Here is a 72,089-nt window from a genome sequence, read left to right as displayed (position 1 = left end):
GGCACTCTTCCAAGGCATAGATAGTACAAAAATGTCAGAAACAGACAGAAGAAATAACAACAAAAGCCAAAATTCCTTCCTCTTTCTCAAATAAGAAAAAAAAATGTTTTGATGTAAAAAAATGGTTTTAGAATTTTTATTTTATATAAAAATATATAAACAAGCATGTAAGTCACTAGGTAAATTTTTATGTTGAGATATATGCAGAGTAATATAAGGAAGTCTCACAGAGGGTATTTAAATAAATTGTTTTTTTTTTTTTTTTTAATTTATTTCTTATAACTTTTCTTTCTCTCCCTAGAATCTAGTCAAAGAAATACATAAAAAGCTGTGGAAGATTGCCTTTGTAAAATTGTCAGTACTGGCAGTATGTGAAGTAGCTGCATGAAGAAAGTTCTATATAAGATTTCTTTCATTCCTCTTATGGAATGAATAAGATTTCAATGATGCTTTAGCATATATTTCATGATTATAAAAAGGGCAAATAGCAAAGGCAAAGTTTTACAGTTTTATTGACCTCTCCAATCTACAATGTCCTTTAACTGTAATGAGGTGAATTCTGCTAACGTTGCTCACCTTTGTTCAAAGGACAATAAAAGGAGTACAGATTATTGTATTGCTTTTTAAGCCCAGTAGTGCAAGCAATACAGTCTTTATGCTCGGTGTCTAAACAGGGGTGAATTTCTCCTGGAGGCAACTTTGTCTGGCCTTTTGTATTAGCAATTATGTTACTATAAAATATGAGTTTCACAGATGAACTAAATCCCATCTAGAAACTTAACCCACAAAAAACAGCACTGCTGTGCCTTGTTCAGAATTTTTCTATCTCAGAGATAACATCCAGGTGCATACTTGAAAAATATCTTTGATTTTACATCTACAATAAGCATAACACAATTTAAAAGCATAGATGCCACACAGCTTAATTTAGGAACTGCTGCTTTTATTAAATTTAGTTCCTTTTCCCCTGCAGCTTTACATCAATATTGACTTCAAAGTGCTAGTAGCTTTCACTAAATTGAATTACTTTCTCCTGTAATTTGAAAAGTAATGAGGCAGCTACTAAATGAAGCTGTTGACAAAACAAGAGCAGAGGCTATTAAAAATTATATGACAAAGTATAAGTCATAAACAATGATGGTTAGTGTTTGAAGGTGACTTCTGAGCAAAATTGCACAAAAAAATCACACAGAAAAATCAATTTCCTCAGTTATCTTCAGTGTGCACCTAAGAAATGTGAATTCTACATGATTAATTCTTTTATTTCTGTTCTTTCTCAAACAGGTTCTATAGTGATGCCCTCCCCCTTGTATCCAAGCATATTGCAGTTGTGCATTAAGTGATATGATCAGCATCAGCTGTGATTAATATCTGTTTTTTGTTGTTTGTTCTTTCAGAGAGAAGTACTCCTTTGTTTGCATTTTGTTGTTGTTGTTGTTGTGCTTTAGAGATGCCCTCCTAGGGGTAAATTGTCTTGGCTTTATAGGTAAGAATATACAAATGAAGTTCCATAAACCTGTTTTAAAATATTGCAACCAATGTAGAGAGCAGAGGATAAGTATGAAGTACTTTCAGTATTTGTCATTGATTTACATGTAGCAGCATTCACAATTAGATGGAGTTTTTCAAATCCTAAAGGCTTTACGCTTGATGTTGATTTTCCTGGATTTCTGTAATCCTTTACAAAGCTGAAGAAATGGAAAACTTAGGCCTAGTCTTCTTTTTAGTTAGAAAAGAACTGCCCACTCTAATGGAATGTCCTTTGATCATGAACTTTACTTTTGTCTTGCTTGGGTCAGTATTGGTTGCTAATTTCATCCAGGAATTGACTTTATCTTTCCAAGTCGCCATTTGACTGTAATATAACAATCCAGTATGATGGAGGGTGAGTCCAACTGTGCTTTGCATCAGCAGTGCATGATCAGTTAAACTATTGTCTAGATAAACTCATTGAAAAGCCTTCAAGGGAAAAAAGGGATGCACATACGAAGAATCACAGAAGATACAATCCCCGTTGATAATTTTTGTGTATGTCTACGTTTCCAAATGGTGCAAGACAACTGGTTTGGTTTAGTAATGTCAATTGTGGCTTCAGGACCAAATCTCTACATCGTACATTTACCAGCAATGAAATGTATGTTATTTGCCAGCTCTAGTTCACACACATATTTCAATAGTGAGAAAATTGCTGAAAATAAATAAATAAGTACACATTGCAAGCAGAACATTCTAGATACATGCATGGTTTCAACCTTGGTTCCATCAGAGGGTGCACTTTCTGAGTACCACTAATACACTTTAGTGTATACAGAAAGACCTCAAGGCAAATTCACACCAAAAAATAACTTATCTCTGCACTCTATCACTAACATAGATGTGCCCTGTGTGACGTTACTTTTATAAAAATTTAAACTATCACGACACATTCTCTGAATAACTTATTCTGGACAGACAGCATTCTCCTATAATCAACTGAATAATCAAGTATGACAAAGAAATCTGAGAAAATAAGAATAGAAATTTGTGCTCTTCTCATGAATAGAGAAGATATCTATTCTGAACAAGTTCTGATGTTGTCTGGCAAGATTTTTTTCTTGTGAAATTTTAATGCAGGGCCTACTACTTGGGTGGCCAGAACCTATTCAATATTCAATTCAACCTTTATTCAATACAAAAAAACAATACAAAAGTAAAATGAAATTAAAAGATTATTCAGATTTGCTTATACTTTATTTTCTTACTAAAATTCACAAAGAACACCCAGTGTGCAACAATTGTGAATGTTGAGATAACCATTCAGTTGCCCAAGTATTGTTCTAAATTCCTTATTTTTGACATTCACATTAGAAAACTTAAGTTTCTCTATCTACCCATGAGATTTTAAATTCGTGTCTTAAGTGCCTGGATCAAAAGCAGAGATCAGCTTCTCAGCTGGTGCATCTCCATTAACTAGCAGTAACTCACCACTGAAACCTCTCAGGCTAATCAATTCTCCACAATGACTCCCACCCCAAGTATTCACATCACTGTCTGAAGGACCGATTTAGTAACGTGACTGCTACTTTGGACCATTCAAAAATGATTTGAACAAAATGCAGTAACTGCTGTATTATCGACTAACTTCCAAAGACCTTGCCATTAAATAAGAAGCATTAAATAATTTTCTGATAATCTTTTATCACAAACAGGACTTACTAACAGATATTGCATGCTCAGCATTTCTCTATAAAAGTTCTCTGAAACAGGCACTAAACACAGTAATCAGTAAGTATACTTCTTATTTGCTAGACTGCAAGGAGATATACTAATGAAAAATCATTCTTAATTATGTGTTTAATGGATGAGAGCCAACCCTACTATAACAAAATGAATGTATGTGACAATATTATTGACCCTTCTTTCCTGAAGATCATGTTAAATGTTTGGTGTACAGTACCATGTCTGTAGAGGTCTATGGATCTGAAAAGGAATATCAATGATTTTTCAGTAGCTGGCTTGTTAGGAAGTGCAGAGCAGTAGAGCTGAACACAGGTAGATGTCTGCTTAATGGACATTCTCCATCCTTAGGTATTTATAGGGTACATTATAAATAAAGTACCAAAGAGGGGAAAAGAACAACTAATAGTTAAGTGTTTAATTTGTCTCCTGTTTACATTACTGGTAATATACGGCTCTTTTTATGGAAGTTTCATTAGAATTAGAGGGGGCTGTTATGTTTTATAGACCAGAATATAAAAGATAAAATCTTTTTTGGGTAACTTTACTCAAAAGAAAAACTTTACATTGAGGGAAGAATCAAAGAGCATCTAAGAAATAAAATCGCTTCTGATAGCTGAATGTGACGTTGACACTAATTGGCCCTCCTGAAGAACAACCTGCTGTACTACCTAACATTTTTGCATTCAAATAAATAATTGCATCTCTCATGGCATAATACATTCAGCAAAACAGGACTACAGATTTTTGTCATGATAGGCGTCCTACTTATCATAACTTAAATGAGGCTGGAGTGAAGATAGAATGAAGATTTCTTTACTCTGAGGGTGGTGAGGCACTGGAACAGGTTGCCCAGAGAAACTGTGGATGCACTTTCCCTGGAAGTGCTCAAGGCCAGGTTGGATGGGGTTTTGAGCAACCTGGTCTGGTGGAAGGTGGGAGGCATCCCTGCCTATGGCAGAGGGGTTGGAACTAGGTGATCTTTGAGGTCCCTTCCATCCCAAACCATTCTATGACTCTACGATAAGAGGAATAGGAAGGAAAGAAGTGTAGATTTATATATATAATTTTTTTTTCTTAGTCCTACATGACGTATATGTACCTTCTAACAAAATACTCATTTCAGCTTCAGAAACAAGACTTCTCAATGGACATCCTCATTGTAAAATGGTGTTCTGCAGAAACCATGGCATAGACTGGAAAAGTCAGTCTCCAAAGACACTGCACCTCTGAGTTGTAGGTGATTTTGTTGAAAAGTATGCTATTTAAATTTTTCATTTTTACTGAGTATCCTTCTTGTGGCAAGAAAAAAAAAAAAAAGTTACTTCAGCTTTAATGTTGATGCACTTTGAAACTGCTGCAGCTGCTCATCAGCTCGTTGCCTTTTCTTGGTCCTTCATCATCCCATAGCCTTTAGCACACAATCACACAGCCTGTTTTTTGCAGAAACAGGCTTGAGAGCACCATGCCTGTGTTCTGGTATAACGGGATAAAAGCTGCCATGGGACAAGAAGCTCTGCAATACACTGTCACCATGCCCAACGTGATAATGCTTAATGAAGAGCGAGGCATAGCACATCTAGTGTAGCAACAATGAGATGACTTCTGTATTGCAACTTATAGTGAGATTTGCCCCTGCCCATCCCCTGGGGTGCGTGTGGTGGTTTTACTCAGCTGGGCAGCCGAGCTCCACCACAACAACTCTCTCACAGGCCCTCCTCAAAGAAAAAGGGGAGAAAAGGGCTCAAGGGTTGAGATAAGGACAGGGAGATAACTGAATAATAATTGTCACAGGTAAAACAGACTCAACACAGGGAGAATAGTAAAATTTATTGCCTATTACTATTAAGCTAGAGCATTGACAAACAAAACTAAACAAAATTAAAAACACCTTTCCCTATCCACCCTCTTCCACCTCCTCCCCCAGGGGAGCGCAGGGAAACAGGGAATGGGGGCTGCGGTCAGTCCCTGACACTTCTTCTCCGCCACTCCTTTAAGGTCACTCCCTGCCCCTGCTCCACATGGGGTCCCTCCCACAGGATGCTGTCCTTCCCGAACTGAGCCTGCAGGGGCTGCCCACAGGCAGCAGCTCTGCAAGAACTGCTCCAACATGGGTCCGTACCACAGGGTCCATCCCCCAGGAGCAAACTGCTCCAGCACGAGTCCCCCGCGAGCGGCAGCTCCCCCCAGACCCCCTGCTCCTGCATGGGCTCCTCTCCACGGGCTGCAGCTCCGGCCTGGGGCCTGCTCCTGCGGGGGCTCTCCATGGGCCGCAGCCTCCTCCAGGCCACATCCACCTGCTCCACAGGGGGCTCCTCCACGGGCTGCAGCGTGGAGATCTGCTCCATGTGGGACCCACGGGCTGCAGGGGGACAGCCTGCTCCACCAGGGGACTCTCCACAGGCTGCAGGGGAGCTGCGGCTGCGTTCCTGGAGCACCTCCTGCCCTCCTTCTGCACTGACCTGGGGGTCTGCAAGGCTGTCTCTCAATCTTCACTCTCCCAGCTGCTGTCAAGCAGCATTTTTTTTTTCCTCTTTCTTAGATCTGCTCTCATAGAGAAGCAAACAGTATCACTTACTGGCTTGGCTCTGGCCAGCGGCGGGTCCCTTTGGAGCCAGCTGAAACTGACCTTTATCTAACATGGGGCAGCTTATGGATTCTTCTCAGAGAAGAATCCCCCCCACCTGTCCCCCCCACCCCCACCCCTATCAAAACCTTGCCACATAAACCCACTACAGTTCCCCAACCTGCTCTTGGTCCAAGACCCCATTTCAGCCTCCAGAACTACTGCCCCAGTGAGATCACAATGGGCTGGTCTCCAGTACCCAGCAGCCCAAGCCTGCCAGCCATGGGCACGACTGAGTCAGATCTTCCCATGGGCCCACGTTCTGTCGTGGCCTTGGCCCAGCCGCATTCCCCAAGAGGTGCCCAATGCCAAGGGCTGGGACCATTGGTGCCCCTCATCTGCCTGGCTCCTGGCTGGAATGGTGGAACAGGACACGCTGCCATCACTAGCACTGTAGGATGTCTTTTTTAACTGCAGAACTTAATATGCTTATGTGTGTCTTCAAATGTTACTGGCTCAAATTCCTGATGGGCACAATTTTTCCAGTCCAAACATCTTTTGAGGTATTGCTTTTAAAGTTATTGAATGTAATTTGGATTAAACCAAAAGCACACATCTCTTTCTGGTATAAGGGTAAGAATTATATTGAGATAGTAGCAGTTCAATAGATAAGTATTGTTGTAACCAATTAAACTTTGCTTAAACGAGCTGTCAGTGGACATAAGTATTGTATTGTGAGTGGAAAGAAAGAAAAAATGCAGTTTCCAAAGAAGAGGGGATTAAGGTGGGATGATAGATATAAACATGTAAGCATCAGGTTAAAGCATATACACTTTGATTTCATATTTAGCATTCCACCTAATATTCTCCTACTTCTTGTGTTTTTACTAATTAATCTGCAATTCTGCAACCTATTTTTAAAACATTAAATCTTTTATTAGTTGTAAAAACTATCACAATTCCAATAAACTATAACTCTTTTTAACTTAAATGCATTATTTTCTTCAAAATGCATTTTGATTTCAATATTTTTTTCAATAGCAACCAGTAGTTTGTACAGTAACTGCAGGTTTAGTTTTGTTCCGTATAAAATTTAAAATTTGATAGAGTTTATTTTAAAAGCAACCACATATATTGTTCCTCAAACTTTATTACAGATTTATCTCGCTGCATTGACAAATGATTTTGCCTACATTGGAATATGCTCATTTGCTTTTACCTCTCATATTAATAAAGCCATTTTGCTGTGTATACCAACTTTGTAGTTTTGATTCTATTTTCATCGACTCTGCTAACAACAAAATCAAAATTAAAATGGATTGCTTATACATCTGAATAAAAAGAAAGCACTGCCTATGGCAAAAGAAACAATCACATGTAATTTAGACTACCCCTTCAGAAGCCTCCAAATAGTGAGGGATAAATGACGAGATGTGGACAAAAACTTTGTGGGTGATGATTTTTTTTAGAAAAAAACAAATGTCATGGGAATATAGGTAGGAATTGAAATAATAATTAAAAAAAAAAAAAAAAAGTAAATTGTTTTCCAAAATTGATCATGAACTAGTTTTTTCTCAAGCAGGACAATTTTTGTCTTTAAGAGATGAACAATTATACAAATATATACCTGCACAAAAACATTGGAAATTTTGTATGGTTCTCCATTAAATGCAAATTGAAATGGATTCTTGAAAAGGATCTATTTAGAAGCTTCATAGCTATTTCTGTCTTTATAAGGAAACTGTTTCTAAATCCTAGATAGTGAGCTTTCTATGACTTGTCTTTTTTTCTCAAAATGTGTACTCTCTAGCCCTACTCCCTCTAAGGTCCTCTAAGGGTTCTCTCACTAAAGTGAAATGTATTTTTTGTTTGTATGTTTGTTTTTGTTGTTTTTTTCTTTTTCCTCCTCTGTATTTACTTTCATCAACAATACAAAAAGTGAGGGTAACCCGATAAATAAACCCAATATTCATATACTGAGTAATGAGGTAAGCATTTATAATAAAGGAGGAATCTCTAATTGAATTTTTAGGACCTAATTTGTTCTGTTCACTCCTGTAAAAATCAGAACTCCATGAAAACATATCAGTGTAAAAAGAAGCAAAATTAGATACTCAATACTCAATAGGCAGACTGATTTTTGATATCTGCCAGATTTTTATTATTTATACTTATCCAGAAAGGCGGAACTTTATTGCCGTTTCTTTCTGTTGCAGCTTTTTTTTCTTTAAAACAATTCTGAATTTTTCAAATTCATATGACTGCAGGAAACGAAATGCTAAGGAACATGCCATATTTCAAAAGTCAAAATATAAATTTTGCAAGAACTGGCAAATGAAAACTACTAATTTCAAGTATTTCTTGTAAGAATAGGATCAGCATTGTGAATTTAACAGAACTTCCAATCTGAAATAATGCTGTGACTATATACCTTATTATAAGTCAACAAGCTTCAGCCTTCCCACAAGGAAATGAGACCCTTAGTGCTCTATATCCACACCCTGACAGGCATCAGTAGGCTATGCCTGCACTGTACCCAGCACTGTATTTGCAAGCACATTGTCTTTCTGGCAGTCCAAACATAGTCTAAGCTCAGGCTCCCTATAAATCCCATCCATCTTTCCAGGGCATACTGTAGGGGCAGGCAATGTCACAGAACGCAGAAATACAAGAATAACTCCCTTCCTTTACTCAGGCTATTTTATCTGGCTGATAATAGTCCTATGATAATAGAACCAAAATGTATGAGATACAGGGGGGAGGACAGACCAGCCAGAGCATGCAGAGATACCCTGAAGTGAATTCAACTCTCCAGATTCCAGCTGAGTTTTGCCCAAGGAAATACTTCCGAAAGCTGTTTTAAAAGGGTTCCTATAGCGGAAAACAGTACAAACAACCAGCACATTTGATCACAAGTCCTGTCCAGCACAGCCACATGATATATAGTGTATCTGTAACATCAGATATTCTGCCTTACATTCCTAGCAAGTTGAAATAAAATTCAATCTCACTAACTCCATCATCTGACTCAAAACACTGCAATCCTTTCAAGAAAACTGCTTTAATTCACTCCACCTAGTTCCATTTTTCAAATCCAGTAAAGTAAAGACAGTCAGAAAAAGAAAACATGATATCCTGCTTCATATGTCCACTGAGAGACTTCAGCCACAGCAAATCAATTCACAGGAAATTGAACCTATATAGTTTACTAAACTTTGGAAGGAAGAATCCTGGGAATTATTTAAAATGATGTGATGGAAAGCATCTGAGGGAAAAACAAGACAAAACAAACAAACAAAACAAGCAAACAAAAAAGCCCCAAAGTAAAAATAAAAGAAATCCAAACCAGTTTAATGAAAAATTTGTTAAGGGTGGTAGGCCATAGCTGATGAACATAGATTTTTTTTGGAAATGTTACCACCAGTAGAGTCAGGAAAGTTCAATGGTTACTGTGTATGTATATTTTTGGTATTAAAGAAGGTCTTTCATCTCATTATGGGAGCACTGGGAAAGTTCAAACAATAAATGAAGTAAGAAAAATATACTAAAGAATGGGGGGAAGTAAAATTATGTTAATAACAAAGGACATTATGAGAAAATACAGGATTATTTTTCAAGTTAAAAAAAAAAAGTCCAATTTTTAGCCACACCTCAAATATAGAGAAAGTGAGTCATAAATTGGGTAAAAGTATCATAAATCTCTTATTTGTTTTGCCCTCAGATTTGAAACTCTTGTTTTGTTTTTAATTTGATTTATGCCAGCTATGTGACAGGCTCGGGTTGATGATGCATCTTATTTTGTAACAGTAAAGAAAAAAAGGAAATATCTTGTAATTTCTTTTTTTATTTCTTGGAAGATACAAAAGAATATATAAATAAGTGAATTGGAATTTTTAAAAATTGCAGTAAAGCTGTATTTTAAAATACTTATTCAAGCCTAAGCTATATAGCAACTTAATTATCTTAAAAATATTTGTCATTGTATTTAATTTCTACATTTATGTAAGTGTCTCAGTATCCTTCAAACCTAGGTTTTGGGGTGGTCCATTAGAAACCCACTAGCACCTCAGAGTGTTTTAGTTACTGTAATGTTTTTGTCGCTTGAACAAAGACAGTATTGTCTTGCATACATTGTTTTCTAGTGTATGTTTGCATTAAATGACTGTGCACCAGCATAGGTTGCCCAGAGAGGCTATGAATATTTTCAGAAGCCATATGGACATGGTCCTGGGCAACCAAGACCAGATGACCTCCTGAGGTTCCCTCCAACCTTCACTGTTCTGTGATTCTGTGAAATGTGATGGTTAATAGTGCTTATATAAATTATAATATTCCATGTACAAACTTATTACTGAGATTTGAAAAGCACCTCAGTATATGACAGAATAGTTTTCAACAGTGGGCAAATGGTTTATTTCAAATAAATTAATGCTAGGACAATTGTTACCTTTTATTTACTGTCTAGTTAGAAAATGGTTCTGCTTATCCATTCCCAAGGAACAGCAGCATTTCTGAGTCAGGTGAGGAAAATCAATAATTCTCAAGAGAAGTGTTAAGCTGCCTCAAGTATTATGTTGCATGAATCACGAGAAATCTTTGGGACTGAAGGGAAGGAATAAGAAAAAAATGAAAATAAAAAGCCAAAGACAAAGGGGAGACAGATTCCCAGCTGCAGGCGGCACTCAGGAAAAGCAATGCTCAGAGGTAAAATTTTGTATAAAACCCATCTGTGAGAGCCACAGGAAAAGGCTAACAGCCTTTCAGCTTCATGAAATTAATGGACTGCCTTCTGGAACAGATCAAAAGTATAAAGAGCCATAATTCCACCATCACTACCACCACTCTCCCCACCCCCATTTTTGCCTATCTGTCTCTAAATCTGTCAACTACTTTGTTCATCTTTGGATTGTAGCACGCATATTTTCTTGTACCTTCAGTTGTGCCTGGTGTTAAGGTTGACTGGCATAACCTCAGAGATGCTGTTCCTGGCTGAGGAGGGACCTATAAAACTGGCCTACTGGCTCCCCAGCCCTGTTCCATATGCCAGTACTTAGAGAGTTGTGGAGTGCTATTATCTTCTAAGACACACATGCCAAGTGTTATAATGCAGTGTGAGACAACTCCTGATGACAACTGCTAGTCTGAGTTTCACTGCAATGCTGCATTTTCCTGAGGTTTGTAACTTTAAGGAATGAAAATTCACTTCAAGTATCAGGTCAATCTGCTGTGAAAGTCATTCACACAGGTACATCAGTATTCAGGACTCATTATCATTATTCTCCTTTTCTGTTGTCTCATATGAAAGTTAGTTATAGAATAAAAATACAGTGAAGTTTTGTAAATAACAGGAAGACCAAAATTTGTTTACAAAATACTGGGAGAATTCCTGACAGGAACAACCACAGTAACAGAAAATCATGAGTTTGTGGTTAATTCACTAAAATAGAAAGTGCAACGTTTGTTGCACATTTTAATACAGAAATAATGCTGCCAGTATATAAAAGATAGATTTTCATTTTTTCTTTTTGTCTTATGCACCTCTAAGTGTTTTCTGCTTAAATATATATACAGATTATATATATATAAAATACATAATATATTTTATATATATGTGTGTATATATATATAGTGGTTTGCTATTACCAATAAAAACTATATAGTCAATAAAGGCTGATGGAAATGAACAGAGAAGAATATGACTATCACATTGTTAGTTTCACTACTGCAATTTAAATATGTGCATGATTGGGTGTAGCTATTTTCTACCCAGGTGGGTGCATTTATAATGACTAGGTTTTCAAAATAACTCTGATCACATTTATTGCATGAACGAGGGATGGATTGTCCAAAGGACTAGGTATATTAGGTGTTCTTTTATTCTGATATTATGTCATCACCTGCACTTTAAAAACATGTAATCCAAAAATTAGACTTTTTAGAAAATCTGTCCCTAAATGTAGAGAACATGATAAACCAAGACATACATATGAGTACCTATTTAAAACCAAAACAAACAAACAAAACCCCCACCATTGTTGGTTGAATAAGGTTATTTTTGGATCATTTGCGTCACTGGACTTTGTCCTGACTAATGGGAAACAAGGTGTGTATCTCTTGCCCTCTGAGTATTTCTGAAGCTGTGCTATAGATGAGAGGTTTAGATTTTGCAGTTTCATAAATAATCATAGGATGTAATCTGCATTTCACCTAATAATAGCAGAGACTAAATCCACACAACTAATTTAAAGAAGTCCTTGTTCGATCTCCATAAATATTCACTAGATGCACATGAAAAATAAGAGAACTCCTATGGGATCTGGGATGCTTTTGGGGCCAGGCAAAATATTACTGAGAACTGACTCAACATGAGTCCCTTACGCCTTTAAAAACAAGTACCTATTAGTTTGTGTGAGACTGCCCTAAGCAGCTGGCGTTTTACATTGTCCATTATTTTTACTGTGCTTTGGTTAAATTCTGGCTCTGCGTTTAGCCCACATAAATAGCCTGTGTGCTGGGGGCTCTGCAGGGGTTTCCAAAAGAGCTCCTCTCTCACAAGCAAAGAAAAGTAATGACAGTAAAATGGCTTCATGGTGCAGGCTAGAATTTCTATCCCATCCATGCAGCAAATCAAATTCTCTCTTGCTCTGTTTCCTGAAATCCCCATCCTTGAAGTGATATGCTCTACTGTATAATCAGGTAATATCAAATGGTTATTTCATTAGTAGTAAATCTTTCAAAATACCATCAATTTAAAAAGGGTCTTGTTTGCTTCCTGTGTTACCATTTTGTGTTGTTGGCCAGGAAATGAGCATGGGAACAGGAAGCCAAGCGTGTTCTGGTGTATAAGTTTATGGAGGTGACAGACTATGAATCCAAATTAGATGTCCTTTTAAGAAGCTTTGCCAATGTTTATTTTCCATTTATTTTTGAAGAATGTGGACTACACCATCAGCTTGTATAAATTAGCAAATATCCCTTGAACTCAAGAGAGCTGGCCTGATTGACACCAGCTGAAAATCTGGCTTGAGCTTTTTAAAATCATTACGTTTAAATGTTGGTGTTATTTTTCTTGAGTAATACATTTACCAAAGTGGAAAATGAGGCAAGATAGAGACAGAAATCTTGAAAACAGATGGGACAATGGGCCATGGAGTTGCTTCCCTACATGACGGTAAAATTAGCAGATTTTGTTTTACTAAATGCTGAAACCAAGAAACCCTGCTCGTTTTGCCAGGGCATTTCTGCCCTCAAGGAAGGAGGTCAAGAGAGCTATCAGCTGTATCAAGCACAGAGGCTGACTTAAAGCCAAAGGTGGTAACTCCACCTGCAAAAGATTTGGGCATACCAAGATTGAGAACAGCCCACAGAAGAGAAGGCAGGAAATGCCAGGTCCAGGAAATATCTTAGGCAGAGAGACAGTGAATTCATTCCCCTGTCTGCTTTGTTCCTTTGGGCAAAGTAAATTCACCATTGTTTGGAAGATGTTCTGTTGTCATCATGTATTAATGCTAATCATAGAAGTAGGAGGTACCAAGATTAGTCAGCTTGTTATGTAAAAAAAAATGGTATTCAGAGGGCAATACACTACTGGATCATAGCATAGAAACCCCCAGAAAACAGCGTGGTGATAAGACTATCAAGAAAAAGTGTATAGTGCAGGAAATAGAGCAAGATCTGAGAAGACTAAGCCTATTCATAGGATTATGAACAGTCCTGCTTGGTCTGTTCAAAGCAAAATGAGAGCCAGTCATTCATATGTTATACAGAAGTAAACAGTCTGCCTCCAACAGAATTATTTTGAATAATCTGTATACCCTTTGTTAGTTATATTTTTTTTCTCTGAAATAATCTCCCATTGTTTTGAATGTTCTATAATTCATGCCACTTCCTACAACATTTCTAACCCTGAATGCTTCACTTCCTCTGTTCCACACAGAACTGTTCCAGGGAAATCAGAGAAAGAATATTTTCTTACATCAGTTCATTCATCACATTCAAATCTCTCTGACTTGTTTGTGGAGCTAATGTAGAAAAACATTTACTTTTTGCAGCATATTATCTCATCTCATTGTATTGCAAATGGCTTCACAATTTTACATTAAATCTGAGTTGAGCCTTCTGCTGATGTAAATTGGTATGAATAGACTGGTAGAACACTTAGGGTCTGAAGAGATCTGCCAGTAATTACAAGGCTGAATTACACCCATTTGAAAAAAACAAAACTGGTCAGCAGACTGTCCCGTTTTGTAAAGGACATGTTCTCGAGTGGGGTTTTTGGGCTCCTGTCAGTGGAAATTGGAGACACTCTTTAGAGCTACATGAAGGTCACGGGCATATACCCAGTTAGAAGAGTCATATGATGAGACTGAAAGTTTTATTTGTGGAGAATAATATGGAAATATAATTGTAGAATAATATAAAGAATGTTGTTTGTCAATATGTACATAGACTGCCTCCGCCTATAGAATGAGAAACATCATCGTATCTCTACTAATCTCTGCATGAAACTTACGAAACTGCAGCCACAGTTTGGGCAGATTACTTGCAGACTGATAGGAAGCACTAAAGGCAAGGCATAAAGAGGACACTTTCTGTCAATATATCAACACTGTCTTCCATAAGATCCTCACAGAGAAGCTAGCGAAGTACTGGATGATCAGACAGTCAGGTGGACCAAAAACTGGCTGAATGGCCAGGCCTAGAGAGTGATGGTCTCTAGATGCACGAAGTCTAGTTGGAGGCCAGTAAACAGGGGTCATTTTTGAGTCCAAATCTGTTTAACATCTTCATTAATGAGCTGGATGATGGGGTAGAGTGTACCCTCAGCATGAGAGTACGTTTTGCTCATGACAAAACTGTGAGGAATGGTTGATACACCAGATAGTTGTGCAGCCATCCAGAGGGACCTGAACAGGCTGCAAAAATGAGCTGATTGAAACTTCAGAGTTTAGCCTCTGTTCAGTGATGACAAGAGGCACAAATTGAAACACAGTATGTTCCTTCTGAACACCAGAAAACACTTCTTTACAGTGTGGGTGACTGAGTACTAGCACAGGTTGCCCAGAGAGGTTGTGGAATCTCCTTCTTTGGAGATCTTTTAAAGCCACCTTGCCTTGGTCCTGGGCCGCCTGCTCTAAGTGTCCCTGCTTGAGCAGGGGGGTTAGAGCAGATGGCCTTCCAGAGGTCCCTTCCAAAGTCAACCATTGCATGATTCTGTGATCATCCTAGACTTGAATGTCCCAGTGACATTGATTAGCTACATTGTTATAAAGGTGTCTCCTTATTAAAACATCTATTACTGAGGTAAGACATTATTCAGAATAGCAATGCTGATCCTCCTTTCATTAGAAACACAGATGTAGCTAAAATTTTATGATGATGCAATAATCTAGTGAACACATTGCTTCTTTCAGAAGTATTCTTATAATTTGGAAAAGCAGAGCTCTTCTTATCCCAGTGTTTGAGGAGTATCACAGGTATTGGGATTATTCTGTTAACTGATTGACAGCAGTTTAACTGAGAAGATAACCCAATCTTTCATTTATCAAATTTTCAGCATTTTTTCTAATAATAAACAGCTTGACTACTACATAATATGGTTTGCTAAATTGCATGTGAACAAAAACTCCCAGTTGTCAGTATTGTTACTGTGTTGAAGATGCCTTCCTTTGTCAGCAAGCTTGAACATGCTCGTGGTTCTCTCTCCCTCCCTCCCTCCCTCCCCTCTCTGTGGTTTCACATGAACATTTCTAGTGACAGAGCCCTGCAAGGAGTCTGCTATCCCTCTTGTCCCGCTGTGCAATGCAGTATCACCACAGACATCCTGTCAAGATTTTCTCTTTCTTTGTAACTCCCACCTTTGACTAGGAAGGAAAAGAGGGATTTATGCTCTTGCTGAGACTCAAAGCATCTGGGTTAGGTGGGAGGAGAGACACTACCTCTATTTTACAGTCACTTCTGTCACTAGGCATGAGTTATGAGAGTGAGAGTTGGGTAGCAACTTTAACTGTGGAGATACTTTTAGTAACTTTAGGGTCAAAACCAGAAGTTGTACTGCATAACACGTCTTCCAGCTAACACCTAACACAATACCGTTTTGTTGGTAGGTTGAAAGAAAGAAGCTATGTCCTTTAAACTTGCTTTTCTGGGGACACAAACTGCATTCCTTGCACTGTGAGGGTAACCCACACATTATTACATCCTTTATAACTCTTTACCAATTAATATTCTCTGGATTTTTATTCCCAACACATTGGTGTCTGGGAAGTTGTGTGTCTGGAGAGTACCACGTGGTTTTATTGATCAATGAAGTAACTGGCAGAGATAAAGCAAAGGTAAGAGTTTTCAGTTGTACAGACTACAGGAATTTAAGTTAATTTTTAAGTCCTTCCTAATTAATTCAAAATATAAAGATGCCAACCCATCATTTTATCTTCAAACTTAAATAATAAACTATTTAGTTCTAGAAACTAAGGGAAACTTGATGACTGTTCCATGTAGAAGATCTCTTCAGTACTTGCTAACTAACCTAAGCAATTTGGGAATCCTTCTATGGCAACATAAAACAAACCACCCTCCATCCTGTATTCTCCTTACTGAACACTTTGTTCTGTTTTCTGAAGAATTTGACCTGCTTAAAGCAGTTCTAAAAAATATATCAGTTCTTCAGTAGTTTTAATTTCATTACAGTATTCTTAAAGGTATAGCTGTTTTATGAACAGTTTTAAGATGTACTTCTGAAATACAAAGAGGCAAGAGCACCCTGAATCATCAATGAATTTCTTACTTCACCTTGCAATTGTCACTAAATAACTTTACAGCCATATTTGCAAAAAGTCAGTGCAAGTCAGTTTCCTCTGCCAATCCCACGAAACAGGTAATTAATTGTAACTCACACAGACCCTCATTTAACTGATTTGTTTGCATAAAGAACAAAGCTTACTGGAAAACTGTCTGCAGGGAGTTTGGGGCATGTGAGTGAACCCTATCATTTGCATCAGATTAACATTCATATAATAGTATACCTAAGCAAGATCCTACCACCTACCAGTCAAACTACAGACAAATTCTCCTCTTGGCCTCACTATCCTTGGTATTTGCCTATTTTCACACATCTAAGAAAAACCAATTAGCTTTGAAATTTTATTTGAAGGTTATTTTATTGGAGGTAGTAACCACACAAAAGTTTTAAAGTACTGAAATCAATCTTTATTTAGACTTATTCTTTGTACTGTAGCACTATCTACCAGCTCTACTCATGGATCATGTGTTAGATACAGACATGTAAGTTTGTCTTCTAATATACCACATTGTCCTCCTTTTCTGTAAGAGGCATTTCTCATATACTCTGAGGCCTCAGGTGTTCTAGCCTTTAGCTGTAAACTAGTCTTGTCTTTCTTGTTAAAGTCTAATTCTATGTCAGACTATGGATATTAAGTTATTTAGTATATTACAAGAGACATTAAGTACTTTGTCTATGCTGTTGACTAGTGCTCAGTAAGAAGCTAGGTTAGAAATAGCCTTCTAGGGAGTCATAGATTGCAATTTTTATAGGAGTGGTTCTGAGTTATTCTGTTTTGATGTAAGAAAGTTAATAGCCAAATGTCTTCTGAGAGACCATGGTAGAAATGGTGGTTTTCCTTATTTCCTTACTTCCAGCTATTTTAGTTGTTTTGATTGGACTGCACTTTTCCAGGGATTGTAATACACATTACAAATTGAACTGAAGCATTAGCACTAAAGATGGACAATATGTTTATGGTGTAGTAGATGCAACAACAAATCTCCTTCCACATGTGACTTCTCCATTCCTAGGACAAATCTGTACATACTACAAAATAATTACAAATTACAAAATAATTGACTTGTAGCTCATGGAACACTGATTTGAAATGATGTGGGCTTTGAAGCTGCTGGAAGAGAAGCTTCCCAATATGAATTGATTTAACATTAGTGCCAAGCAAAAAATCATTGCATTGGCACAATCTGCACATCACTGGGTATGTTTGATATAACGGGCTTAAACCCTCAACCAGCAGCAGAATGGCAAGTCTTTACCAGTAAGACACCAAAGCCTTCTGTTTAGTTATTCCTTTATTTTAAAAATGCAAACTGATCTAATTTACCCCATAATTCCTCCTGGATAAGAGAGAAGGGCTCAGAGCATTTCACAAAACTATTCCTTGGCTCAGTTATAGCCATGCCAGAGTAGGACTATCACCTCCACTACAGCAAGCACTAAATCAACTCATACAACATACTTCTTTGTGTACAGAACTGGACTAAATCCAAAATCTGAGACTAAGTTCTTTTGCATAAAACGATTGCTCTGTTTGTGTGTTTAGTGCTGCCTGCAGCCCAACAATCTTGGAGTCATTCTGACACAATAAAAGAAATGCTTATTCAGAAGACATGATCTTTCAGTATGAAAAAAAAAAACCACCCACCACCAACAAGAAACAGATGGATTTTAACAGATAAATAAGGAATGAAGATTGAATTGACTATAGGGAGATTTATTTAGCATCTGTTTCCAATTTGTGTTTGGGATGTACAGTAGCAGAAATTTATGACAAGTCAAAGCCAGCTTGCTATTTACATTGCATATAAACAAGCCTAAGTGAATAATTAAGCAACTGAAGTACTTGTTTTTCAAACTGTAGGCTAAGTTTAGAAGATATGATACCTCTTAGCACTTTTTGTTTCTTGAGAATACTAAGAATGATTAGCATTACTACAAATTCTGTGGAGTTACTAAGCCCTTGGAAGTAATTCCAAAAAGATACACAAGCAAATCTAATGCAAGTTCTTACATTTATTCTAAGATCATACTCCTAAAAAGGATATTGTCTTCATAAACAACATTCATTCAGAAATAACTGCAAACACACCAAATAAAGTTTGTTAAATGTCTTCTAAAAGCCAATTCAGACTGCATAAGCAGTCTTGCAGTCTTATATTCAATAAAATTTCAAGAATATTATTGCTAATAATACTAGTTTTAGTTACAGCAATTTCTGTTCAGCTGAAATAACTGATTTTTTTTTTGAACAGATGAATTTCACAGTCAGCATGTGCTGACATTTTTATTTCATTACAATGCTTACGCTTTAAATGAAATTAGTAAATTTAAAAGCTCAAGAGTTATTAGCATTGGCAACTGAAGTATTTTGTGCATAAAATACAGTATTGCAAATTTATTCATGTTGTTTGGCAAATATATCTCAGTTCTTAACCAACAATTTCACTGCAAGCCTTCAGACATTTACACCATTGTTAGTGAAGACAAAAACAATATTTGATACGGCACTGGGGGCAAATACAGAATTGAGTAACTAGAGTAATTATTGCAGAAATCAATGTGATTAGTAAGACAAGGAGCATCATGATGGGCCACTTCGTTCACATGCTCTTTACTTTTCTCCTTTGATCTCTCGTATTTTCCTGTGACTTATTGTAACAGGCTGGTCTGACTGGGGGCTTTTTGGTATTGCTAGCTTCTGAAAATTTAAGACTCATTACTACTACGTTTTGCAAAATGCTATGATGGTTTTATGATGTGGTCATCTGTTTTCCAGCACAAGGCTAAGATGAACAAAATATTTAAGATGTATCATTGAACAACTGATGGTAAATTTCAGGTGTCACATTATCATCCTGTGTTAACATGGAGCAGGAATCACATTTGATTTCGTTTTCACAGTCCTATAGTACATGGCAAGGACTTGTCATTTAATAAAAGTAATATAAAAATATAAATAGTGACCGTATTTAAAATACTAATCATTTATTCCTGACCGCAAAGACAAGCTAAAGCTAAGGCTGACAGTATGAGTGCTTTTCCCATACGCACAATGTATGTCTTTATAAAATCATCATAGAAGCATAGAATCATCATAGAATGGTGATGCATAAAAAATCATATGCGACTTTCTAAAAACTAAAGAATGCTATCATCTGTATATCTAAAGCCTTGTAAGATGCATATTACACAGTGAATGAAACAAAACTCTCCAGGCTTTTCATTCTTTGTTTAATTCCCTGGAGTTCCACAAATGCTATGAAAAGCCTTAAGACAGAAAGCATGACAGTACAGTATTTCATACAGTATTTATATAAATTTACAAGCAGAATATTGCACTGTATGAATAATCCTTATAACTTCCAAATATTTACATTTCTAAATCTGACCCTTTATATGCCTACAGAGATTGCAGGAAATAAGCCTTCCCTTGTGTATGAACAGGAAGGTGGCTTATCTGAGTTTTAAGTCAAATTCAAAACATACTTCAAATGCAATTGCCACACAGAAGACCTTGTTTATGTGAGTAACTTGGTTACATATCTGCTATAGGAAGTAGTGTGTCATGCATTTTGCTGAGCATATGCACCAAAACAGGCAAAAAAAGCAGATGTTATTTTTTCTTCTTTTAAATCAGCTGATAATCCATACACAGCTCTCAGTCTAGCATTGACATAAAACTTGAAACTTTTTAAGTTAAGAAAGCACAAACTTAGATAACAAATTATCCTAGCCCGTGTTTCAGGCTTAATTCCAAAAATACTTCATGTATAATTTCTAGGTCAGACTGTCCCCTGCACAGAAATAGGACACAGGGAAGTCTGTAAACTCTCTAAAATTCTTCACTATCCATAATGTTTAGGAAAAGTTTCTTAGTTTCCTTAGTTTATGTCCAGCTAGTACCATGAGCTGTGTGTTGGCATGAGTATGGGTTCCAACTTCCCTTAAACTGAAGTATTCTCATACATCTATCAGAAAGATAAGACTCTTAAAGAATTTTAAAGAATTACCTGTTTGGGTTTTTCATACCACCTTGCTTTCATACTAACTGTTGTTTAGTTATGAAATTAGCTACTCCATCCAGAAGTGATGCAGCATAGCAGAGAAATGCCTCAATTGATGCTTACAGAGAAGGTCATCAGACACTTAGCAGGTTTACATTTCTTAATATTTTAACTCTTTCAAAATCATAAATGGCAGATATCAATGTACTAAAACAGCTTCTTATTTATGTATTTATTTAGTGGTAGAGGATTGTTATGAATCAGTTGTAATTATTCCTGTTGGCTACTTACTGGTCTTTTCTGGGAGGCAAGCTAAAAATTATGAATAGCATGAATTAGGCACTACTTTCTTATAAATTACGCCCTTTTTAAATTTTGATACCATCCTTTTCTAAGTTTCTGATTAACCAATCAATTCTTCAGCATTTAAAAGTTTACTTCCTTCTATGTTTTTTCATTATGCTATAATGTGTTCTTTAATACTGCTAGTTACTCATTTGAGCTTTCTGTGAATTAGTTGTGACCATCTGGCATGTAGTTGGTTTGGTGCAGACAAAAATAATGTGCAGCTCTCACTCACTGTACAACTGCTTCAGAATATCTACTTCTTGACCCATTATTTATAGTTCATTTAGAAGAGAATTTCTCAAGAAGCTGGAGTTATCTGGGGTTTTATACTTGGATATGTTAGAATCATTGCATGTGGAAAAGTAACAGGGCTCCCAAGTTTGTGCAACAGATGTGAGGAGGAAGAATTACTCACCTCCCTTTCTTCTTGTGACTGTGTTTGTTAGCAGAGCTGCTCACAGCAACCACTTACACACACTAGAAGTAGCCCCCAATTCACCAAATGCTGACTTTGTTGTTTTGGTGCCAAGGGTCCACTCCTGTCCCCCTTGCAAAGAAATTCCCAGCAAATGCAGGTTAGACTTTAAAGATGAGAGAGACGACAAAAAGCAAAGACATGCAGAAGAGCAAAAAAGACATGAAGAACAAAAAAGTCCACGCAAATGAATGGAGGAAAAAAGGCAGAAACTTGGTATGGTAGCCATGTTTCCACCTAGGACCCCCTTCACCCTTATACCAAAAGGGAGAAAGGTTTGGTTATGACTGAAAGTGTGACTGTTGTCTTTCCCCAGCACCAGGCTCTGCTCTGTTCAAAGAAAGAGAAGCATCTTATTTGCCTGATCAGAGAGCAGGGAGCTGGCTTACCACAAAGGCTCTGCAGCACCCAACAGACTTCCCAAGGCATCCTAAGGCAACTGGTGGGGACCATGGACCCCACCAGTAGGAGCTGCTGGCCTGCAAAGCCAAGCCAAGAAAGTGTCCTGCCTGTGAGGAAAGGTTTTTTGAGGAAAACAAAGGATGAGTGTTTTCAGATTATTTTGTTTCAACTGTCTTTCTCAGACGCTTCCCCTCAATTTCAGAAGTGGCCTTATTCCACTTTATGTTCTGATAACTCCAACAGTGTTATCATTTTGCTGTTTTTATCTCATGGTGGTGCAAGTCTATCTCAAGCTTTTGAGTGATTTGGAATCCTAACACAGTCATAGTCTACTTATACTACATTTTCATTTCTGAACAGTGGTTAATGATAGTACTGCTCAATCTATATAAAACTTCTTACAATGGCTCTTTCCTGTCACCATCTTAAAAAAAAAAAAAGGGTTTACACAAAGACTTTGTCTCCCTCACCAATTAAACATATATCCCAACCGGAACTTCCAAATTGACCATTAGTCTTATGAGGCAAAATAGGAATGAGCAGTATGATAAAGTGCTTGCTTCCAACAAATGTAACTAGAAACACTTCACACTATAAACATTTACCAGAAGAGGAAAGAGCTGTATTGAACTGGAAAAAGGTGGCATTTTTTGTTTGTTTGTTTTTTTTTTTTACAGTCACTTTCTGACAGAGTTGCCCATTAAAATGACAAAGCAATCTGCTCCCAGATACCGTGGCCAGAACTTGAAAAATGACTGGAAGACTTCATAAAACTCCCAATGTAATTAATAGAAGTTGTGTACCTATGCTGCCTCTACAGCTTTCAAAACTTCAGATTATGTCTACTGCTTGGTCCTACAACTTGCAACATTTAATTCGGCAAAAAAGAAAACTGTGTTTGCTATTTTTAATTCTTGAGGCAGAGCAAACAAAAAATAATGGCTGTCAAATATACTCTTACTATGTAAATTAATTTTATTCAAAACAGATTAAAAAACTAACAGAGCTTGCCTAACTACATGAGGTAGTACATGTAGCAAAACAGAAGGCAGAATATAATATTCTGAAATATGAAGAATATGAATCAGTTTACAAGTTGAAAGGAAATAAATTCAACAACAGAAATAAAAAATAACAAAAATAAAGTTTAACAGCTTTTCAGTCTTAAAGCACAATACACTTTTCATAGAAAGAAACATAGTATCACCATTACATGTTCTTCATATACCATAATATGGTAAAATTAATGCACAAGGCTGTTCACCATAAATGAATTTTTAAAAATGGTGAAGCAACAAATGACATTATTGTCATTGGGCTCACTATACTTCCTGGCCTGCAGGAGTATTTGCCAGGTCATGAGGAGCAAGGTTAGCCTTTGTTACCATTTTCGTTTTCTTAAACATTTACCCTCACAATTTTGTATAGTATACGGATACCATGTACATCTTAAGCCCTCAAGCTTACAAATCATTAAATGTGTGTACAAATCTATGGTTTTACTGAAACCCAATTTTGGTAAATTGAATGAGTCACATGGTAGAAGTAAAGCACATGTGTGCAGAACTGTACTGCAGATCTGATGGTTTATTCCTTAATTTCAGGTAACTTCTCAATATGAAAATTCTCTTTTAGACTCAGATCCTCCAAGGTTATACACGTCTCACTCAATCTCCCATCTCAAGGCAGGTGAATACATGTGAAGGACTGGGTCATAAATGAATTAGGTACTTGAACTAAAGAGCTTACCAGCGTCCAATAAATGTTTTATTTAAAGTATTTAAGAAATAATAAACATGAATGGCCCACTCTCATAGAAATATTTCTTTAGAGGAAAACATACTAATATGACCCAGGACTTCTCCATATTTTCTATTTTATTTTAAAATAGGTATTTGTACTTGTTACAATTAGTGTGAAATTGAAAACAGTCTAGCTCTTCATTTAAGCTTGCATGGCTAATGCTACTGTAAATCATCAAAAAGTTATATATATTTTCATTTCACTTTAAGGCATGATTTATTATATTGAATTACTGGGATGGCTTCTTTTATGTACATTGGAAATAAAAACTCAGGCCTCCCTATGGTATACTTTTAAGGTTACTGTTAGTGGCATATATAAAGCACCATACAATATCATATTCAGATAAAGAAAACAGAACATTTATGAGCTTTGAATTAACTGTATAGGAGTAACTGCTAAGAAAATATAGCAATAATTAACACAGGATTCAAAATATTGTTATATATCAATATAGATTTTCAAATGAATTTTTCTCCCATGTTTACTTTTACAGATTTTTTTCATTAAGATATATATGTAATTTAAACTTTTTTGGTGGAAAGCAGTATATATATTCTGTACAAGAATGTTACAGCTTTATACAAATTTTAGAAATTATAAGAAATGGCCTCTATTATTCTCTTCCAAGTGCTCTGGTTTCACTTGCCTGTTTTACATTTTTCTCGCTAGACTCAAACAACAGCAAATACTCTGAACGCCTTGCTTCCTGGAGGATTCTGTAAACTGAAACAAAAAAACATTCCTGGAGTTATTTTTAGGACTGACACTCCAATGACTTTTCTTTTAGAATTGTTAAATACAGCTCTAGGGTCTTGCAACATTTCCTGTAGCTACTACCCATAACTTTTCTCATAACTTTTACTACTTTTTTTTTTTTTAAAATTACAGAACTTTCAGATTAATTTTTCTTCCAAGAAACTTATTGAGAACAAATTGTAACACAAAAATTTCAAGAAATCCTAAGTTGATTCTAATTAAAAGAATAAAGGTTTAAAGAATAAAGCAAAACTCTTAAAAATTTTTTGGGGGGGAAAAAAGAGAAAGCATGCATCTTATGTTGGCCATTCTAATAACTATATTCAGATATAATTTCTAGACACAGGAGATTACTTGTTCACTGGTTGCATGTATTTCTAAAGAGAATTTATATTTTGCAAATCAAAGGAAATATATTTAAAATATTGATAGCCTTCTGAATGGCTAAACATCTATCTTTAAAAGAAATAAAACAACAAAAACTACAAGGAAATTTTGGTAGAATATAGTTTAGTTTATAAGACAAAATTATAATATTTCATATTTAATGGTCCCATTATTTTCTATTTTGCAAAACATATCTGAGACATACCTAAGAAAGGAAAACAGAACAAAAATAAAGAAGTGCATAATGAAATACGATGTCTGCACTGGCATTACAATCTTCATTACAATTTTTCAGCTTCACAGAAAACTTGCATTGAACTGCTCTCTTAACCATTGACTTTGACTTCACTAGAATGGTAAAGTACAAATAATGATTAAATTTGCAACATTTTTTTTCTGATTCCTTTTCTTCTCAGTGAGGAGATTTAGATGGAGAACATAAGTGTCAGTAAGGAACCACTCTTTCTGAGGGAAATGGACATTAATTGGGAAAAGGGGGTTATTAATGAAGAAAATGAAAGATGTATTTTAAAAGTTTCCAAATTTACTCAAAGGTTCATGAAGTAAAGGGGTAAGGCCTCCCCCCCCCCCAAAAAAAAAAAATAAAAATAAGAAAAAATCCTTTTTCTCCTACTTCCAAGTTCTCAAAAAGTATCTTTAGAGATTTTTCCCACACAAACTTTTTGGTTTTAGAGGTAACAAACATTCTTAGCTTTGCAGGACAGAAAGAGTGGCACAAGGGTGTTTGTTTTTTTTTTTTTTTTTTTTTTTTTTTTTTTTTTTTTCCAGGCCATTTATTTGTCTTCCTATAGAAACTGGAGAGTTCTTTAAAGAATTGAATTTGAATTGCAACATGCAGCCGTGTGTTATCATCATAGAAGATGCTAATACACCGAGTATAAGTAAATGAACTTTCACACCACCTCCATGTCTTTCAGAAAAATACTGATTAAAACAGTAAAACCATTAAAAATATAAAATAAAAAAATGTTTAATGTTTTGTGAATATCATTTATGAACCAGGTTCACTGGTTTGATTCTATGTAAATCTGTAATGATCTGTTGTTACAAATCCTCTCAGATGGAATAGATCACTAATATTAACGTAAACATTCTTTGGTGTTTTACCAAAGGAACCAGAAGTAGTTTTCTTATCAAATATTAGTTGCAACATAAGCAGAAGAATAAACAAGAGGGCTTTTTTTGATTTGTTTGTTTTTTATAAGAAGCTTCTTAGAGTAAAGATTTACAAGCTTAGAAAAGGTAAACAGTTCTTGTACCACAGCTTCTCCAAAGTCACCACAGCTGTTACACAAGCTCTGTAAATCACCCAAGTTGGCCTATTTGTTGGGTTTCTAGCAGCACCCCAGGTACAAAGAGACATAATATAATACTTTGTAAGCCTTATTGAGGTGAAGGGTAAACAGTAATCTTTGAAAATGGGCTCTTACCTTTCTGAAAATATCCCATTTTGAAAGGAAGCAACGTACACCTTTCTTTTGTCTACAGGCATAACATCAACGTAACCACCTTGGTTGCGGACTACACCAGCATGTACAGCTGCTCGGCAGATACTGGATATCTAAGAAAGAAAGAGGATAAATTTAGTTTTCATTCATTCTTTTATTTCAAAATTGTTTAGAAGAAAAATAAAGATGCCTAAACTAAATTATAGGAAATGTAAAATAATTACACTCATCACATGACTGATTTTATTAATCTTTATGGTACTTAAATCAGATTCATAGGCCAGTTGATAGGAATATACCACTGCTTCTTCAATGATCTTCCACAGTGTGATTCAAAAATCATTTATTTCAGCCTATTTCAGTTCAAGGACCTGTTCAAATTCTTGAGCTTTTCAAAATGAAAGGCTTTATCCACCATCACTTCAACAGCAGAGAGGTAGTAAAAACCAAACCTATAAATTATTGTAGATCCTATAGATTATTATAGATTCAGTTTAATCTCCAGCCAGAGTCAAGTACTGGAACAGCAGAACAGCAAAAGCACACTGCAGTTGTATGTTTCCAGAAAGAGATGTCCTCCCTAAAAATTGACTGTATTAATTCTATCTCCAGCTCGAGAATCTCAAACAGCAGTGAAATGATCCATAATATTCAAGGAAACATTAGAATTTCTTACCGAGACATGGGCCAATATTAAAAGCTAATTATATTTCAATTATTATATTAAAATTATAATGTAAGCATCAGACAAAACAAATAGATCTAAATTAATCCTTAGCTATTATTCCTTAGTTTTACTCAGGCAAAACTCTGTCAAATTAACAGCAGTTTCATCTATATGAAACCTAAAATCTGTCCGCTAATGTCTTGTCATGAAAGCGTGTAGGATAAATAATATTTATAGAAGGATAGTTCAGGGACAATCTTGAGAATGTTGATTAAAATAATTGATTTAAACTTGTAGAGCTCCATTACTCTTTAAGCATGCAAAAAATCAATTGCCAGAAGTATGAAACTTCTTAGTGTAGAATGTATGTCCCAATCTACTTAAATACCCAGCACTACGAAACGTAACTCCAGCTACAATGATGTCCACTTAAAACCAAGTTATGTGGAGAAAAAAGAAAAGCCTTCACTGCAATAGGTCTCTCCTCTCCTCAATCAACCTTAAAAACTAAGCCAATACAAATATCAATAGCTGGTTACACAGACAGCTATTTAAACAAGAGTTGCATTTCTTCCAGTTATAATTGGAATAATTTATATCTGTTCCTGTAGCTATTTTGTAATCTCAATGCGATATAAAATCAGGAACTTAAAATAGCAATGGTTTTCCTGCTCCTACTTCAACCACAGAAGCTGCCAGCTTCAATGTTATATAGTTTGTCTTTTAATGATACAATATTTCTGGGAGTAATGATTTGAAACTGTTTATGCAAAGAATCTTTAGCAAAGACACTTCAGAGTTTTTCCTCTTTATCCTGCTGGCTGCTGCTTTTAAACATGCCAGAAGGGATACCATTTATGCTCCTTTGTACTTTATCTCTTCCTCCCTGATCTGCCAGACTTTCATTATATCCTGAACAGTAGTAGCCACCTTATTTTTAGGATTACGGCATCCTTTATGTACTCATATTATGGGAGTACCTAAAGATAATGTTGCTTGTGTACAATCTCTAATATACAGGGATATAAATAGTCCCTGCAAATATAGGATTACAGTCTACAGAAACAAAAGACAAGATTAACAAGCAATTAACTACAGTGAAGAACTAGAAGAACACTATTAATTGCTAGTACTATAATATTGTAGCAATTTAGTTTTCAATTCACATTGGAGATATAAAACAAGCTAGAGGTACAATTGAGTAAAATAAAAATCACAGTTTGTCACCTCTGTAATACTAACCAATAGACTACACTTGGTGTATATTACTAGAAAGGAGGATACCTTCATAATTACATTTGAGGGTGGCTAAGATAATGACTACTTCAATGCTATTTGGAAGTTTCCGATCAAGTGAATAAGAAAGTAAAGATAAAACAATGGAGGTAGAATGACAACAGAGGCTGACTTCTTGTTGGAAACTATTTCCAGTACAGGATGGAGTCATTAGTAGAGTTGGTACCACAATTGATTACTGGATGGTTTGGCTAATGTAAAACATTTTAAACCTAAAGGCAAGATGCTTACACGGGATATGTGAAAAAGATGAGGTCAGAAGAATGGGGTTAAAGAGGTCAAATCAAGAGATGATCAGACGAAAAATAAACTGATATTCTAAATGCTGCTTTACAGATGAGCCTGGAGCCTGGCTCATCTGCTCATAAGGTATCCACAAATGTGCATAACTTATGAATATATGAATAATTAAATGAGTACAAATTCATAAATATGAATTATATGTATACTGATGAATAAATCTATAGTTTTATCATATTTTTTGAGGAAGTTTTATCTGTTTTGAGCTTTCAAGAACTTTTCATTGGCTTGGCGTTCTTCATCTAAATCGAATCAGATCCCAATACTGATGCCATAACATTTCCTACTCAATAATGTTTCATCACCCTGATCGCACTTCCCAGAACTGTTAAGGTAAAATTCCTGTTAATTTAAACTCAATAGGATATCAAATCTCTGTCTATCACAAAATTCAGTATATTATTGATAATTTTACATTAGCAGCCTCATAGCACTTGCTGGAAGTCTTCTCAGAGATTTGGGTCTGTTTGTTTAATTTTCATGAACTCACCCTGAAGGATATGTAAGGCAGTACTTTAAGGTAACATAAACATTTCATGCAGCATTACACAACCCTGCTTTATTGCTGTGCTGTGAACCCTCTGACATTCATTGGTATTTAACAGGTCATAGAATCTGAATACCAAGCTGCTTAATTATCTTCCTTCTTCAGCTACTCAGCAAAATACCAAATATCTACCACACCATAGCAGTACTCTGCAAACCACAAGGCTTTCTCCCTCACCCTTGTAGAACTATAGAACTACTTAATAGTATTTTTATATCATATTTCACTACAGCAGAGAATTATGAAAGTTTTCGCACAAGAGTTAGGGAAATATTTCCGTATTTGAAACCGTAATTGAAACCAAAATTCAAAATCCTCAGATGGTATGAGCTGATAAAACTCCATAAATTTTTTTAGATAAAAGACTTTTGCTGATATGTAACCACCAAAAGTAGATTCAATTTTTTTTGTAGAATTGTTCAATCGACTCTCATAACGCAGAGTTACTGCTACTAGAAAGAGATTGTCTTTGGGAAAATGCTGCCTACTATGAAAACAGCACGATAAATACATACAATATAAATCTTAACCTCTTAAGAAATTATTGTATATTTTTAAAAAATCTACAAGCAAAATAATATATATATATATATATTTATTTAACTATTACAGCTATTTCAAAAAGCCTCTATTCTTTCGTGTAAAAATATTTTGGTACTTTGTTAGTCTAAGGACTAACAGCAACAAAGGACTTTCTCTTTAAATGTAGGTGCTGCAAGAGCATCTCCAGAAGAGTTTGGACAACTAATATAATCAGTATCAGTCAAGCCTGATATAATTCAGTTCTTGGGAAGGTTATCTTATTTCACAAATGAAGTCAATTGAAAAGTGCTTTAAAAATAAATATTAATAAAATGCTCACTGGTATGACTCTAGAAGTCCAGAAATAAGACTCAAAATTTTAGAAAAAATGGATTAAACAAAGTTGAAAATTGTAACCAACTCTTCAGCACAAGAAAACAGGAAACTTTTTTCCCATCTCCCACCATGACAAAGAATTGGCATGTGGAAACTCTTAGGAGTAGGGCCAGGAGGGACACAAGGCACAAAGGTGGTGATACGTTTGGGCCATATGAAGAATGAGTGATTTGTACTTCTGTTTGCTAAGAACTAGCCATACTACAGTTCTTATTTATACCATAATAGCTCTATTCAGAAGAGAAACTCATTGTGCCATAAACATAGAATATGAGATGCTTTTGCTTTAAGGAACTTGCAGACTACCTCAAGAGAAGTGAAACAAAAGGAGACCAACAAACAAACAAAAAGGTGTAGAACACGGGGGATCAGTATTACGTGAAAACTCTTCACACACTTAAGTTATAGACACTGGCTATATAAAACACGGCTGTGATTGATCTGCCACAGACAAAGAGACAATAGCTAGCACACTGGAAGAAGGGAGGATGAAGTAATGGAGGGTTTTGTTTCAGGCAAGTTAGGAACAATCACTGCAATCTCAAAGCTAAAAGAAAAAGATGGGAGAACCAACAGGGTAAAAGTTCTGTGGGGCACTATTGACAAATCAGAGAACAGAAAAAGGAGTAGCAGGAGTAGCATACTAATGAATATAAGAATGAATGACTGATCATACCATAGCTAGAAATGGAAATGCTTAACTAGATTCTCATGAATACTACAGAAATGGTTTTGTAAACATATGTTTTTGATGTGACATCTGTTATTTGTTTTTAATTAATAAATATTCTTGTACATTTACTGAATGCGAGTGGCCTAAGTACTAGTGCAAATAAATAGCCATGTGCATGTTGTTTTTTGTTTGTTTTTTAATGAAATAACATCACAAAAAATCCACCATAGATTTTGTGGAATCTACCAAGTAGATCATTGACTGCAATTTGCAATATACGTGCTATGACAAGTGGGCAAATGAATTCCCTGTATCTGCAGACAAATCTATAAATACATGAAAAGCTGAAAAAGAGGATACATTTGTTAAATATTCTCTATAAACACTTCACCTGATACTAGTTCAGTCGTAAGTTAGAATGAACAAAATATACAGTCATATTGCATAGTGAAAATTCCAATAAAAAGTATCTTATCTTTAAAATAATTTAAATGATAGAAACAAAGAAACTGTAGAAACTCACAAAGCCAATACTATCAATGGGAATATATGTACACATATCAATAGGATGTGTCTGTCTACATCTTAGCTAGATGCCCTAGGACCCTTCTGTAGGAAATGGAAAGAAATTGACAGATCTAGTAGGCTAGGCTATTCATCCCATACTGAAGGAGACACTCAGAAAAGGTCAAATGAATTCTGCTTTGCCTGTTCATCTCTTTTACCACTGCTACTACAAACTGCTATAAACATAACCCAGATGTCCAGCTTCAGTGTGGACATCTATCCTCTCAACATCTGAAGTTAATAGGAAGACTTCCATCCCTCTTTTCTTACCTGTATTTACGTCCATTTTTTTCTTAAAAGCAGTATGGCTGCACACATTTCTATACAATGGACATGAACAATGAGACAGTATATCTAAAATAATTTTAAAGCACAACTCTAATACTAATTAAAGTAAGCTGGGACTTTTCTAGCCAAAGCAAATATATATTCTGAGATTTTTTCCTGTGTAAATTAAACAGAAATGGGTCTTCTTTCTCCCACAACATAATCTCTTCTGTCTCACAGGGAAAATTTGGCTGTTACTTTTCACTGAAACCTCAGAACTGAAATAAAACTGTGTTTAACAAAATGAACTATCATTAAAACTATTTTCACTCCCCTCTTATTCACATTAAAGACCCAGTTGCACAGGCATAGATCAGTGTTGCTTACTGAACTGGAAGGGCTTCTCATGCACGGAGGACAGGGACCCAAATTATACAAGCAATCTACTGAACACTAGTTAGTTTCAAAATAATGATGAGCAATTGTTTGCATATTATTTTCACATATTTTGAGGTGGTGAAAAATAGTGAAAAACATCATCTGACCCAGCTGGGTACCATACTACTCTGTATGACAGATAAAAGACAGTTACATCATGCAGCTTACTAGTAAAAAATGTTAACTGCTCTCTCTGCCACTACACAGTGGCTTCTCCAAAGGGAGATGACAAAGCAGAGAAAAAGAAAAAAAAATTCATTTAGCTCTGGCTATGTTTGGGAACTAAGCATGATATAGAAAAGACATGGCAGATAAAAAAATGTTGACTAGGAATAAGAATGACTGAAAAAAATGCAATAATATAACAATGTGAGATACAATGTGAGATATTTTACTCAAATATATCAAAATCCTTCTGCAAATATTTAGCTATCTACAATGATAAGAAATATCCAAAACAATGAGAGTGTTGATATATATTTTCAGAATAATTTTTGGTTAATCAGGAAGAAGCTTTGTTTACATTAGGGTCTAAAAGGCAAGGGTTTAAATCATAGAATGGCTTGGGTTGGAAGGGACCTTAAAGATCATCCAGTTCCAACCCCCTTGCCATAGGCAGGGATGCTACCCACTAGATCAGGTTGACCAAGGCCCCATCCAGCCTGGCCTTGAACACCTCCAGGGATGGGGCATCCACAACTTCTCTTGGCAACCTGTTCCAGTGCCTCACTACCCTTACAGTGAAGAATTTCCTCCTAATCTCTAAATCTAAATCTATCCTCTTTTACTTTAAGACCATTCCCCCTTGTCCTATCATTATCTACCCCAGTAAAGAGTCCCTCTCCACCCTTTTCATAAGACCCCTTTAAGTATTGAAAGGCCGCAACAAGGTCTCCCTGGAGCCTTCTCTTCTCCAGGCTGAACATCCCCAGCTCTCTCAGTCTTTCTTCATGGGAGAGGTGCTCCAGTCCTCTGATCATTGTATCAGATGGCTGATGAGTATACATTGCCAATACTGAGCAAACCAATGGGAATTTTGATCAAAAATTGAAAACACGTATCCAGAAATTGCTGAAGAGTTTTTAATAAAAATTCCATATCATCAACAGCTGAGTACTTAAATGGAAGCCTCTGACAAAACGCTTCAGTAAATACACATCTAGAAAATAGCACATCTTTTTTTTCTGATATTAGGTCTAAAAAAAAACTACATGTGGAGGAAAAATGGATATTTATATGATAGTATTATCTTCATAGTTTATCACAGGACTTTATATTTCATTATATAATGCAATGTAAATCACAGTACTTACATCAGAATAAATTCGTGTTCCAATTACTCGAGCATAGTGTGGATTTGCCTGCATACAGTTGCGAGGACAATACACCCTGAAATATGGAAAATAAAGCACACTCAGTTAGGAACAATGATATTAGAGTATTACTATATATCATATTCAACATCAGCTTTATTGAGTATCAATCTATTTCATGACACATACAGACATACATACTGACGTTAAAAGACTATCAGTTTTTGGGCTTTTGTTACTATTGACTGAAAAGCATTGCTGATGCAACTTGTGGTTCACAATAAAGTCCTTGAAAACATTCTTCAACAGGTCTGGTCTTCTTCCTCCTTTTAGATAAGCAGGTCATCTCTTCATTTAGCATATGCGAGGACAGTAGAAAAGCCAATGTATCATTATCTGTTTTGACAGCATTCTATCCAAACAGTACAGCTGAATACCTTCTCAGGAGATGTGTATATGAATGAAGACCTGGTATGGTGCTGATGAGCTGGTGATTAAAGAAATTTAGCAACTTATAATGAGGGTGAGCGCTTAACATCTATGGATAAAATGGAAAGCCTTGGAAAGTAATGAGATTTTAGGGGATTAGAATGCTACTAAAACACAGACTGCCTTATTCATCTGCATTTTGTTAAACTTTGAGAAAAGTTTGTGTTTCATGAATCCTATAGCTTCAATGTATACAGGACAACTATGTGGAAAGCTAATAATAGTATAGAAGGTAGCAAGCATTGTGTTTGAAAATTATAATATGCTACAAGGAGGAAATGCTAATAAACCTCAGATCTACTCTGAGAGGGTGTTTCATTTAAAATTGGGTCTTGACTTTATGGTTTTAGAGCTTTCCTAGTGCTGCCCCAAAAAGGAAGGCATCCTTCACTGGGATACTATCCACACTCTAGTCAATATTTGGCAGCTGGAAGGGAGATTTTTGTCTGAAGGAGGCAAGAAAGAAGCTTTAGAAGACTTGATGATTTATGGTTAAGGCATAAGAAGGAAAAAGGAGCTCGTACAATCAGTGCCATTACTGATGACTAGTGCTTGTAGCTCCTGAGACTACATTTTCAGAATTATGTTAAGCACATGCACAGAATCTTGAATGGATCATTGCTGTTCAGAAGGTTCTTAAATTGATATATCAGACTTAACCAGTCATTTTAATGCTATTTTTATTTTTTCTTAAAGACAGACTGTATTTTTCTCTTAATGAAACTAGTTTTATTTTTCAATTAAGGAAAAAAATAAAGAAGGTAGAAGTATGAGATTTTATCCATCCATTCCTGCATTCCACTCCTTTGCTTGCTTCTCCCCATCTTCCAGCTAGAAAGCTAGGAGTCACAGCCAAACACCAAACAAGTCCATGGACCCAAGTGCTACATGAAGCAATGTTTTCCTAGCAGTTCTGGCTTTGTGCTTACTTCCTGTATTGGCGGTAGGATTGCTATGAAAGTACTACTGTGGATATCTCCAGCTTAGCTTGCGGTAAATCATGCTACAGTGTATTTACCTTTGACTCATCTATGGTTTTAAGAACTGTTACAGATTTCCTTCCTCAAAATATTGAGGCACAGGCTTCTTTCAATAAGTGAAAACATAAGCCTCAAACAAATGGTACATTTATTTGACTGAAAGCAGTTAACTGACTTGCAGACCACACCTGACCTTAACAATATATACTTCAATCATGTTGCAAATCTATTTGCTCACTCCAAAATTCTCAAGCAATTTGATAACTTCTGTGACAAATATTTTTTTTTATCAGTTCCTTTTATTGTATCTGTTTTACAGGTGAATAAATTGAAATAACATGTATTTTGCTCTAGGTGTATAGATTTAATAGTGGAAAATGAAAAAGATAAATGGATCTTTCTTCACAGTGTTTAGTCTAACCAAATCTTCAATAAGATACGCCAAGAGAGCAAAGAAAGATCGGGAGCTTCTCCTTATGAAAAGAGCCTGAAGATCATCTTCACTTACCTGGCCTTCTGTTTACAGCAAAGACAAAAATATCAGTAAAACATTTCTGACTTCACTTTTACAGCTTCTACTGTCACCTTTGTCAATGACAATTACAGACAATTATTATCTGACAGAAGATACGGCAGCACTTTGTAATAATAAAAGAGTCAAAGAATTTTACCTTGGACAGTGTGAGGCTGGTTTTTGAAAGGGACACAATTGTTCTACTGTTGTTTCACAGGTGATAGCTTGAACTGAATAAAGTAAAACAGAAACCAATAAATGTGTGCTATTTAGAAAACCATAATTCAAAGTAACTGAGTTTATAAGAAATAAATACTAACCTGTTACTTTAGAGACTGTGAAGGAATTAGCAGATTGGTATTTTCTAAAGAAGAAATAATAGAAATAGTCATTTTTTTTATTAGTAAATATAGAAAAAAATCAAGACATTGTCTCCAATCAATTTTTACTCACTGTACATGCCATACCCTGATCTGAATCTGTGTACTGCAACAGCACATTTACTTTGTACTCCCAGTGAATTTGATTGAAAGCCAAGAATGCATATTAAACTCTTTCAGTAATTTGATTTGCTAAGAGATTAAGTGTGCTAATAGCAAATTATGCAATCATTGTCCCTCAAAATGCAGTAATCAAAATCTGTGGCTGAGAATTGCACAGAAGCATCCATCTACCAGAAGAAATCATTCACTTCCCCTCAAAAGTTCATTCTTAAAAACAGCTCCAAGCCTGAAGAGTTTCTCTTGACAACCTTTTTGACAATTTTCATTAAATTTTACTTTTGGATCTTGTGTCTATTTTAAATTATCATTGGTATCACTATGAACCCAGTTTAACATAAAAATTTGTTTTTTCAGTAGTTATACGGTAGTCAGATGTATCTGTTTCCTCTTCTTATAGAAACTCAGTGTAAACATTCTGTTCCTGTATTACAATTCATGAACACTTCTATTTTAGTCCTCTTTACCTCCTATTTTAGTCCTCTTTTACTCCCATTTTAGCCCAGAAGCTATGCCTACGATTCTAGTGTTTTTATTTGTAACAAAGAAGATGATGATGGGTTTCGGCATCTATAAAATTATTTAAAATAATAATAATAATAGTGAAGGAAATTACCTTTGTAGCAAATTCCTCCCATGTCACCTACAATTTTTATTTGGAAACTGTTTGCTTGCATTGGTTCATTCAGTTGCATGGCCCTCCAATTTCACATTTGTTCATTTATTGCCTTCCAAATTGTTCTCACCAAGTTAGCTCATTCTTCTGTTGCCCTAGCACTGTCAAACACTGATGTGAGAAAAATTCACTGTTCTATTGTTGCTTAGACAGTAGAGATATTGTTAAAGTTATCTTACACTACGGTGATAAAACAGATAAGAAAATCTGCATTAGCAATCCTGAATATAAATCAAAGGAGAAGATAAGGAAGTTTACTGTATGTTGCATTGAAATTCCATTTTCTCTCTTTTTATGTTTTGGAATATGATCTAGAAATTAGACTGACTTCACTTCCTCTGTTCTTTGAATAGATGTGTAGTTTATGCAGGGCTCCATCTAAAAATGTTGGTGAGAGTCAGGTAGCTGCAAGGTATTCCTTGTCTTTTTGTTTGAAGGTTTCATCTGCTAACTATAGATATAGACTAGTACAGTAACACTGGCCTTTTGTAGTAAATGTTTTGTAGTAAAAGCACCTTAAAGTCTGAGCAATCAAGAAATAAAGAATTCACACTACAACCTTATAGAAGATTCATTTACTAGTAGTGAAACTTTGGTAAATCTTTATTTATCCCCAAAACTATAATTTATAGACTGGCTTACTAAGCTGATGTTGGAACACAATATTTTCATCACTCTAAAGTGTGAAGTTATAAATATTATAAGGACATTAATGAAGAATTATGTACTATAGTGCTACACAGCAGCAGAAGTTTGCTGAAACGTACTTGTTGAAGAGAAGGTATAGGCTTGGTCCTTTAACTGTATTTAATCCATAAGGCCTCTAACATTTTTTTCCCCAACACCTCAATCACAAAACCAAAACCAAATTAGACATTACTGTTCAGCTGTAATACAGTTATCTGTGCCCACAGTAAACAAAAATGAGTTTGGATACCTCACTCCTGTGTTCTGATACTCAGAGGATAGTGCCAAACACGCTCTGTAGACCAGACACTCGTATGGTTTTGTCTCAGATGGCACAGAAATAGAGATTTCAAGCGATGGGAAATCAATTCCTTTCACTTTAAAGAATTTCTGTAGTTTAATTACCACTACTTTTGTGAGAAAGTTGACTCCTAATCCATCAGTATCTATTTGCTTATCTCTTTGTCTCAAAGGATTTTAAAAAGAGAAAATCGTATCTTCATTTTAAGGAGGGGTAATTTAAACCGCAATCAAATAATCTGATGACCCAAAGAAACACATTAATTGAAAATTAATTAATTAATCAATTAATGTCAATGCCTTAAACAGTACTTTCTAGGTAACCCAAATTCTAGGCCACTGAACTTAGTCTACCTAGCCAGTGTTTCCTTCTATTCTGAATTATGTAAATCTGTTGACGAGAGAAATTATGACAGGTTTTACAGCATGTGAAATCGGTTTGCACAGAACAGAGACACAGACACAGCAGAGCCTCTAATGGTTACTCTTACACAAACGAAATACATCATTCAACAAAATTCTGTTTTCTTTCAGTATGGTATTACTCATACCCTCTTGCACGTACACTACTATTACACATACGCTAACTACAGACAGCAATGTACAACTCTCCAGAATACATTAAGATATCGTGAAGTGTAGTTTGCAGATATTAATAATATCGTAGATTCCAATATACGTTAGTTATAGTTATCAACAGATAATTATGCATGGTAGTAGTCAAGCAGATAGACTCCACTTCTATGTACTTCTTTTTCTGGTTTTGCTTTCAGCATGTCAGTGAGTATTTGGATCTATTTTCACATATCAGTCTCTGGACAAGCACCTGAACAGTGTAGTACAAAGTCCAAATTAAGTTTCCACAGCATGCAGTATTATTCTATTATTGGCCAATGCAGAAATTGAGCAAAGTTTTGTGCAAAATATCATAAGTATATCATAAGTATATTATGGAATTGTAATGAAACTATCAAAAATGTAAGATGTATTTTTGCTTGTTTCATATTGTTTCTTTGCACAGTACAAGAGGGTCACTTCCAAACACAAACTTGGGAGATTATTGCCTTGTTAGCTGTCACACATTATCGTGTACATGGGCCAACACTGGTTGTATTACCAGCTTTGTAATAACAGATATAATACATGTAAAAATTTAAAAATTTAAAATAATCTAGTTTAATGTCAGTATGTACTATTTTTACAGTAAGTCTATACATTTACAAATTATTATTGTTACACTTTTCTGTACACCATTAAACACTGGCTAAAATTTCGTAATGGGTACAATACCTGTATTTCCACATGTCCTTTTATGATAAAAGTATGAACAAAATATTATTACTGTGATATATTTTGTATGAAATAACAAAACCTTTCCATACATTTTAATTTTAAGGAAACTTACCCAAGTGACTGAATGCCATTTCTATAAGATTTGATAAAGTAATTTTTCCTTCCTTGCCTAGTGACATCAACCCAACCACCTTCATTGTCTAGGATGCCATAATGTATGGCAGCTTTACAAATACTGGATTGCTGAAAAACAGTGTGAAAAGCAGTGCCATGTCAGACAAAACCACTATTTTCCATTGTAACTCAATATGAAAAATTCAGTTTTTAATTACAATGTATCATTAATAACTTGGTAGATAGTCTATTAAGTTCGATGTTGTCTATTTAGGTGTTAATTCAAATAAAGAGAACATCTGTTTGCCTTATTCAGAGATAAAATATACTCATTTACAGTATACTTGTTCACAGTAGCTGCTTTTTTCCTATACTGTTTTACAGTTCTACATGGTAAATTATACATTTTCAGCTAGGCATTAAACTTACACAAGTAGAACTGTCTTACTGAAACAGTTCATATGAGTGTACTCACAAATTGCTGTATTTGTCCTTCAGTTGCACCTTAACATCTGGACATGCAAATTTTATTTCTGTGCATGTGTAAGGCATATGAAGTACATATAGACAATACATGCAGAATAGCAGATGCAAACATAGTTTGATGTTACCTTAAATAAAAACCTACATCAAACGTTTATGGTCTTCAAAATCAAACAAATCAGAGAATGGTTTGGGTTGGAAGGGTCCTTAACGATCATCTAATTCCAACCACCCTGCCATCCATTCTTAATACAATTTTAATCCACTCTTAATACAATTTTAATTAGCATTCAAATGGAAAATACATTCTATTTGTACAAAATCTGATTTTAAAATGTTTACCATTTCATAATGTACACTTCCAATAACCTTGGCTTTGCTATCCAAACAGCCAGCAGGACATTCATACCTAAGAAAATAAAACACGATTTGGCCTTAGATACTGGGATTACAAAAAGGGGAAATGTTCCAGGTCACATATAAATATGGCCTTTCCTAATAATAATCTGTAACAAAACTGTAGTGTAATGACAATTGTAAAATTTACCTTACCTATTGCAAGTTGTTCCTTTGCACTGGTCTCTTAGACGTACTTCACATGAAACAATCTGAGCTGAAACAAGCAAAAAGCAATTTCACTAGAATGAATTTCATGTTACCCAATTCAAATTTGTTGACTACTTGAAAATCAGGTAAATTCCTTACACATTTGCTGTGTGCTTATTACTTCATTTTTCTCACTGTCATCGCTGCCTGTAGAGCCTGAAGGTGAATGAGTTCTTGGCCGGCTTTCTGCTGTTGCATCCTGGGCTTTGGACCGTTGCTGTTCAATCTCATTGGTTTCCTCTTCTGGTTCGTGGGGAGAATAAGGCCTTTCTGAATCCTCTGTTTCAGAAAACCAAAGAAGATTTCTCAGATTAAATAACTCAGTGTTTGTGGAATGCAACCCCCTTACCATGTTTTGGTAACATGGCTTTGTTTTCATAAAATGGTGGTAAAAAATAGGAAAGCAAGGAAGTTTCCATTGTTTCATAACAAGAAGAGATCAAGCTTCATAATACAACTCAATTATCTTTCTGATGCTGAAAAAAGCTAGAATTTCTCTAGCAGGAGAAATTTCTCTAGTAGGAAAATGCTCCTAATGCTCCTTTTTTAGTATCTTTTTTATGCCATCAGGAAACTAACAGGTTAAAGGTGATATTCTTATTAGATGTTAAAAGAGTTCTACCAGGTTCGTAGATAGCTTGTAATTAAAGAATCCGATTTGGTAAAAAAAATTGACAGCTGAAAATGAGGCCCTTTTAATGATATATAATGTTATTAATTTTGAAATACTCATCAGTAACCTATATTTCTTACTTAAACAAGAAACATACGGAATGTACTTGGAAACACTGGTGGTTTCTTTTTCGTACATATGAATAGGTGAGTAACTTTCAAAAGTTATTAACAGAAACAGCTAGGTTATATGCATACAGAGTAAAAAAAGAAATAGCAGTTTCATAATATGTTATGTTCAATGCTATAAAATACAAAACATTTTGAAAATTGTGAGAAGTTAACAGTCAACCTAGCTGTCATTTCGTTTAATTATTAACGTCTTCTTGTCTTGTTCTTGATTTTTCTTACAGTAATGCATATGGCTATGTCACTGAGCTACTGTTTCCCTTTAAACAAATCACTGCATAACTTTCACTATAATTTACAGAAAGAGCAATAAATAACATACAGCTAAAGTCTGTATCTTTGTGTACTAAAAGACCTCAATCAGGACTTAAGTTAGCAGGAATTCAGTATACTCCACTCCCTCCTGTGACACTCAGCCTTGCACATCACATAGTACATGATCTCATTTATCACAGTGAAGTAGGTCCCTATCCTGTGTTTGGGTACGTGCATAATACATTCTATTTCACTATGTTAAAGCATAATGAGGAAAAAAAGCAAAAGGTTACATTCCAATTATAATTTTAACTGTTAAAATAGTACATACCTCTGTAACAAAGATTTTCTCTGCAACCTCCTCCAAAACTAGGAGGACATGCAGAACAGGGTCGGCCAGGTTTATATGGAGCATGACCCCACCAGTTACCCCTTTAAATAAAAGGAAACAAAAAATTAGAAAAACATGAAATAATGAATTAATGCATTAATATTAAACATCATGTGGACAAATAAATTATGAAATCCAGCATTCACTTAGACCATAGTATTGTTCTGATAAATCAAACAATGTCATTTAAAAGTACACAAAAATATCAGGAGTACTGCCATAAACTGGTATAAGATTATTTTAGTCTTACAATGCTATGTCAACATAAATTCCTCCTTTACATGAGAACAAGCTCCACTCTCCTAAATGGAATATCCTATAGGATATTAACCATTTACTTACATTCTTTAAGGTCACAATGGGGAGATACATTTCTTTTACAGATCATTATCACAATACAGTGAAGATCTCTGATGTTGTATGCTAAAAGACAGGCCACAAAATTGAAGTCCTACAAAATCACAAGAGTATTTGTGCAGCCAAGGCTGCCTTGGGAACAAAGCTCTACTTTGTAAAAGTACAAAAAAATAGAAAACTCAACTGATTTCCTTTTAGATTATTTCCTGGATTACCATAAAGTATCCACCCCTCCCCCCCAAGATATTTATGGGTGTCAGCCCAACTTACTTAGGAGAATAATTGCATACAAGATAGACTGCTTTTGGCCAAATCTGTCCCCAGATGTTCATATTATGACACAAATTAATTGCACAACCTATTCTGCTACTTGTTGCCCAAACAACCTATGGAAAAGGAAAGAGAAACGCATGTGAAAACCAAAACTAATTAACATGAAACTAAAACCATCTCCAAACTTCAACATACAGAACTCAAAACAGAAGTGATGCTATATTTATTCCCCTCTGTTAGAGAAGTCTTAGCAACCTAATTAAAACTGACAAAAGTCTGCTCGGTTCTATCCTTATTAGAAAGAAAAGTTTTACATTGATACAAGAGATACGGCTCTCATTTTAAAATATATATATGTATAAATGCTCTAAACATGTATTTGAAATGGCAGCAAATGTTTACAACATTATCTGAAGAAATAATTCTTGGAATTAAAAAAATAGAAAACATTGCAGTACAAGATGTCAGGTTCCTGTGTCCTCACTGTGTCCTGAGTTCTCACTAAAACCTAAGAATCCAAAAGGATCTGGATTGCTTAGACTGACAGAATAGGTACTTGTCAGCAGTGAGAGAATGCAACATAAAGCTATTCACAGAACAACTCATACATCGAAAAGATTCAAGTCACAGATTTTAAATAAATATGCTTTCATGTCATTGCAATCTAATGTGACTGTGCTCCTTTATTCATCCATTGAGACAATTTTAATTGCAGATCCCAAAATAATCTGAAAGACAAAGGTGGGGATGTTCAAAGTAGACAAATACAACAGGTGATAAACTAATTAATCCAAGAGAAGCCAACTGTATAATTCCTTCAGAACTTTAGAAGTTGGAAAGGGTAGGGACTGTGAAGAAATAGTAACACAAAGAAGTATATCTATGTACTGTAGGTCTTGCACGTGATAAAGTAGCGTAATTATAGTTATTTTTACAGAAATGGTAATTAAGAATATGGAGGTAGTTCTGTCTTAAAGTTTGGCACAGTGGTAAACTATGATAGTAAACAAACAGAAAACAAATCTTTTAAAATAATCATTTTGAAGGTTTTTAATAACATATCAAATGTTTTATTATTTTATATGGGTTTTAGTATAAGACCAAGACCAGGCTGGATGAGGCCCTGGCAAACCTGATCTAGTGGGTAGCATCCCTGCCTATGGCAAGGGGGTTGGAACTAGATGATCTTTAAGGTCCCTTCCAACTCAAGCCATTCTATGATAATCTGAAGATTATGTATTTCCCATTCACTGAAAACATGACTGGCTCCCCTCAGAAAAAAAAATCCAGGTTAGATACATAGACTTAAGAAGTACCAAATAAATTAGTACTTATGCAATTTCAAAATCCTGCTGAAGTACAAGCAACACGTTATAACTGCTTAACTGTTGTTTGACTTGACAAATTCAATGAGGAAAACTTGTTTTCTTTTTAAACATGCTGTTTCTTCAACAAATTCCAGAAAGGAGTACCAACATGCCAGCCAGCACAGAGATGAGATTATGCAAAGCACACTGAGCAGACACACTCAGTACTGAGTATTGTGAGAGTTTTCCTCAATCCTGTTAAGGAAGTGATAACTATGTGGAAGAAACGTAACATCTGTACAACAACCCTACTCTATGTCACCAGTACCCAATGCTTTTAACTATGGAGTCTCATAAAAACAAGCCCCTCTCCTGTTTTCCTGTCATACGGTCACCTAACTGGAGGTCTTGACTGTTCTTTTCCATAGCTGACAAAACCCAAACCCACCTACATACCTGTGTGTAATGTGTACAAACAGGACCAGAGCATTTGTAAGGACAATATGGGTTGCACTCATGAGGATGTGGATACGTGAAATCTCTCACTTCATCATACCACGCTTGGACATGAAACGTTGGAGGCCTGTACCTATGAAAGCCAGCAGTAGTCTATTAGATCACTAAACAGCTGTAAAGTCTATAATTCTTCCTTAGAGTAACAAGCACATTTTGTCAGATTTCAAAAAAATGATAATATACTATTAAACAGTGTCTTAAACTACCTTCCCCAGTGTGCCCCCAGATTCTGTCCAATTGACGGAAGAAGGCTTGCAGGTCCATGCTCCCATAGGCAGGTTTCAGCCCATGACTCGGCAGATCTCTCCAGTTCTACATCCCATGTCTGAAATTTGAAATAAAAGAAAAGGGACACCTTCTTAAAAATACTTGATGGCTACCTAATACACTTTAAAAACAGAACAAGACAAACAAATTAAAAAAAATAGGAAGATTGTCCATTTTCAAAGCATCTGTTTCTGGACTGAAAGCATCTGTTTCTGAAGACTAAAGAAAAAAGCAACACTTTAGGATTGTATGCCCTATTTTTGTTACATAAGTAATAGGAATGTTTCCACCAAGAGGAAGGAAAAAAAAAGCTTTAATCCCTTCACAGCTTTCTCTTTAGAAAGCATGTGCAGGCATGCTGCAATGAATAAAAGACAAATAGGAAACAGAAAGTTTTAGTTCAACTTTCCAAGCTAAATCAAGTGCATTTTCTGTCTTGTGAGATTTCTTTTTAGTAACAAGCACTTTCCTTAGCCAAAAGAGTATTATCCAACACACTTTCAGCATAAGGCCTTATTTCCTCTAAACCAAGTTTATTTGAAATGAAAATGATTTTCTCTCCCTTTTCTGTAATCAGCTTTCATTGAAATAATACAGTTCAAACAAAATATAAAAACTAAAGTAACATTGTCAGTCGCTGTTTTTCTGGCTAGGTTGGTAAAAAAAAAAAGCATTCATGTTAGCAAGAGGCATGTTTAGGATAAGTTAAAGAAAAATACTATGTATTGTTGTTTATCACAAACGTTTACCTTTTCTGTTCTTTAGAGGGATATGGAAGAATAAGTTTGTAGCTGAAAGACAAATGCAAGTTTTTCTCTTTCAAAAACATACTAAAATACACTCATCTTGAAAAAAAATTAAACCACATGCTGTATGTTTAACGTATTAACCTGGAGTTTACTCAAAGCGGTTCTTGTTAAGCAAAGTAGCCATACTGCGGATTGGCTTTTTAAATCTCTTTATAATTGCAGACAAAGTTTCCGGGTATCTCATTAACTGATACCAATAGTCAGGTTAAGAAACTAAAATAAATGCAAGAAGGAAACATATTGCTTGAAAAAAGCACAGCTATTGCATCATGTGTTCAGACTAAGTTTCTTAGCATTAGACTGGGTTATCTAAGTAACAATAATTCAGTATTTCCAAACTGAAAATTCCATGCAGACACTGTAGATCATGTCTATAAATTTTTGGCACATGTTGAAGGTAAAAAAAGCCTCCTCTATAAAGCCAAAGAATACAGAAACATAACAGAAATTCCATGTGCTATAATTTGTTTTTCTACTGATTTTGACAGGCAGTATTCACCTTATTAATTAGGTTACTTATTTAAAAATATATGCTTTTGGTTATGCAACATCACGATTATGGAAAGACTAATATCATTCAAATTAATCCTAGAATATCTATTTTACTGCTATATACTCTTCTTCAGAAGTCTCTAATGCAGTGATTTCTCTTTTGTCTGTTATTATTCATAATAAATGTACTGGGTACATTTTGACTCCAAAAATGCAATATTTATTTTTGACAGAATTCTCTAACAGTATAAAAATGACAGAACAAAGCTTTTAGCCTACACATTGATACAAAATCCACTGACTCTAGCAAACAGTAGAAAACTTCTGTTCACCTTATTGGGCCAGTATTTCAATGTCAAACTATAGAATTCCAGTCTTAAGTCAGAAAGTTTTATGACAGTTTGTATAAGTCTTTTCCCTTTCCTCATCACACCATTGTAAATAGTTCTTTTTCCTATTGTGCCCATTGTTAAAAGAACACAAAGATTAAAACATTTCTTCCACATAGACTCATTTTTTTTTTTATAAACTGTAGTACAACGGCTTCATGCTGGAATCACGACTCCATAACATTTTAAAATAAATGCCAGTATAGTTTGTCCTTGCTTATATCATACAACATGAAAACAACTCAAAATCTTATATTACCCAAGATTTATCCCTGTATATGAACAAGTCCAAACATAAAGCTAACATACATCCCAAGTAATTGATTACTGTTAAGAATGGTTTTACCAAATACAGAATTAAGCTAGACCAAAATTTTTGTACCTGCACACTTTTAGAACGTCATGTCTCCAAAGCCAGATAAATTTTCTTACAGCATTTATGAGCCTCAGAACTTGAAAATATTTTCTCTTGTAAAGCATCCTCTCACAATTTCAACTCTAAAAGCAGCAGTGACAGATAAAGGAGTTGTACTGCTTTGTTTACTGCTTTACTGTTTACTGTTTTAGGTATTTGTTTGTTTGTTGTTGTTTTCTCCACGCAAGTTTCAAAATATTTTATGCAGCTATTTTAACTTAAATAATGATTTTTTGGTAGTCAATAGTAGCTACTTGAAGCAATTCCTCAAGCTTGTGAGCAAGTTATCTTTAAAAAACAAATCTTTTAAAGACTGATGGTAACTACACATGACAGAGCCATCCAAAACTCTGCAAGAAAAGCCTTTTGATGAAAAACTTAAATTCATCGTTAATCCTCCTGACAGATGTACAAGCATACTCCTATATACTTTTGTGATTGGATATTGTCTTCAAAAAGTTTACTCAATATTTTTGGTTTTTTGTTCTTTTTTGTTAACTGTTTCTTGCCTTCAGCCACAGTATAAAATATTATATATACCTCTGCTTGCCCAGCCAGAGATAGGCACACTTTCCAGTTTCCAGGCCACAACCTTAGCAGCAGCAAAGAAATAATTTTCAAGAATGGGTTCAAAGTGAAGCTCTTCGCAGGAAGCATGGTGCAGAAGATTATATCAACAATGAGGACCTTGGGGCACTTGTATATTTTTGTCCTTTGCAGAGTCATTCCTGACTCCAGAAAAGGTTGGTATATGAGCCAAGGAAGCAATTCCACTCTTCCCAAAAATACATGCACAAGATTGTCTCAGACAGGAATCTGCACAATTAACTAAGGGCAAGAAGTCCTAGCTTATGGTTCGTCATGAAGTAATCACCCTATTTCTTTACATCTTACAGAGCTTAAATCTATCCCACTGGAGCTTTCCAGGGTTTTTAATTACTACTATAGCTAGGTGAACCTCATCATAGTGCACTTTCCTTGGAGCAACTTCATTTATGATTCTGCTCTGGACTCCTCTAAGACAGTGACTCCTCTATCAGCCTTCCCTGGTCACTGTCCTTCCATGTTAATCACGATGACAGGTCTAATGACAGGAACCTTGCAGACTCTTCAGTTTGTGACATATGTGAAAGAGGGAAAGGATATAATGAAATAATGAAGAAGTTGGAACTGAGCTAATCACAATTTTTGCCAGCCTTCATTGAAAGCCAATAATTAGAGGATTAAAAACAACTTTTATTTCAACTTTTTTTTTCAAATTTCCATTCTCTGATAAAAAAATAAGAAGTATGCTAATTAGCACTAACAGGCTAGACAATTGCCATTTATTAATGCATCAAAAAAAATCTTAAAAACGTACCAAGCAAGTCATTATTTGGCCTAATTAGATGCACTATTTTAACATTGTTAAGATTATTTACAACAATGTTGTAACTTTATATATGTATACACATTTTTATGTTAGTTATCAATCGACCTTTTTATCAACAAACAGTGCTTTGACACTGTTTTACAACACTGGAAAAAGAAAAGTTTTTAACACTTGCACAATTCATATTTCAGTACCCTTTGTAAAATGACTGTGATACTGTCTCATGGGAACTGTCTCATATTAGAATTTAAATATGAGCATAAAAAGACAGGTATCTTTTTATCAGAATATAGTACAAAATTTAACCACATACATTTTATACACAATTTCAACTACTAAAACTTTTATAAGTGTTGATAAGAATTCTTATGACAAAAATCACCAGAAATCTGACAGTAAATAGTTGGTGCTACATTAGGATTGAATTCACCCAATTATACTGCATACCCAAATGCATAGTAGGCTGACCAATCAACAGATAATCCCAACTTCAAAGTATTGTGAGATCTGAAATGAATCAGATGTCAAAAAGCCTACATCTATATTATAGTTTCACAACAAGCAATACCACGTCTTATTTTTCTCTGTGTGTACCACACAATGAAGTCACTTCAGAACAGTCAGCTGCTCAGGAAATTCTCTGTGTGCCAGAGAAGAAAGGACTTATTCATTTGTTTCTCAGCCTTTAACACCTAAATCCCTTATTTCTAAAGCCAGACTACTTTGCATGGATATAGTGCACATATAGCTAGCACGGTTTATTGTCAGAAAACACTACCCATTGTCCTGCCAGCCAACGTTAATTAGATCTAGGAATTGTTTTTCTGTTTCTTTGTTTGTTTGGGTAGAAGGTCATGAATAAATATCCACCCACAGTACAATTAACATTGCTTCTTCTTAATCAAGACTATATTTGAGGTCAAATGTTTAAATATACGATAATTAATATTGTTAACAGAGCCAGTTATTTCAAAGCTAGTTCAGCTATCTAATGCTACATCGCAGTCTGCAGTACAGAGGTATATATCACATAGGTTACCATGTGGTAACCATATAGCTTTATTTCTTTTTCATCTTAATTAAGCATTGTTATTAGTTGGGATGGAGTAAGTTTCAAAACCATAGTGTACTCAGATGTAAAAAGATATATACATGTTTTCATGGTTCATATAATTAAAATGGCTTTTGTTCTCCTAGTGTTCCCAACAGTTTAGAAAAAAAATAAAAAATAAAAATAAAAAGCAGGAAATAAAGTGTTTGAAGAAAGGTTTCCAAAAGCACCTAAAAAGGTCGATTCCAAGCAAGTTACACAACCAAGAACTTCAAACAACCAATATATAACTGATCAGTGAATCTTTACATAAAAAGATGCTTGGCATTAAAAAAAGCCAGAGTAAGAACATATGAATGGCCATGGCAACACAGACAAACTACATCATAACAGAAGTAGGCATTTTTCATGTTTTAACCACAATGTCAGTGACATTAAAATCTAGATACTGAAATATATTCTTAGCTGGCACAGATCTGATCCTTTAAATCAAATTAAAAATTTAAATCAAAAAGTTCTTCCAGAATACTCCTCATTATCAGCTGATATTTTACAGATTTGTCAAAATACACTTCTAGAACAACTTTGAATCAATTGGTACAGAAAAAAAATAAAAGAAATCTCTACATAGCTATAGGTTGAATTCTTTTGCTTAGTGAAGGATGGTTAAAGCCTTCAATCAAAAAATCTTAAAAAAAAAAAAAAGGAAGTTGTTTCTTTCCATAAAAAGGGTGACAATGGGGTCTTTTTAAAAAGGCTCTTCTTGAAATGTAGGTGTGAATCCACCTGATGCCTCATCCACTAGTTCCCTCATTCATGCTCTAACATGACCAAGTTTCAATGAGTTTGCACTATCAGATTTCTTTGGTAAATACTGGGTACTGACGGGAGCACATGAAGATGGAAGTGTAACTAGGCAACTGATTCCCAGGTCTGACAAGCATATTGACAGGCAATTCTTTTGATAATACATGCAATGTAATTCAACCTGTTTATCAAGAAAAAATATTTTTCATGTTGTGGAAAAACTACATGTAGTCTACCTTTTGGATAAGGGATCATCAGAGGGGGCAGCTTTCCACGTTGAAGTGTTCAGTGTCTACCTGTCATCAACACAAACCTACCTGAAGTTCTTTTGTTTCACAGAACTCTGCTGGAGTAGCAACAAATGTAAAAGGTGTTGCTAACATGTCTTAAATGGAGAAGTGTCCTTTTACTTTCCAAATGTTTCTTGTATTTTTTAATTCCACAAGAAGAACATTCAGCAATGCTAATTATAAAGACCAAAAGATGGTACCTTAGCAATGGGAACATACAGTACTACTGCAGAGATGAGGAGAAACTAAAGAGGGTTTTTTGCCCTCGTCCATCAGTACTCATTATGTCAAAGAGGTTTTAACTACCAAGTTATGTACCTTTTTCCTTTCCTCTCGTATAAATCAAGTTTATATCTAACTTTAGAAATATATATTGTATTTCTCTGCCTTATACTTACGAGGACAAGACAGATGTAAAACAATGTATATTAAAGACCAAGACAACAGCATATGCTGTGCCATTTTGTGGTACACAGTCTCATCAGTGACATAGTTACTTTCATGATATTATTGAATCTAGGGTTATCACAACAAATACAGTATTCTGTCCCATAAATTACATTTTTCTCAGGCCAAAAATTTTGAAAATTACAGTTTTCAAGATGACTTTTTTTTCCCCCCCCAGTGCTTTCTAGCATTCTGCATACATAAGTATTGTGCACCAGAACTCCAGGAAATAAGTGATCAATTTTTGACATATGAAAATTCAGTCTGTGAAAACTAGATCCCATTAGCTTACCCCATTGTTGTAGTATATGTAGGCATTGAATTGTTCTTAATTCCAACTCTCACAGAAAACTATTTGAATCTAACAAATTAACATGTTACAGTCCTGCAGACTTAGACTTTATCAACTTTAACAAGTCCCATACATGGCTTTTACAAGTCATGTACCAGTTTTACAAGTTCACAACCTCACAAGTTTACAACCTCAATTAGAGAAATATTAATCTTATATTACAGGCTGTATCTGATGTTTCATCTCTGAAATTCTTCTTTCATTTTTGTCCACATCTATTTTAGGATGAACTATATTGTTAAAAAATTGTATTTTAATTCATCTAGAGATGATGGTATTACCACAAGTCTACATTTGCTCGGTGAACATAGAGCTAATAGCCAAAGGGTTTTGTGTACTGTTATGCTGGAACACTCAGTACACACATATTCCTGAGGACTGCAGTTAAAACCAACATCGGACACGCCGGTTCTTATGAAGGCAAAGGATGATGTTCTTCCCCCATTCCTCCTCCCATTCTGGGCAAGAAATTACTGCCTATTGATCTAGTTCCAAGTGATGAACACATTTATGAATCTAGCCCTTCCTCTACAGGAACAAATCATGCTATTTTTATCTTATTTTATTGGTGGCATAGTAGATTGATTAAGTTTAGGTTGTTCATGACAGCATGTCTGTGTTTCACTGAATAAACTGAAATATTTGGCAGTTTTCTGAGTGGTAGGACAGTGATGCTGATCATAATGTTAGATGTGCTCAGTGTGCTTCAGTTGTTGATAGAAGAAAGTGCAAAATTCAGAAGTATATAAGAAAGATAACAACAACAAAACAGGCATAGCAGAGTTTGCTGCTATTCAAGATCAACATCTTGCAAGGCAGACTCCCCCAAGCAAGTGCTTGTTTGAAACTTAATCAAAATACTATCTTTTAAGCTTTTAACCTTGCCAAATTTACTCTTCCTAAAACCCCCTAGTCATACAGACATGACTAGGTTCACAAGTAATCCACCTCCTTACAATACAATCTTTTCTTCTAATTAGATACATACACTCAGAACAGGAGATTCCAAATGCTGGAAAATAGCTTTTTAATCATCCAAGAGAACATGTTTCTCTGCAGAAAGTTACCGGCATAACCACTTCCCTCTTACTCTTGTATCCTCCTGCGCGACAGAGAAGGTCTGTATTAACTTTTTAGGTATCACTGCTGTGAAGCATAGTCCTCTCACAGTATAATTCATCCACATGCAAAAAACCTTAGCTGAAGGTTCAATGGTGCTCTAGACTTGATTTCATTATCTATTCTGAATAGTCTACCACTGACAAGATGGCATGGTCTATAGCTCAGATGCTTCTGCTATCCAAATCAGTGTACTCATACATTAAAACTGCTATTGCAAACATATGTGAGCTAGTATGGACAACAGGGGCATTGGCTAAACTTCCAGCCCGTGCAAGAGTCAACTTTTGAAGTAAGAGGAAAAAACACTTAGCTCTACATACTTCTGTCCCATGGTCTCAATTGGCTTGTTTATTTTACTGTCTTCCTGTTTCAGCCTTGGAAGACAACTTATGTATCATCTGAGCATCATGATTATTTATACCATTTCTGCTGCATCTCTTAGCATTCACATAGATTTGCTACCTAAAATATTCCCTTCCATGAAGTCAGGAAATTATGTTGATTTTTTAGGCTGCCATACCATCACATACACCATGACAGAACTCAGGCTGGCTTACTTTTTTTTATGGCAGCATTTTAATCTAGATCAGGAAAGAGATTTTGATGCAAAACTATTATCGTACACCACATTTACACCTACTGTACATCACAAAGCACTCCTAAAGTACAAACTGGTTTCCTTCTAGACAAAATGCCAGGAGTTATATTCCACCAGCACATCTAATGCTTTGCAGTTGTTAATGGGAGTTCAGTCCACACAAACAGGTAAGACCTATCTCAAAATGACCCCTGAAATGCAGAGAACATGAATGGTACTCAGCACCAATTCTCTTGCTCTACAAGACTGCTTGCATTGTACCACAACACTCACTAACACAAGCCTTGCCTTAGTCAGTATCTTGTTAAAACCTAGAGTATCAATAGCCCTACCAGAGCTTCACAAAACTTATGCTAGGCTAACTGAGGGTAAAACCAGGGTGGTAGATTAAACTAAATGGTGACAACAGTTCCTGACTCCAGCTGCTGACTCATCTCCCCCAGAAAGTTAAAGGCTTTGCAGCAGAGATGTTGCATGCAAATACAGATCTTCTGAATTCTCCTGGTTTACAACATATCACCTTAAAATAAACCACAACTAACAAATTAACTTTACAGACTGGACTACAAATTGTGTTATTCAACCTGTGTCAACATGGTGTTCAAGTAGCATGTAAATTGAAACCAATGCTCTGCTTGTGGAAGAGCTGTTTCAGTGAGGAAGGATATCACAGCTTAAAGTACAACTCATCAAAAGCCAAACTAATCACATTAGCTGGGATTAACCTCCCTTGAATTTAAACATCCTCAAAGCAGGTACCTACATCTGAGCTAATTACCTAAGTTACCTTTGCAGTTACATAGACAAATAAGCATCTACAAAGGCAGATAGCTTTAGCTATACACCTTTAATTGAGATGAATTGTGTGTTGGAAATTCTCATTTCCCCTGACTAGTAACAAAGGAGACCATCTCAGATGCAGACATCTACACCAGACAATAAAAACTTGTTAAGATGAATTCCACACATTGTGTGAGCGTTAAGAGTAAATTCTCACCCAAGGCTAGATCAGCATAAGTGAGTCCACTAACTATACCAACAGGTATTGCAACAGAACTGAGGAGCCCAGAAGCTCAAATAATAATTACCATTAAAAAAAAAAGTAACGTTTTAATTGGAGAGATTTTCATGGATATAGGAAAACGGGGGAAAAAAATCATATAGAATGGGACTGTATGGAAAGAAAAAAAGAGCTAAAATTTAAGCTTAGTAAAGATGGAAAAGTAAGTACAGTGGGCACCACTGAAAGTAAACATTTACCATGGCATAGTATAAATACCTCATTGCTGTATACATTCTAAATATAGGGAGAGAGTAGTAAAGTAAATACCACAGTACAGTATGGGTATTTATTTATTTTTTGATAGAAGATAGAATCCACTGTATTCTTTAAGACTAATGAGAAGGGAAAGAAAAAGGAAAGATGAAACATTGATTAAGAAATACCATGAGCAAATAAAACAGAAATACACTTAAGGACTAGAAATCAGCTGCATGGTACCTGGTACCAGCACAGAATAACAAAAAGCTACATCTGAAAATGACTTCAAGAGACTAATCTTGACTGCTCTTCCACTGAGCCAGAGTCAAATATATGTATATTATCTACTTTTATTACTAAAAGTAATAATGGTAGTTTCAAAATAATTTTTAATGTATTTTTTTTCTGGAGTTTTATGACTGTAAGAGTAAAGATAATTTTCTTGGTATCCAATGTAAACCTCCTTCCCTGCAATGCTAGTTGATTTAAAAAAAAAAATCACTTTCCTGTAACAACCTTTATTTAGTTCCCAGATTAAACAAACTCAGCTGCTTCACTCCCTCAGTCCTCATCATAAATCACACATGAGTTTATAATCAGTCCCATTAATCTCTTTCTTTCACTCTGGAGTGACTAGACCATTCCTAAAAAAAATGACCAAAAGGGGGCACCACACCTCAGACAAGGTCTCACCAATTTCACACAAAGAAGTCACCTTCTTTCACATATTCTTGCTTCATATTATTTTGTAACTAAGAGCAACTCATGCATCTTTTTACTGTAGTGTTACCTCTACATATTACTCTTTGTATTCCACCTGTTCGATTTCCTACTTACTCTATATCTTGCAGTTAAATTTTCTGCACTTCGTCATGTTGATTCTAGGCCATTACCACTGCTTATCAAGTTCTTACAATTTGATTGTGCTCTCTACACCAATTCCAATGCGTGCCCTGATTAACATATTCTTTGCTCATCCAAGTCATAACCTACGTGCTTAACAGAAAGAGGATAGGCTTAATGCTTTTGATCCTCCACCAGTTTAACAGTGAGTTTCTGTCACTTTCAACTCATTAAAATGTCAGGTGGAGGGTGTTAAAACCTTTCCAGAGTCAAAAATATGACACCTACTACTTCCCCGAGTACACTACGCTAGTTAATTACTGGGTCAAAAAAAGTGAAATAGATTGGTTTGATATGATCTCTTCTTGGCAGACATTGACAGTTCTTTGGCTTCACTTTCAGTTAAGCTTAGGTGAGGCATTTTCATCCATACTTAGGCTTCTGAGGGAAGTCTGTAGAAACTAATGACTTTTCAACACATCTGAAAAGTCACTTAATAGCACACAACTGAGATGCTTACCTTCAGTCATTTGAGTTTGAAAATACTAAACTCCATGCTAGCTTGCAGTCATTTACTTAGTATACAGAGTGAGCACAAAAGCTCAATAGTATTGACAATTCTCCTTGAAAATACAAAAACAACCATTCTAACAAGTTCCCCTAAACACAAGGAAAGGGATAAGTAAATTAAACTTTCCACTAGAAGGAAAGGCATCCATTTTCTGTTAGAGGAAGACAGTATCTAGAAATGAAATGGTAAGAACCTGACATGCTACCATGTGGTAGACTGGAGTTTATAGAGCTTTAAACTGGGCAGAGATCCCTGAATAGACCTTGAGGTTTCAGCTACTCTTCTGGAAAAGAGTAAAAAGCAGGAAAACTGCGGCTTTTGCCTGGAAACAGGAAAGCAGTATGAGGCCAAAAATATTGTTCCTGAACGCTGAATAAATTACAGTAATATTTAGAAGTATCTCTCTATTACAGTTTCATGTGTTTGAGCTTTTTGTGTTCAAAAAGTAAAAACCAGGAATAGGAATGAGCAGACATGACTAATCACATTTAATTCTGTGTGTACTCTGAGTGTGTTAAAAAAAACATTGCTGGAATATTCAGGTTTCCAAGGTGTTCTAACACAGTACATTTACTTGGCTACTTTTTAAATGCAGTGCATAAAGACTTTCTATTAGATGACGACTAAAAATCATCTATTCACTTCTATATTATGACATGAATGGAAGAGAAGCAATAGCGATGTGCAAACTGATCTTGACTTCTGCATTTTGTCCATTGTCAACATATGAATTACATACATTCATTACAAGTAGTATTCATAAATATGTATAGCTAATTATAAATTGACCACAGCACAGCTCCTTACCTCAAATCCTAGTACTCATTACCACTATAAACTAGCTGTAACTGATTGCTTTCATGCAGCAGTTTTAGTGATGTTACAGAATTTCCTGGACTTCGAGCAAAAATTAGCCGCAGTATGTCGAATATGTCACAATTAATGTTGGCTTTTAAAAGGTGACCACCATGATTTGACATTAGTAGAGCAGAAGTGAATTGAACTTACTGTCAGAGATCACACAGTGATCATATATGACTTGGCCCTACCGTTAGAAATTTTAAATAAAATCTAAAAGAAGGGAGTTGGAAAATGTCTTATAGAAAGAGTACCTAACCATTCAGAAAGCCAACATGGAATTCACCTATACTGCAATATGTATTAGGCATCATTCTTTCTTGAAACCTAGTCAAAATTCTGGATTTAATGCTATCTTCCTTCATAAAAAAAGCCATCATAATAAAGTAAAAGTTGTCCAGACACAAGATAGTCTTCTTAATGAATCATGCTTTTCTATTATAGTCACTCTAGTTCATGTCAAATCTAAGGTTGACAACTATTTTTAATAGATAATGTGCTAAATTCATATTTAGCTTTTCAATAACATAATGTAAGAAATAATATCTTCTTATCTTCTTTTTTCCCAATTAAAAAATCTTAAGTTAAAGCAGATGCCCAGACAGAGGTCATGAAGATGACAGGGCTACGTGGAGTTACTTTCATAATCTCATTGATTCTTTCTGTGTTCAGTCTAGATTTTATATTTAAGCTCTGATTCTGTTACTACTGATTAATATATAATAATCTTTTCAATCAAGGATGTGAAGTTCTCTAACAGCAATACAAAGGATGAACAGTATTCTATGTTGCTAATTATTTTTATTATGGGAAGGTTCCTATAAACTTTGGGACAGTAAGCCTTTCTGGTACTTTCCACTTTCAGTTTCTGGAGGAGTTGCTTAGTTGTTGTTGGCATTACATCAATAAAATTTATAGTATGGACTTACCCACTTGCTTTCTGGCCACTTCACATTGCACAATCTTTTGCTAAAATTGCCAGAGAGAATAAAACTAAGTCAACGTCACTGTGCTCTTTGATGCAGTGTCAGTATGCTCTGAGCATAGGCAAAGAAGCTGAAGCACTTCCACCAGCCTTTGAAGTGGAGGAGGAAAGTAGAAAACCAGAGGGAAAGCAGACAGGTTCACACTGAAAAGGGCTACTCTGTTTTTGGCACCCAAAGTGTCTCCAGCCACTTACGGGATTCCACAAACCAAGGTTTTCTGCTCAAGAGGAACAGGAATTGTTTTTAACCAAGCATCCCTGCAGGGTTTTTGGCAAAATGGACGAGACAAACTAGACAGAGACACATAAGAGTTTCATCAGAAATGCCCAGGAATTTTAACAGGGTACTATCATTAAGCAAATAAAAATTCATCAAAATCTGTATGTTCACTACAAGGCCTCTAGGTTTCCTAGTGCTATTTCAATTCTCCATGCGCTGAAGCACCGAGACTGACTCCAGAGCAAATTTCAGTCCTGTAGCTAAGTATGTTATAGACAGGAAATGCCACCTGAGAGCTGATAGATACATGCAGAGAAACTGCTAAATCCAGACTTATGCAGATCATGATTTAAATGCAGCATAAGATAGCTGAAATTCCAATCCCTATTGAAACAGGGATTGAAATCAGCCACTATGATATGAATGATATTTAACTAATACCCACACAAGAGTTCTATGGGCCAGTGTGTTCATATGATCGATGACATCTCTAGCATGTATTGGCAGGATCTTGCTAAAAGATGACTAAAAAATTATGAAATAAGGAAAAATTTCCTTGCTTGATGTTCTCCAATTACATTAATTACAAAATTAAAAGTGTGGCTAGGTGCCAAAAAGTGCCAGGTTGAAATACACTGCCTACCAACCTGGAAACCTAAACATTTTTCAGTACAGCAAAGGCATACGCATGAAATGAGGATTTTGCATGAGCTATTAACTTTTTCATTTGTTTGGGAAAATATGTATATTTATATGAAATTAAGGACTGAACACCAAAAGAATGGTCTAAAATAGAATGTATTATAAATTCATTAATCAAAAGTGCTTTTATAAATTTTACTCTTGGTGGGTCCTAGTTTGCAGAGTACAGCTGATCAAAATAAAAGGAACAAACAACTTACCTTATCCAACCAGCGATGACTATTTTTAAAGTGTTGACCATAACCGTGGAAAAAAAAAAATGCAGTTTTCATGAATGTGTTTAAGTTTATTAAAGGCATAATCTCACCACTGAAATTGCCAAAAAAAGTTTTGGCAATTTAGACCATGATATACAAATACTACTTACAAAAGTGTAGTTAGAAAGACCAAGTGGTCAGGAAATTATATAATGACAGTGTCTAAAATAAGTATTTCAAGTTTTATTAACACTTCACAAATCAGTAATAATTTATTAACAATGAAATAAAACCTAGTCTGATTAAGGTAGAATAAGGCCTTCCATGTCGACACAGTTTGAAAGGACAAACGATACTGATTTCCTAATTTGATAAGATTCTCTTCCATGATAGTTATTTAAGGGTGGGACTGATAGCAGGAGAGTGCAGAACACTGTCTAAAAATCAATTTAGCAAATAAGGATTTTAACCATAGAAAAAATGTACTGCCTTATATATTCCAAGATTATTGGCAAGTGTACAACAGATCGTGACATTTCCCATTTTTGTCTTAAAGGGCAGGCCTTTGCCAAGGGAGGCCAGGAAGTAGCAGACAGCCCAAGCACAGTACAGGAATTGACAGGGACACCAGATCAGCCTCCACGCAGAAGAGCATCAATAGCACGCTGCTCTGGTCAGACTGATAACTGCCATCAGCAGTTTGCTTCAGTTCTCAGTGCTGGTACAAACATCTTTTCCATTGTTACCCAAGAGACTGAAGTGAAGGCCATGCTGGGTCAATGGCCTGGGATGGGAAATGTTGAAAGCATGGTATAATTTTGCTCACGTGCCTTGGAACATCATCAGGGAAATGTCATCCCTCTCTGCTCCCTTTGAAGCGCTGTTAATCCTTGTGCACACCATGAAGAAAAATGTTCCTTATTCCTTTCTTTACTAGGGAGCACTTGTTAACTGCACAGAGCAGGATAAACATCAATACAGCATGGACCTGCCATACATTTTTATAACAAGCTGATCATCATAACCTCAAGAATTTTTATTCCCATTGAAGTTGTAATGTTGACAATTCAAAAACTCTCAGCACTGAAGGAAGAGTTCTAGGAAAGAATGATCTAACATGTAATCATAAGGTCATATAAGGCCACTGCAGAGGAGCTAACTGAACTTGTTGGACTGCTGTTGGCTACAGAGTAGCTTACGCAGATTCTCACACCAAAATCTTTCTATACAGAGAAAGAGACAGAAGGTGAATTGGAGCACCCACATCAGACTTATGTGGAAGCAGCATTAAATGACATTGACAACATTATCAAGTCACCAGGACTGGCGGTATCATTCAAGAATTTGGAAGAACTTGATTATGAAACTGCTGAATTACTGTGTGGCGTACAACCTCTTTTTTAAAATGGTCTCAGTACCATGCTAACAAAAGCCATTACATGGGTGTTAATATTTTAAAAGGCTTCCAATGGATCCTGAGAAACTGCAGACCAGAAACTGACTTCTACTGGGATGATTTGATAGAATAAGTTATAAAAAAATATAAATATGTGAATAATGTGAATTCCTTTCAAATCTATTGGACTTCTTTGAAGATGTCAACAGGAAGTAAAAAAAAAGGGGATAAGTATAGTTAAGCTGTTTTTTTTTTTTATAAAGTTCCTCACTAAGTTCTTTAAAAAAAATGCTATCATGAAATGAAGAATGCAATAAAAAGACAGAAAACAAATTGAAGAATAAGCAATCACTTTTTAAAATTCTGAAAGATGTATCCTTGTTCCTCTGCCATATACAATTTCCATTACAACCCAAGACAAGGAAATGCAAGATGGTATTAACTACTTATGGTAGTTAAAAAAAAAAAAGGGGGAGAGGGGAAAATAAAAGATGGAGACGATCACTAAGTGACTGGAAGTATTAGTGATTAGAATCACTAATACTAATTGATAGGAAGACAACATAGTAGATAACTCTCAATGTCAATGCATGTGAAACAATGAGGACAGGAGAGCCATCTGTACATACATGTCACCACATGTATGTGATATAACATAGTAAATAACATATTTGGAATAGCATGTTGAAAAGATCTTGGAACCATCGCGAATAGCACTATGAAAGTGATACCTTTAGCTTAGCCAAGGTCATAAAGCAAAAGAATGTTAGAAATTAATAAGCAAATAAAGAACAAAAAGAAAAACAAACAACTATATCAATCTGCAGTATGCCATAACTACTAAGGGTTTGTGTTGTGTTCAAATTAAAATAGTAGAACCATAGCAGATAGAGAAGCAAAACAAAATGAAATAGATTTTTCAAATGGAACGGTTTTCAAGAGAAGTAGATATGAGGTGTGACCACTGAGGATATGCTAAAAGGCTACTAATTTTGCATTATTTCTCACAATAAAGAAAAAAAAAAGTATTAAATAAAAGGACAGGTTTAAAGGAAAAAAGTACTTGTTCATGTAGTATAGTGCATAGTTTTTGGAGCTTTGCAATTTCATATCAGAGACACAAAGAATACAAACGGACTCAAAAGCATTTAGATTCGTAGAAGAAAATCCCTTCTGGGACTATTGGAAACCAAAAGTGCAGATTTAGAAAAGTCCCTAAGCTGCTGTTTGCTGGAAATTGAAAGCTTTCACTGCATAAGTTTTCCTGCTTGCATGCTCTATTCTTATCCTTTTACCCTAGGAATCTGTTACTGCTCACCACCAGAGCCATGATACTTGGGAAGATGAACTTTTCATCTGGTAAATTCAGCCAGACAACCATGGGAACATTCTGTTCATTACGCACATCCACTGTGAAATCTACTGCAGTTAGTAACTTTAGGTCTCTGAATTATGATAATCTCATGCTCTTTTCCTTTTTCAAGGCAAAAGGGGAGAGTTTACAACTGTACAGAAAAAAATCAGTAATTCAACATTTTCTTTAATAGAATCAATAATATATATATAATATATATAGAATAATATATAATTTATATATAGAATATATATAGAATATATATAGAATCAATAATATATAATATCAATAATCAATAATATGCTGCAGACTGTCCTCAACTACAAACAAAGCCACTGGCATGCCCAACGACTACAGAAGTCTATACTAGAGTATCATCACATAGATACTGTTTTGTATCGCATATCTCTACCACCAAAGCTAAATCAAAACTGCAGAGTGCTGTATGACATAGAATATCATGTTACGGTTTATTCTTTTCAGTCTCTACGCTGTATCATCTACTCACTGAATACATTGTACAGAAGTATGTTAGAAAATATAGGATGTAAGAAGTTTTTTTCCTCTACACAACTTAAACTAAAATGTGGTGTTAGCCCCGCAGTTCTCTCAAAGGTATGGCCAGACTTTGCAAGCAAAGCATATGACCAGTAGGTTCTACTCAAAGTGTGGCTCTTCAACCCTCTCAGTCCTCAGCACTATACACTCCCACCCTCTTCTTTTATCAGTACTTGTACTCATCTGATTCAGCCATATAGGGAGTAAGTTCCATAACTCACATTGGCAGAAAATTAACACCACAGGGAAGAAAGGAAAAAAAAAATTTTCTGATTCTTTATGTAGTTGAATCAACCTCATCATCAACTCAGATACGTTACCAGTGGCAGGAGTGGGACTGAGGCATTTTCAGCCAGAGCTGCCTGTTAGGTTAGCTTAATTGCAACATACAAACAGTACAAGGAGAACACACAGCTCCCACTTATTTTCTCACAGATCCGAGCACACTGGAAGATTTTAAACTATACAGGAGACTTGTAGAGAGATAAGATTCAGGCATAGCACCTCAGATTCATAAGACTGCTAAAATTTCCACAAGCAGAGCTAGCTCTGTTTACAAGGAGAGGTTGTATGAGTACAAAGGGCTACTTATAATAATGTGGCTGTGCCCATAGCAGGATTTTTTTTTTCTAGTATATATACTAATAAAGCACCCCAAAAGTAGACAAAAGTGTTTCATCTGTACTTATCTAGCTTACTAAGCATAGGGAAAAAAATTTAGAGGGTTTTTTTCCTTTATTCTGGGACACTGGAACTTGACTTCATAAGATCTGATGTATCCTAATCAAACTGAAAAAAAAGAAGTCATACAGGTATACTTAACCTTTTTTTTTTTTTTAAATAAGAATATAAAGATACCAAATAATGTACATCCTTTATTAAAAAAATAAGAAAGAAAGAAAGGAAAGTGCAGCTAAGTACAGTTTTAATTCCATCAATACTTGCCTGTTTGGTCTTTCTGTCATCCATGAAACTGACTTAGAGGTCATAGAACCTTGTAAAATCAGATCTAAGAGAAATCTGCTATGATAATGACCAGACATTAGCTTTTCCAGGTAATTTTTTTTAATTGAATGCACAAAACAGATCAAGCTTCCTCAATGAACTATCACTTATTGCTGCTTTGTTATTCAGTCTTTGACTTCGCACCCTGTTTATAATTCTATACTTGAAATTTTGAGTTATTAAATAATAAAACAGCCCTGATTCCTTTATGACATCTAATATAGATAAGAAGGCAGACAACCATGCAATCACGAACTGTATCATAAAGTATATGTGCAAACAACCATTCTGTTCAAGCAGCAGAGCAGTAGCATCTTCAGCCATCCTCATGGTTCACAATGCTGGCTTCCTCCAGGAACAAACCCCCTTCCCACTCCCTCCCAGCCTTAGTCTTTATAAGTGGTCTCCTACCAAATTTCTGTGCCCTAAAAATCCCTCCACAAACTCCTACTCCCAATTTTTCTCTGCCCCAACAGTCCCAGTTCTTCCCCAGCTACAACTGCTCAAACTCTCCATGCTACCGACTCCTCAACATCTCCTTGAGGAGATTCTCAGCCTCCTTCCAGGTTCTTCTCATAGCTTGAGCAGCATGTTCTTAGCCCCCGGAACACATCTCCATCCCTTTGGCCAGCCGGTCACAGACATTTTGTCTTCACAAATCCCAAATTCCTGCCTATCATAATCACAGATTGCCTCTGAAATTGTGCCTGCAATTGACTCCCACTCTCTTGAAAGTGGCTGCCCTGTTCTTCTGCTGTTTCCCCATTCCTTCTCCCTTTCTCCACAAGAATATCTCTACATTAAAGCCAGGTAGTGTTTTCTCTTTACTTTTACTCTGGATCAGGGGTCATTGGGGAGCATGGAAAGAAAAAGCTTGCTTCAGATACAGTCCTAACACAAAATTTAGGACAAACTGTGTGCAGTGCAGAAGGAATTTTTCAAGAATACAGCCACTAATAAATAAATAAATAAATAAAATCTAACTCCAATGATGAAAATCCACATTCTTCTTTTCAAGATATATATATATATATATATATATATATATATATATATATATCACAGTCAAATATAGAATGGCATTGGGAATGGAAAAAGATGCTTAACTAAAAAAATAAATCAAAGCTACCCTTTTTTATATTCTCAGGAAGTATTTTAACATGGGAAAACAGTACAGTCTTCCCTATTCTCATTTTACAAAGAGGCTGGAGAGCTTTTTTGTAAGTTAACCAGAAACAAATCAACCTGTGTTTTTGGGAACAAAAATATAACCCACATTATAGAAAGGTCTGAGAGTCACAACAAAAAATAAAGTTTAAGGATATGTGTAGACAAATGTAACTGAAAGTGTTAAAGGGTTTTAAGATATTATCCTTCCTTTGTTTGGAGATAATATGTAGTAACTTTTCACCTAATATAATAATATTCATAAAGGTAAACTCTAGTTAAACTATCTTTATTGATGATTTAAGCAAGCACGTTTTTCCAGGACATATACATGCTCACATCTCCAAGCTGAGAGACATTACTCCAAGCTGGGAAAGACATTTAAATCTTGAAGTGTGTTAATATGATCCCCTGTCATGATCTTACAACGCAAAGTGCTAGGAAACCTTGTTAAAAACCTTGCCTATAGTCACGCTATTTTTCTTATGCATGGAGAGATAAACAAATACATGCTGTGGACACAGGAAGATTTGAGTTTTTCCTGCAGAAACAAGAAAAGATGCCCATCTTTGTCAGAACTCTGGACTTCTTAAAAGCTCTAATAACCTGTTTTGATCTAATTAGCAAGGAGAGATATAGTTAGTCTTAAACCATAGCATAAAATCAAAGTTCAAAGATGTGGGAGATTTAAGTCTACAAATAACAAAACAAAACATAGATGCTTCTTAAAGGAAAAACACTCAAATAGAAATTACATATTACATTATTAATCTATGAAATATAGGAACATACGGGACTCCAGTCTAGTAGTACATGTCAACTCAAATAGAAGATTTTCTTGTTTATAGGAGCCTCTTTTTGCTCAGAAATTCCATCCAACCTAGAAGCATGGGAGAGAATCCATGTTATTTTGAAGCTTCATAGTTCAGTACTTTTCTCAGATGGCGACTTCATAGGTCATAATCAACTATTTTGAATAAAGCAATTTTGGAAATTGGTCCCTTATGCTGAGGAATTGATAGTTAAATTCAGGAGAGCTAGGATAGTTTAAACCCACTGATATCTGTAGAATATGACAGGATCCACAAACAATCATTTTTCTTACAGTTCACCCCTGTACAATAAATAAAACAAAAAAGGAACAAGCACTTTATAGGAGCAACGAAGCAAGCTAAGACTGAAAGTATGTTGCGTTATAAAGTGACAGTAACTATTCTATGAACATTTCTTTCTGCATGTCACTATCAGTTTTTCCTTACCATATATTCCATATTGGAAGCTGGTGGATACACCTGACCCCGTAATTTATTATGAAGATCCAAGATACTTTGCATATCACTGTCTGTGATAGCCCTTTTCCCTCTCTGCTTGGCGATCCACCACTCACCATCTTCATCCATGTACTTTTCCAAAAGTTCCTCTAAGAGCGTGGCATTGGGAAGAACCATTGCAGAAATTGCTTGAGCTATGAATAGTAAGGTAGTTACTCTGAGCCATTCCTGTACTACATACTTCATGATGAATGATCTCGGAATGCTCAGGAGTTAGCTCCACGACAAAGTCTTTCTTCCAGGTCTGTTGGCTGCAAATGCAGAAGACAGAAAGTAATGTAATTTAGAGGTTGAAGCACTGGCCTGTATGAATTTATTAAGCAACAAAAGTCAAACTGTAGTTTGTACAGAGTTTGCCACTGTTGTTTTAAAGGAAGAAAATAGATACATGTCATTTACAGTCATCAGTACACACTGCTGTTTGCTTAGATAACCTATCTTCTAGCATACGGACTTCAGTTTGTTCAAGAGCGTTTGTATACCACACTGGCATGCACATTTCAATGTCTGCATACAAAAAAGCATGTTTTTCCTATCTACTTAAAAGAACCTAGACTTCAATGAAGATTAGACAGTAGATAAGCAGCCATCCAGTATTGGAATTTATAAACAAAAAAGCTAAAAGGCTTGCATTCCATGCCAAAATGCCAAATGAAAACACAATTAAATTGACATAAAATATCCCCTCTTGGTGCATTTCAAAATATGACTGTGATTACAGCTTTTATTTTATGATTTTGAAGTACCTAATATAACTAGAGTCATTCAACTCTGCCAAGGAAATGTGGGGGGCGCTGGGGTTATTCTATTCACCAAACAAAGAAAAAGCGCGAACAACTCTTTGGAAGAAAGGAAAAAAAAAAAAAACAGTACTACAACCGAGAACGCAATATGCCAGCGCCGCCTGTTATGCGACCGAGCGATTCAGGTCGGAAAGCCACGGTGCCTTCCTCACTCTAGGTGGCAAAAAATGTATATATATACACACACACACACACATTATATATTTTATATATTTATATATAAAAGCGAGAATTCCGCTGGGCAGAAAAAAAAAGAGGGTAGGGAGCAGCGCGGGGCTCTCCTTCCCCGCCGCCGCCGCCGCCGCCACCCCGGCCCTGCGCCCCCGGGGTGGGCCCGGGGTGGGCCCGGGGTGAGCGCTGCGGGAGCCCGCGGGAGCCCCCGGGCGCCCCCCGCCACCGCCGCCCTTACCCTTCCGGCAGTGGCCGCCTCCTCGCTCCGCTGGCCACCTCCTCGCCGGGCCCGCGTCGGAGCCGGGGAGCCGGCTGGGTACCGCTCGGGCACGGCTGCGCCCCGCTCGGTGCCGCCGAGCGCCCTCGCGCCTCGCTCCCTCTCCACCGACCTCCCCCAGGAGCTCCGCGCCGCTTCCTCTCGGTTCCTGGCCCGCCGGGCATTTATCGCGGGCGGCGTTGACGCGCGGCGGCCACCCCTCCCCGGCACCCCGCTGGGCGGGCCGCGCTCCGCGCCCCGGGCTCCGCGCCCGCCCCCGGCTCCCGCACCCGCAGCCGGCCTCACCTGGGCGGCCGGGAGCTCTGCCTCCCGCCAGGAGCTGGCCTCCGTCCCGCCAAAGCTGTCGCCCAGAAAAGGTCGAGAGGGCCCCCCCCGGCCCCTGCCGTCTCCATCCGTCGGCGGCTGGCGAGAGGATGCTGAGCCTCTTCGCTCCTGCTGGAGTAGGGCAAGGAGGAAAAGCTGGATGCTCACACGAGCTCGGATTGTGTGAATGTGGCAGGAGGTTTCGGGGCACAAATTCTGCTGTGGCCTCAGACCAACTGCATGAGGCATCTCTTTATGAAATAGAACTCAAAAGCTTGTAACCACTCATTTCTGTTTCCAGCAAGACTAGGCATCAGAGGTGTATTTTTGCATTGTATTTATCAAAGTCTTACATCCTGATTTTTTTTTTTTTTTTTTTTTGCTAGCTACTAGGGACAATGTTTCATTTATTTAGTATAATCTGTTGCATTTTGCTAACAGTGGGATTGATCTGCTTCCAGTCTTCACAGGACTGCTGTACCAGCTTACGAAAGTTTTCTGTATTTTCATTTTCAGCAATTGAGAGGCTGAGGTTAAAATTCATCAGAATCCAGCTGGCTTCAGACTGTCTCTCTAAATGCTTCCAAAATTCATGGGCCCAAGAGAAACAATGCTGTGCAAGTAACACAGTGCTTCTCACTGTACTCTTTATTTCTCAGTTTTAGTTATAATTTCCACTAAAACTTTGAACGTAACCTGTGTTGCAAAATGCTATAAATATAACAATACACAATATTGTTATGCTTTATATTGTTTGCTCTTTATGACTCTTTTTTTTAATGTTGAGGTGCACATCACCAGAGTATCAGGAGCTAAACTTTTTCAAAGCTAGCAAAGCTGCCCAAGATAAAATGCCACCACACAGCTGAATACACAACGGTTTTTAAGGGTTTATGCACCAGGATGCCTTAATATTGCTGGCTGGTTGAGGGAAGGGATTGTCCCACTCTGCTCTGTGCTGGTGAGGCCTCACCTTGAGCACTGTGTGCAGTTTTGGGTGCTGCAGTATAAGAAGAACGTAAAACTATTAGAGAATGTCCAAAAGAAGGCAATGAAGATGGTGAGGGGTCTAGGGGCAAGACGTATGAGGAGCAGCTGAGGTCCCTTGGTTTGCTCAGCCCAGAGCAGAGGAGACTGAAGGGAGGCCTCCTGGTGGCCTGCGGCTTCCTCATGAGGGGAGCAGAGGGGCAGGCGCTGAGCTCTGTTCTCTGGGGACAGCGACAGGACCTGAGGGAACGGCATGGAGCTGGGACAGGGGAGGGTCAGGCTGGGTGTTAGGGAAAGGTTCTTCACCCAGAGGGTGATTGGCACTGGGACAGGCTCCCTATGGCTGTGATTACAGCAGCGAACCTGTCAGAGTTCAAGAAGCATTTGGACAATGCTCTCAGAAATATTGTTTGATTTTAGGATGTTTTTTTTGTGGACCTAGGAGTTGGACTTGATAATCTTTGTGAGTCCCATCCAATTCAAGATATTCTATGATTCTGTGAACATCTGTCATTTTTGGTACAGAAAAACGAGCCTTATTATAGTCCGTTCATCAAAAAAAAAAAAAAAAAAAAAAAAAAAAAAAAAGTTTGAAAGGTTATGGAAACCAAAAATTAAAAGAACTTGATAAAGTCTACAAAACAGTTCTGGATTTTTGTAATATTTAACATCTTATTTGTCTTCTTTGTTGTAGTTACTTAGACCTCTGGAGGCCAAGACATAGCCTCTATACCATTGGGGCACAATTTCACTATCAACATTTAATAAAGAATATGTACCCTATTACGCTATTTATTCTTTGTACCAGTACAAGTGCTATTTCATTAGAAAGCAGCAGAAAAAGTTTACATTTGTATCTGATTGTGGTTACATATTATCACATCCAAGAAACTGAATTAAATATATATATATATATATATATATATCTAAGGGAATGAGGATATTTATGGGGTTCCCATCAATTGCTGGGAAGTGCAGTAGTTGCCCCTGTATGTCAACACTGGCCACCTGCTGAACCTGTTATAGAATATACCTCAAACATCATCTTCTGTCTTTCACTCTGAGTATTCATAACACCTTTTAGAAAGCACGTGATCATATTTGTTCCTTGTCAGATTGAGGATCTTATCATTATATCATAATGCAGGTTTTAGAATGAATTAAATAAGTACCAATTCAAAAAATAAATAGGTCTCATTTAAACTGATTTTTTTTTTGGATCAGTTAATTTATTAGTCAGTGAATAAACCCTTTACATTCTGTGATTATGACTTTTATATTTAGTTTATGGCAGTATGGTTTGTGACCATATTAAAGTGTTGTGACTTTGGCAAATGAGATTTTAACCTATCCACTAATTTTGTATATATGCAAATAATAAATGTGATTGCCTAAATCTGTTGTTTTAATCCGCTTGGGGGAGACCATTTTCTCCGTTTGCATTATTCTGGATTGGTTTAAACCTCTTAACACTGAGGGTATAGCTACCATCCATAATTTAAAATTGTTATAATAAACAGTTAGGCACCATTACATCTCCTGAAATGAAAACTAACCATCCTCCGTGCCCAAAGGCACATGCAGACAGGGTATATGCAGACTGATTGAGTAACTGTTTCCTGAATAGATGCACCAGAAACTTTAAAAAAATAAAAATAAAAATAAATAAAAGAAAGAAATCAATAAGAAGGCACTATGTACATGCTGGATTAGCACTGAGAATATGGTACTGAGAAAATCCTAGAAGGGAAGATTTGTAGCATAAACTTTGGCTAAAATGCTTTCAGTTTTGAGGGGAAGAGTATCTTCTGATGTTTGAGCCTTTCTGGGTTTGAGGAGACAGAATTCCAGCAGTCACTGTAAATAAACAAAGGACTGAATGAAAGATATTTTACTTCATCATCAATTTGTTTTCCTAATAGAAATAACAGACAGGACCCCCAGGTGTGTTTAATTAGGTTAACGAAGAGTGACAACACCAATTAAGAAGGCCAGTGAGAAAGACTCTACTACATATAAGCATATATTTAGCAAATCTGCTAAATTATAAGAGCTAGGCTTTTAATTAAAAACAGAAGGAAGAAACAAAAGCCAGACCATCTTTCTGTTGCTTTTAAACATCTTTACTCAATAATATACCTTTGATTTTCTACTTGATATTAAAAAAAAAAAAAAAAGCTGGCTAATCCTGTGGTAAATTGCTCTAGACTTCCACAAAAGTGGCTAAGCGGGAGACTTCAGGAGACGTGTCTGTAAGGTCAGAGACCCATTTTCAAATTTCAGTCTCTGATGTGGAGCAGGTTCTTGAATGCTCCCTTGCTGGGATATGCCCACCATGATCCTGAGTGGTCTGTTAGGATTTTGTTTTTTGTGGCTCTGTTTCCTTTGCAATTAAATATAGGTAGAGATAGAAATATACATATATTCATCTGTAAGTTGGTGGTTAAAATGGAGACAGTGTGCTCAGACCCTTAAGCTTTTGTCCAAAATCCCCCTACAGTTTTTGGATTTTCTGTGTGGTCAGGTGTCCTGATTTTGGGTAGGATAGAGTTAATTTTCCTCCCAGTAGCTGGTATGGTGCTGTGTTTTGGATTTAGGATGAGAATAATGTTGACAACATGCCTATGTTATAGATGTTGCAGAGCAGTGCTTACACAGACCCAAGGACTTTTCAGCTTCTCACACCGCCCTGCCAGCGAGGGGGCTAGGGGTGCACAAAGAGCAGGGAGGGGGCTCAAACAGGACAGCTGACCCAGACTGGCCAAAGAAACAATAGAACTGGGAGGGTTGGCTGGGTGCAGGGACTTCCACTGCTGGGAGATGGGCATCAGTCAGTGGGTGGTGCACAATTGCACTGTGATTTGTTTGTTTTGTAAACTTTATTATTTTTTTCCTACTTTCCTTTTTCATCCTATTAAACAGTCTTTATCTCAACCCACAAGTTTTACCTTTCTTCTGATTCTCTCTCCCATCCAAATGGGTGACAGTAAGAAAATGGCTGTGTGGTACTTAGCTGTCTGATGGGTTAAACCACAACATCAGGTTTTAAAAACTGCCACAGAAGGCTTCTGGCAAGGACAATGAAAGAAGTAAAGAGAGGATGGGTGGCAGTATTTATGCCGTTCTCTGTGTGCTGGGAAACCTTTATCCAGAACAAAATTATTCTAATGTTGCAATATCTTTTGATAGCTGGTTTCCTTCAGCTGAAAATAAAATGTCTTGGTCACATCCATTGTTGAGGACCTTATGAACTGTTTTATTCTCAAAGACCACAGTTAAATTGGTAATTCAGAGGCACAACTCAAAAAAAAAAAAAAAAAAAAAAAAAAAAAAAAAGGACATAGCTTTCCTATGGCTGGATTTACCAGGTAGAAAAATGTATAAAGATCCCATGTAATCTATCATATCAGAAACCACACAAGTGTCTGGGCGCTTTCCATGCACCAGGTAACGTTGTAAAACATTTCCTTTTATTGACAAGCATTACTATGCATTCTCTAGTGCAGTTTGTGCAACATGCTGTTTGGTAGTTCACCAGCAGAGTTCACAAAGATTATGGTTTCCCATTGTCTCTCAGAGAAGCTTGAAAAATATTTAAAAGACCAGCAATAAACAAAGATACTCATAGCACATCACTGTTAGTGGCCTTTGGGAAAAAGAGTCATATCTGTTATCATGTATTATCCATTACTATGATGGAGAGCAAAAATTGGCAAGAAAATAAAAAAAAAATAAAAAAAATCTGCATAGTCTTCATCAGCTATTTCATATAAGTGACTAAAAAGAAATGACAGTTGTCTGTGAGAGTAAATGGACTAGTCAAATCTAAACTGGATTTTAAGTTATATGAAAGTCACAGAATGATTTCAAGAACAACTATTTGAGCATAACTTTTTATAGTTAGGTTATGAATAGGTAGCATGAAGATTTTACTTTTATGCTACTAGTTTTAAATGTTTCATTTTAAAATTTGGATGCAATGTTTGCATGAAAGTCATTATCATAGAATCATAGAATTGCTTGGGTTGGAAGGGACCTCAAAGATCACCTAGTTCCAACCGCCCTGCCATGGGCAGGGACACCACCCACTAGATCAGGTTGCTCAGGGCCTCATCTAACCTGGCCTTGAACACTTCCAGGGATGGGGCATCCACAACCTCTGGGCAACCTGTTCCAGTGCCTCACCACCCTGTGAGTGAAGAATTTCCTCCTAACCTCTAATCTAAATCTCCCCTCTTTTAGTTTAAAATCATCCCCCCTTGTTCTGTCCTTGTCTGACTGAGCAAAGAGCTGCTCTCCATCTTTTTTATAAGTCTACTTTAAGTCTTTAAGACTTTAAGTCCACTTCTTAAGCTTGTCCAGGTCCATTATTGCCTATTCACAGTGGTTGGAAGCAATTATTTCTTCTTAGGGGAGCTTCTACTTTGTATCTAATTGAGATTAAGAACAGTTTATTTTTTGTTTTATTTTGTCCAAGATCAACAATAAACAAAAGTTATCAGTAATTAACATTCTGTAACTAATAAGAAATCTAAGAAAGTTTTCAGTCGATGGAGAAATCACAGAATCACGGACTGGTTGAGGTTGGAAGGGCCTCTGCAGGCCATCTGGTCCAACCACCTGCTCAAGCAGGGCCACCTAGAGCTGGTCACCCTGGACCATGTCCAGGCAGTTTTCAAAGATCTCCAAGGAGGGAAACTCCACAACCTCTTTGGGCAGCCTATGCCTGTGTTCCATCAATCACACAGTAAAGTGCTTCTTGATGCCAGAACTACAGGTCACTGGGGAGCTGGGGTAAGTGGAAGGCAAGCTATCATTAAGAAAACAAATATTATTTTTAAAAGGTCATGATTTAAATTTCTTTAATAATACATATTAGAAGAAAGAAACAAGAAATTGTTCTGATTTCAGAACTTTTGTTTATTACAAAA

General features: G+C 36.1%; 1 protein-coding gene across 2 annotated transcripts; it reads right to left on the bottom strand.

Annotated features, from left to right (window-relative positions):
* Positions 1–22,781: 22,781 nt before the first annotated feature.
* Positions 22,782–66,072, bottom strand: CRISPLD1 (cysteine rich secretory protein LCCL domain containing 1). 2 transcript variants are annotated; one of them, XM_040546055.1, is made up of 15 exons: positions 65,830–66,072; positions 64,546–64,868; positions 43,965–44,083; positions 43,699–43,831; positions 41,933–42,048; positions 41,246–41,346; positions 39,958–40,137; positions 39,805–39,865; positions 39,595–39,661; positions 38,768–38,898; positions 35,520–35,563; positions 35,357–35,429; positions 33,217–33,292; positions 26,213–26,343; positions 22,784–24,341 (listed from the first exon to the last, which is right to left on the bottom strand). In XM_040546055.1, exons 2-15 carry the CDS (start codon positions 64,801–64,803, stop codon positions 24,290–24,292), a joined length of 1,542 nt encoding a protein of 513 aa, XP_040401989.1. In that variant the 5' UTR covers positions 64,804–64,868; positions 65,830–66,072; the 3' UTR covers positions 22,784–24,289. The 2 variants fall into 2 exon arrangements, with proteins under 2 accessions (XP_040401990.1, XP_040401989.1); XM_040546056.1 differs by lacking the exon at positions 65,830–66,072 and having other exon boundaries at positions 22,782–24,341; positions 64,674–64,769.
* Positions 66,073–72,089: the final 6,017 nt, after the last annotated feature.

The sequence above is a fragment of the Cygnus olor genome, chromosome 2 (genome assembly GCF_009769625.2).
Source record: "Cygnus olor isolate bCygOlo1 chromosome 2, bCygOlo1.pri.v2, whole genome shotgun sequence".
In the NCBI taxonomy this organism is placed as follows: domain Eukaryota; kingdom Metazoa; phylum Chordata; class Aves; order Anseriformes; family Anatidae; genus Cygnus; species Cygnus olor.
Note: the sequence above shows the minus strand (reverse complement) of the source record. Positions and strands in the feature narration are given on the sequence as shown.

What these genes read in the sequence shown, in the direction of transcription:
- CRISPLD1 (XM_040546055.1), bottom strand. Translation starts at nt 64,803, where the DNA reads ATGAAGTATGTAGTACAGGAATGGCTCAGAGTAACTACCTTACTATTC. An exon ending in TTTGTACACATTACACACAG is followed by an intron (nt 42,049 to 43,698) that starts GTATGTAGGTGG and finishes CCTTTTCCATAG; the next exon opens with GTTGTTTGGGCAACAAGTAG. An exon ending in AATAAGCACACAGCAAATGT is followed by an intron (nt 39,866 to 39,957) that starts GTAAGGAATTTA and finishes TGCTTGTTTCAG; the next exon opens with CTCAGATTGTTTCATGTGAA.